A 72,089-nucleotide genomic window follows, 5' to 3' on the forward strand; every position below is an offset into this window, starting at 1 on the left:
CTCTTCCGGCATTGAACTCTGTGCCTCTTTTTTTGTTACTATTTTTTTTTTTGGTTTCTACTGTTACCGTCTAACGGTTATTAATTGTCACATTATTCAATAATTTGAATTTCAATCACTTTTTTCCCAAAATTATCTGTGAAATGGACTTTTTTCTTTTTCACCTTAGAATGACAGTTGCTCTAATAATAATCTACACTTATTATATGATTATTATATAAAAGAGATATTCTTCTGTTTTACATTTTTTTAAATAATTATTTTTTAAATTAAACTAATTATTTTATCGATGTTCTCTTTAAATAATATTTTCAAATTTAATCATTTTTTATTTCATTATTTTATAAATTTAACTATTTTTTAAAATTAAAATAATTATCTACAATAATAAAATTGTAAACTTTATTTATATTTACTTTTATAATTATAATAATAATTTTCTTATTTTTTGTTATCATAGAAAAAAACAAACACAAAAAATTTATGAAGAATGAAGAGTGATATCAACATTTCTTTATGATGGATGAAGGAATTTGAAATGAATGAAATAAATGAGTGTTAATAAACCAGTTGAAGGAGATAACTGTGAATGAAGAACATGAATCTTAATAAAGGAGATTGATGTGGACAAAGGATGCTGAAAAATCTGTGACCAAAAAATAAATGATATAATGAGATTTATATAGAAAAGTGAAAGATAATATTTGTTAGTATGAAAATTTGTCATTTTAAAATTGAAATCTTTGTATTAAAAATAATTTACGGTTCTTATTTATTGTTACAAAAATGCATGAATTTAAAATATATAAATTAGTGTTGGCTTAACTAATGTTGATTTAAATAAATATTAAAAATATATTATATAGGTATTGGCAGCTAACTTAAATAAATAATATAATGAATAAAATTACTATCAATCTAATCCGAAAGCTAACTAAAATAAATATAAATCATAAAAATAAATAAAAATTCTATCAACTAAGTCAACACAAACATTATTTAATTTTAATATTTATTTCAATTAGTATTGACTAAGCTAACACTAATATAACACTAATGTAAAACGAATTTCTTTATGGAAACAAACACCAGAGTTTCATTTTCTTAAAACGTTTATCTCTTCTTTTGTCTTACCTCAGTGCATTTCCCATTCAACTCAACGTTGTTCTTCCTCTTTTTCTTTTGATATTCATCTCTTCTTAAATTGAGGCTAGTTTTAGGTTCGTAGCGGAGTCCTCTTCAAATTCATCCGAACATTTTCTTCATTTGTGTAAGTTGATAATCTGACATCCACCCCTTTTTTCTGTGTTGGGGTTTTAATTCTGCTTTGATCATGATCAGAGTCCTAATTCTTCTCTGTGTTCTTGTGTTTTGGGATTCTCTAGGTTGAATTGGGGGGTTTTGTTGCTCGAATTCCTTAGACTCTTCTTCTTGTCAAGTTTGGTATATGTTCGAGGTAAAGGAAGCTAGATTTTGTTGAAATTTTGAAATGAACTACTTATCTTGGTCATTAATTGTGTTTTGATGTGTTGAATTGATGCATACATGTGAATTGTGGTGGTTTGTGTTTTCTGGTTTTGCATGTTGAGAACAGGTGAAAATAAATCTGCTATTTTAGCTTAAGCAAGAATCTTTAGCTTAGGTAAGAGCCCCTATCCCTTAAGCGAGAAAAATCTAGCTCAAGCGAAATTAGTCAGGATTCCACTTTGCTCTATGTTCAAGTTTTAGCTTAATCGAGAATCTTTAGCTTAAGCGAGATCTTGTGTCGCTCAAGCGAGAATCTCTAGCTCAGGTGAGCAAGTCATTGAAACTCTTTTTGTTTCTATTTAATTTTAACTCAAGCGAGAATATCTAGTTCAAGCGAAAGCCTTTATCGCTCAAACAAGAATGCTTTAGAACCCTATATCTGTAAAAACAAATATATGTATATATATATATATATATATATATATATATATATATATGGCTTAAATATACATTTGGTCCCTATTTTCGTTTTGTGTTTAATTAGGTCTTCATTTTCGTCAAATTGTGGTCAATTTGGTCTTTTTCATCAACGGTGATTAAATAGTTAATGTTTTTGAACAGTACATGCCACGTGTCCACTCCTTTTATTTTTTTAACTTTTTTTAATTTTTTTAATTTTTTTTTAAATTTTTTTAAAACTTTTTAAAAAAATTTTAATTTCAAAAAATATGTCCACGTGTCAAGTCACAATTGTGCCACGTGTCAATGCTAGTGTCACGTGTCAGTTTGTGGTTGTATTATTTCTTTTTGTTCAATTTAGTCCTGATATTCGTTATTTTGGTTCAATTTAGTCCCTATATTCGTTATTTTTGTTTAATTTAGTCCTAAATTTTGTTAAAATAGAACCATTTAATTTTTAAAATTGACATTATTATTAGTTATTTTTTAAATTCAATTATAAATTATAATATTTAATTATACATTGAATATAATTCTTAGATTCAATTGTTAAATAGAATATAATTCTTTAAATATTATTAAAATATAATTATTAAAATTTTAAAAATATATATTAACATTTGTAAAATTCACATTTAAATTTAAAATATTTAATATTTTTATTGCATTTTAGATATTAGAATCTAAAACATTTTATATTTAAATGTTAATTTTACAAATATTAGTTTACTTTTCTAAAATATTTTGAATATTTAAAATATTTTTATATATCAATTTTAAAAGTATTTTAGAATATAAATATTAGAAAAAAATTTAATAACTATATTTTTATAATATTTTAAATAATTATATTCTATTTAGCAATTAAATATAAGAATTTTATTCGATTTATATTTAAATTTAATAATTTATAATTGAATTTAAAAAATAATAAATTCAAATGTCAATTTTGAAAAATATTAATATAATTTGTATAAAAGATATTAAATTTAATGTCAATTTAAAAGGGACAAAATTGATTTTTTTTAACAAAAATTGGGACTAAATTGAACAAAAATAACGAATATAGGGACTCAATTGAAAAAAAAAAATAATACTACTATAAACTGATACGTGGCACAATTATGACTTAACATGTGAACAAATTTTTTGAAATAAAAAAAATATAAATTTAAGAAAAATTTAAAAAATTTTTTAAAAAATCAAAAAAACCAGGAGCTAACACGTGCATGTACGGTTAAAAAAACACGTTAACTATTTAAACACCGTTAGTGAAAAGGACCAAATTGACCACAATTTGACAAAAATGAGGACCTAATTGAACACAAAAAGAAAATAGAGATCAAATTAAATGAAAATAACAAAAATAGGAACCAAATATATATTTAAATATATATATATATATATATATATATATATATATATATATATATATATATATATATATAAAAGAATTGATCACGTACTTGTACTAAAATCGATTTCTATTTACAGATTGCTTTAGACATGTATACTAAAATATTAAAAAGATATTTAAAATAAATAAGAGATATAATTATTTATTGAATATTCCTCCTTTAATTAATTCAAGTTATACGAGTGCATAAAATTTAATTAAATTGCATTCAATTTGATTGAATTTTATATTGGTATTCTAAAAATATTTACATATATGTTGGTATATATAAGTTCTTACATTTATAGTTGTAGTTGATTAAGATTATAATTGTAACCAGGTGTTTTATGTGAATGGAAGAAAAATAGCATCCATGGGAGGCAACAAGAATGGTAAAGTGATGGTGAATTGCAGAAACACATCCAATACTGCAAGGACTCTTCTCTGTAACTGTATGTACATCCATGGAATATGCTCATTCTCAAAAGATAAAGAAGAAAACAAAGAAAGTGAAATTGAAATATGGAAATAAAAATAGATGAAAAGGACTTTGCCTTGTCTGATACTGATATAGGGTTCTGAGCATCTCCTCGGCCTCATCAACTCAGACCATGATCCTGGAATCATGCTGAATGTCTGTTCTGTCAGGTTTCAATTGTTTTACTATTTTATATACTATCATTATATTTTTTTTTATTCTCTTTTTGCTTTTCGTTTTATGTATTTATTTTAATCCTGTTACTTTTTATGTACATACCATCATTTGTAAAATCATTTTCTTCTGTCATTGTTACAAGACAGGAAAATAGTACCAGTTATTTCAAATTATAATGGGTGAACCAGAACAAATATTAGATAACTGTGCTTGTTACACTTTTCGTATTTATTTTGTGATATTATTTTAAATTTGATATAACATTTGAAAACTAAACAGACTGTGTAGAGGGATTGAATATTGCAGATGAAACTAATTTATTACAGCTTAATATCTTTTTGTCAGATTTAATGTCTAATCATAATTGTATTAATATTTTTTAAAAATAAACTTTAAATTTAATTTATATATTATAAAATTATCTAATTTCTAATTAATGTGAGTTTTTAAATATTTTAAGAAAGAAATATGCAAAAAAATTAGTATTAGAGTAATTTTTTTATTGCCAACTGATTAAAAACATTTTTATAAAATAATTACTGTAAAAAAGTCCAATTTTATTAAAATTACAATTGAATGAAAATATATTTAAAATACAATTGATAAAGTATTTTTTATCCTTCTAAAATTTAAAAAGTTTTTTTATTAGTTTAAATTTGAAATGTGTTACTGTAATTGTTGGAATGTGAATAATTGGATTATGTTATTAGGTGAAAGTAGTATTGTTTTGGGTTTGCACGTGAGTCCGAAAATGTGGATATTGGAAAAGCATTGGCAAAGAAAGAGAGTCCTTACTTACTTGTATTGTATTGCATTAATTATGCAGTTGGAATTGTTAGGTAGAAGCAGTGGATTCAAGGTTTTTGATGGTGAAAGGAACCTTTTACTTCATACATACATTTATTGCATATCATGGTAGTTGTGCTCTTTTCTTCCTACTGCTAAAATACATTTCAGATCCTGCTCTTCCTACTTACTCTTCTTCTTCTTCGTGTCTTTCCTTAATCTTTTTAGTTTTCATGTTTTTTAGAAAATGAAGCCACTTAGCTATTCAAACAAGAAAAATAAAAAATGACTATAAAATCACTTAATTTTTCATCATTTTGAAAATTAATTGTTGTTCTAATTAATTTCTATAATTTTGTGGTTGTAGACTCAACCGGTCGACCTTTTTCAATTTAAGTTATTTTGAATTACTTTTTTTTTCTTTCTAAACTTTATGCTCCAAAGAGCTAAAGACGGGAAGCTGTATGGTGATAGAATCAATCGGTCAGTCCAATATTAGATTAAATACTTTATAAAAAAAAAAGAGTAAATCGACTTAGATGAAAAAGGATACTAGATAGATAGATAAATAGATAGATAGATAGATAATAAAGAAAAATAATAATGAGACATCAATAGGACAAATGAGTTGAAAGAGCGGAAGAAAAGGGAATAAAGAGGAACACAAAATAAAGAGGAATGACATAACATTTTAAATATTCTGATTGATCGGACTCTAATTTTTTTGTGATCAGACTCTAATCTTTTTGGTTAGAATATTTTGACGTGCACCATAAAGTCTTAGTAAAACTTGATCCTAACTCGACTCAACTAAAAATTAATCATCACAAAAATACTAGGAACAATGGTGGTAACGGTGTAAGAATTCCACAGATAATCCTCAACCACCAACACGAGAAAATAAGCCAACAATACAACTAATTCCAATTTAAAGGATTATCGTTGTTGGGTTGAGAGGTGAATTCACACATCCCAAAGGTTTGTTTTCTTTTCTCAATCTTAGGGTTTCATATAAAAAATATACATATAATATTTTCAAGTATTTATAATTAATTTTCCATATAAAACTAATATAATCCAAAATATAGTTTTCATTAAATACTAAATTATTTAATAGAAGTACGTTGAAATTTATATTTAATAATATAGTTAAATTATTTATGAAAGTTATTTAATTAAAGTTAATATTTATAACATTTAAGAATTTTATATTTATGATGAAATTATGTTTTAAATCGCTCCATTTTTTGGATTTAATAACCTTGATTGAAAGAACAAAAAAATTTCTTGTTATGCTAATGGAAAAATTGGATGCACCCGTGTTATGAAACCAAATACCTTAATTGTTTATGAGTGTTTTGGATTGGTTTGCATGCTTACGGATACAATTGAGAAATTATTGCAAGTGTTACGTGAATTCACTTCCCTTTAACTGAAAGCACTGAATTGCAAATGGAAATTGTTCTTTTTAGAAATATGAGGTTTTACTATTGGTAGACTTTTTTAAGTTGTATAATCACCCTTTTTTTCTTTCTTTGTTATTTCCATTATACATTTGAACTTTTTTTCTTTATAATATGCAAGCCTTTTAATGAGGCAATAATAAGACTCTCATTTTAGAAAAATTCTACTATGGGAGCGATCAGTCTCCTAGGTCCAAAAGTTTACGAAGGAAACAACCAGTCTCCTAAGTCCAAAATATTTATTATGGGAGTAATCAGTTTCTTAGGACCAACAAATCTAGTATTGGAGCAACCAGTCTCCTAGGTCTAATGTAACATCTCAAAATTTATATCACAATGTTTTCAGTATGCAAAAAAAGAAAAAAAAATGGTTAAATAGTTATAATAATTTTTCAATCATAAATATATATATATATATATATATATATTAATATCACAATATTATAAATGTTATAAATCAGAATATATGTACGTAATATATTTGAATATGAGTACGTAATATTCAAACGTGTGTATATATATATATATATATATATATATATATATATATATATATATATATATATATATATATATATATATATATATATATATATATATATATATATATATATATATATATATATATATATATATATATATTATTAGATAAACATTATAATAGAATTACGTTTACAAGAATAATACAAGTTTATCTTGGAATAAATGGTGCAAGTACATTGTTCAGAAAGAGATAGAGTTTCAATTAATGATATTCCATTCTTGTACTGCAAATCTATGCAAAGATTAGATGAATTTAATGTTCAAGCATATATATATATATATATATATATATATATATATATATATATATATATATATATATATATATAGAGAGAGAGAGAGAGAGAGAGAGCTGGTTCATTGAAAGCCATATGAAGCAAAGGAAGGAGTAAAAAAAGAGAGATCCGAGAGTTAGAAAGGCAAATCAGAAAAAAGAAACGAAACAGTGAGACTCCAAGGAGAAATAAGAGTTGAATCGTGTATTTATTCATATTTTTTTTCAATCTCTAAGGTAAGGGAAGGAGACATTTATCATTCTATCTTTTGACTTTTAATTTTTCTTATCTCCTCATAATTTTATTTTATTTTTACCTTTAAGTGAGGTGCCCCTAACCTCATTCTAATTTATATTTAGTTCTCGTTCCTATTTATTTAATTATATTCATCTCCAGTTATGCACTGGTCCTATTTATTCAATTTATATTTATTCTCATTTACTTATTTATACTTATCTTCAGTTCTGTACTGGTTATTTCTTTTTATTTATATTTATTTTAACTATTCATTGATTCTATCTATTTATTTATATAATTATATGGTTTAATATTCAAATAAAATTTATGATAAATAAAGATTTGACTATTGTAGTTGGAGGTATGACCTTGGGGATTTAAACGAGTTAGTATTGAGATGTTCTTGAGTTACTTTGTTGGCCATGAGCTCATTTATCCTGACTAGTCACTACAAAATTAATCAATATTTTTATAAAGTATGATAACATTCAGTTTTATGGATTTGGGAGAATTTTCATTTTATTTTATTTTATTATGATATGCTGTATTTTTTTTATGTGATATTTGTCTCACTTCCCCATTTTTGATTATGTGTGAAAAACAAAATTTTATAGCCTTATTATAGATGGTTGTTCCCAACATGCCTGATCCCTTCTTCGCTGACATTGTGGTTGTTTTCCCGGGAAATGCATGGCAAACCAACGCAGTAAATAATTCTGTAACATTTCAGGGAATGAGAAACTCTACCATTACTTTTCTCTTTGCTCCAAACGCGCCGATTGTCATCGAAGGACAAATCAGAGTTACCTTTTATTTACCCCAATAGTCCAAGTGAATCCTATCCATAACCTTTTCCCTCCACCTGTTTGATAAACTGTATATGAGGGGGAAATTGCAAATAAATAACTTCTTCCTCTTCTAGTGTAGGAAATATAAAATGTACTAAATAATGTAGATATAGGATGTATACAGTATTGTAAATATACATATATATATATATATATATATATATATATATATATATGAGAATATTTTAAGTATGATTTTGCCTTTAAATTTTATAAGTATATTGTAAGAAATAATATTAATAATTAAATAAATAAATAGAAAATTTAATTTTTTTTACGTCACATTAGATGGTATCAGAGCGACGTTTCATGCGAGATTTGTGAAATGTGCTCATTATTTTTTTTTCTCTAACTCATACAATTCCAGATGGCAAACATTAGGAGGAACAATGAATTAACTGAAGCAATGCAAGTTATCCGAGACATGTCTGCTGCTCTAATGAGGAATCAAAGACCTGAAGGAAATCCTGAATCACAAGGTTTAGCTGAATTTAGGAGAAACAAACCCCCACAATTTTCTGGAGGATATGATCCAGAAAAAGCTGAGTTATGGATTAAGGAGATAGAAAAAATATTTCGAGTTATGAACTATGCTGACAACCAAAAGGTGAATTATGTTGTATTTATGTTAATAGGAGAAGCTGAATATTGGTGGGATGGTACTAGGATATTACTTGAAGGAGGAAGAATAGTTATTACCTGGGATGTATTTAGAACAAAGTTTTTAGAAAAATATTTCCCTAATGATGTGAGGAGAGCAAAAGAAATAGAATTTATGCAGTTGAAGCAAGGAAGTATGCCAGTAGGGGAATATGCTTCCAAGTTTGAAGAGTTAGGAAAATACTCTACTTTCTTTTATCACCCAGAGGAAAGGATGAAGTGTATAAAATTTGAAAATGGACTAAGAGATGAATTGAAAAAAGCAGTAGGAATACTAGAAATTGCTGATTTTCCTACGCTTATTCACAAGTGTAGATTTTTGGGAAGATTTTGAGAACAACCAAAATATCAAACCAAAGTATTTTGGACCCCAAACAAATAAAAATAAACGCAATGAGGGAAAACCTTACAATCGCCCACAATGGAGGACCCAATCCAACCAATCTTCATCAGAAAATTCTAGTAGACCTGTATATGATCATATCAGATGCTTTAAATGCGGACAAGGTCATCATGCTAAAGATTGTCACCTTAAGGGACCAGTCTGTTTCAAGTGTGGGAAACCTGGTCACCTATTCTCTGAGTGTGGACAACAAAAGTCACATTTCAATCCAAGTGCAACCAAGATAAGACCTACCACAACAGGAAGAGTATACACCATGACTGGAGCTGAAGCTGTTGAAAACCATGATCTAATTCAAGGTATGGGTTTTATTAAAGGAAAAACTTTAAATGTACTGTATGACTCAGGTGCAACTCACTCATTCATTTCCAATTATTGTGTTCAACATCTTAATATGTCGACCTCCTTTCTAAAAACTAGTTTAGTCGTTTCAACTCCCACAAATGACTCGATAATTACCAATAAAGTTTGTTTAGACTGTCCACTATTCATTGAGGATAGAAAATTCCTTGTAAATTTAATATGTCTACCTTTATCTCAATTAGATGTAATCTTAGGTATGGACCGGTTATCTTCCAATCAAGTCCTTTTGAATTGTGCTAAGAAATCAGTGATATTTCCAAACTCTGAGAATCTTCTAAAATCACCTACCAATTCAAAAAGTGAGCCTTTAAGGAATGAAATTCAAGGGCACTTGTTATTATCTTCTATGGAAATAAAAGAGGAAGTTGAGTTGAAAAATATAGCAGTTGTTCAAAATTTTCCTGAAGTCTTTCCCAATGATATTCCTGGTTTACCACCTAACAAAGAAATTGAATTTTCCATAGATCTGATGCCTGGAGTTGGACCAATCTCTATGGCACCATATAGGATGTCACCCTCTAAATTAGCAGAATTGAAGAAACAATTAGAAGAGTTACTTGAAAAACGGTTCATTCGTCCTAGTGTGTCACCTTGGGGAGCTCCGATTTTGTTAGTTAAAAAGAAAGATGGAAGTTTTAGGTTGTGCGTAGATTACCGTCAATTAAATAAATTCACCATAAAGAATAAATACCCTCTTCCTAGAATAGATGACTTGATGGACCAATTGAGAGGAGCCTCTGTATTTTCTAAGATAAATTTAAGGTCAGGATATCATCAAATTAGAGTAAAAGCAGAAGACATACAAAAAACTGCTTTCAGAACTAGGTATGGTCATTATGAATATCAAGTGATGCCTTTTGGTGTGACCAATGCTCCTGCAATATTTATGGATTATATGAATAAGATTTTTCATCCCTTTTTAGATCAATTTGTGGTTGTTTTTATAGATGACATTCTTATTTATTCTAAGACTCTTGAGGAACATGAGGAACAGCTTCGGATTGTCTTGCAAATCTTAAGAGAAAAGAAATTATATGCTAAATTGTCTAAGTGTGAATTCTGGTTAGAGAAATTAAAATTCTTAGGACATGTGATTTCCAACAAGGGAGTGTCAGTGGATCCGACTAAAGTAGAAGCAGTTTTACAATGGGAACTACCAAAAATAGTGACTGAGATTCGCAGTTTTCTCGGTTTAGCTGGATATTATAGAAGATTCATTGAGGGATTTTCTAAAATAGCTATGCCTTTAACCCAACTCACCAAAAAGGGCCAAGCTTTTGTGTGGACATAAAAATGTGAAAATAGTTTTCAAGAACTCAAGAAAAGATTAACCACTTCTCCTGTTTTAGCATTACCTGATCCTACTGGACACTTTGTTATATTTTGTGATGCTTCCAAAATAGGATTAGGTTGTGTTCTTATGCAAGATAGAAGGGTAGTGGCGTATAGTTCTAGGCAACTAAGAACACATGAGAAAAATTACCCAACCCATGATCTAGAACTAGCTGCCATTGTTTTTGCACTTAAGATATGGAGACATTATGTTTATGGTGGTAAGTTCGAAATTTTTAGTGATCATAAGAGTCTCAAATACTTGTTTGGCCAAAAGGAATTAAATATGAGACAAAGGAGATTGATGGAATTTCTAAAAGACTATGATTTTGAATTACATTACCATCCAGGAAAGGCAAATGTAGTGGCAAAATTCAATCAACCAACAAAAATTTCTAAAAGAGGAATGACATAACACTTTGAATGCTTCGGTTGATCGAGACTATAATATTTTTTGCTAGAACAAAATTCAATCAACCAACAACTATCTATGATTGCATAATATAACTCACTTAAAAATAAAAACTAGAGATTTTGGGAAAAGATATACATTTGACACCTATGTTTACTTTATGTTACAAAAAAATATAAATATGAGTTGAAGCACTCACATTTTATAGAAATGAGAAATTTGAATAAAGAAACATCTTAAAATTTTTAAAATTTTATATAATAATAATAGAGTTAAGTATGTTTTTGGTCCTGAAATTTGATCAAAAATTGAAATTTGTCCATGTCCGAAACTTCGATACATTTTGATTCCTAAACTTTAAAAATAAATAAATATAGTATTTTTTAACCCAATTACGTTATTTTTTTTAGGTGTGGAACGTGTTTCATGTTAGTATTATAGTTGTTTACACCGTTTGACACATTCCTGATTGAATATCTACTGAAAAATGTATTTGACACCTCAAAAAAGGACTATATTTATTCATTTTTAAAGTTTAAGAACCAAAATGTATCGAAGTTTTCGGACATAGACGAATTCTAAGTTCAAGTCAAAGTTCAGAGACTAAAAACATACTTAACCCATAATAATAATAATAATAATAATTATTATTATTATTATTATAATTAGTATTATTATTATTATTACTATTACTATTATTATTATTATTATTATTATTATTATTATTATTATTATTATTATTATTATTATTTGCATTTGCGTGACATACCTGTGTTCATTTTCCTTCGATGTTTGCACACCCTTAATTGGTAGTAATAATATACATTAAATAATAAATTTTTAAGACACTTATAAAAATATTTTAATTAATTTAAGTTATAAGAAGTGAAATTAATACATTGATTGAACAACAATAAAATGGATGAAGAAAAACAAATAATTTAGTGAATGTTATCTAAATTCAAGTATGAAAGAGAAAATTAAAATATAAATATACGATTAATTAAATTGACATGGTCTTTAATTTGATATTGAATTAAATCTCGAATGAGATTTGCAAAGAGAACATAAATAAAGGTAAGAGTTTTAGTGAGCATTATAATTTTTTTCATGTTCCACCGTATTTTCATCTTCACAACTATGAAATTTAGAATCAGTTTCAGATTTAATAATGAAGCCTATATAGACATTGTTGCAATAATTATTGGAACTTGTGTTTCAATTTTGAGTTTTGTCGTTTGGCGTAAACTTGAAAACATCTATTAGTATCAGGGTTGGATAACCCCATATAGAGATGACAAATAAATTCGTTTCCGTGGGTATTATTTGAACCCGTTATTGTTTTGATGGGAAATCCTCACATTAACTGGGAATGAGTATGGATATAGGAAATCCTCGAATTTTTTAATTGGATATGGGGATGTACATATCCCTGCCATAATATTCATCCCCAACATATCATATCTCCGTTTAAATTATTAAAATATTCATAATTAATTAAGTAACCATATATATATATATATATATATATATATATATATATATATATAGACTTTCTATTTTTTATTTCTTCTAATTATTTGGTTTGTCATGAAACTCATCTGCATCTCCAATATATTTTCATCTTATCATAACCTTTATGTAATTATATTAAAATGATATATGTGAAAGAAAAAAAATTGTGTCTCACATTTGAATAATTTTATTATTTTTTAATATTTTTATTTATTGTATATTTTTCTTTCACATGAGAATGTTTAATACTATCAATTTAAGTGTTTAATTGCATAAACCTTTAATTTACTAGGTAATATAAAAAAATTATTTACTTATTATTATTAATTTTTGTTTCATTTGAAGAATTTTTGTTTCGTTAAAACAATTTTCGTTATTTCTCAACCACTGAGTATGTATGTTGATATTTGAAAAGTTTTCTTAGATCTCTATGGTATTTTTCATCTTATCACACCCTTAATTATACATTTGTTTTCCTTTGTGCGATTTCTTTTAATAGTCTCTCAAATTGTTTCTAAGACACACATTTGTTAATTTTTTAATATTTTTATTTGTTGTTTATTTTCATCATGTACAATATTATTTCGATATATTTTATCTAATTATTTTTTATTTTCTAACTCATTATCAATCATACAATAGTTTTTCACTATAATTGTATAAATAAATTTTATTTACTACAATATAAAAATTTGATGTAATCGCTATGAATATTTTTTTATCACCATCTAACATACATTAAAGTTCAAAAGATACAAGATCTTATTGGTATCGCGCAACAGATAATCGATTATCAGAGGTGATAATCGATTATTCCGATGCTTTTCTCAAAAATTGGACTCAACTCAGGATAATCGATTATCACATTGGTTTTCGAGAAATACCAGAATTTTGATCTTGCTGTTGATTCTAAACTATTCTAAGTACAATTTACAAGATAACTTTAAACATAACAACACATGTTCTTCATATTGACTTTCAGATGACTTTTAGGCTTCTTTTATATCATCAAAATCTTGCTTCAGCATTTGACTTGTCTTTTGCTTTTGCCAACAAATCTATGTCAAAATTTTATTATTATGTTTATTATTTGTTCTTTGCATCATTTTGATCAAGTGATGTATTATAACTTCTATTAGTGTATAAAAAAGAGATTCATTATAATTTTAAAAATTGAAGTTAACAAACATTTAAAATATATTTTAATTTGAATATTTGTTTTCCTTTTATATTTATAATTTTATCAACTAAGTTTCATTAATGTTTGCAGTTTGCAAATTTAATAAATATTTTGGTTCTCATGAAATTTTATTTGGTATTCTAATATAAAATGTAAACAATTATAAAGTATTTGATATCGAAGAAACAATCATCCTTTAACATTGAATATTTGATAATATTATGTTTCCTTTACTGTAATTTTTTATTATTTTATAAAAATTAATTAAAATTAATATTGGAGTAGTAAGAAAACGGGTACGGGTATGTGTACAAGATTATACCCGTTACGTTGGGGATGAGAATGGGGATGGGACAAAAGTTTGATACTCGTTGAATTTGAGGATAAATTTTTTCTACGGAGATGGATATGGGATAGCGAAACTCGTCTCCGCCCTGTTGCCATCCCTAACCCCACCGATCAAATAATATTTACCTAAAAATAATAATGAATTGCTTATCATAGAAAATTGGGAGATTTTAAAACAAATAAATAAAATGTAATGTAGTCATAGTAAGCACCAATGGATCTAAAATTCTAAGTAAGTTAGAGTAAATTAAGGGGTGTATTTCTACATTCTCAATTATACACACATTTATCATAAAATAACAACCAGGTTCAAATTTATAAAATTAAGAGAACAAAATAAAATTATTTCCAACACTTAGTAATAATTTTAACGAAATCAAGTGAACAATGGTGTCCGCCGCTAATAATAAGCATTTACCAAGAGGTGGATATGAAAATTCATGAAAAGAGCTCTAAGACATTCTTAATTTGACACACATGTGTTGTTTTCCCGACTATGCAACCAAACCCATGTCACAATCATATACAATCTCATAAAGGGAGATAATTCGACTCAAGATTTAATGAAAATATTATGAAAAATAATAAAAATATAAATACAGACAAAACAAGATGACTTTACTATGAAGATTGTACAATATTTTTTTTTTTTGAAGAGAATAGTTCTTAAGATGTTTAAAATTGGAGTCTATCTCAATATGTTTCAAGAAAAATTAATAGAGAAAATTATCTTGATAAATTTAATTAAAGATATAAAAAAACAGTTATGGAAGTAAGTCATCAAGAAATTAAACATCATGTTTAACTTTTCATTGAGAGTAATGGAGGTAGGGAGTTTAAGTTTGAACAAACAAAACTAATAGGTAAGAGAAACTAGTTAAATTTTGATAGTGCTTCTAGTAGATGATTTGAACGTGAAGATGACATGATCACAATATATTATTTTATATAGGAATTGTGTGTAATCTGAATATATTTAAATTGTTTGAATATTAAGATGAATGTTTGGTGATAGATTTTATATTTTAATAGTGAAAATTTATAATATTTTAATTGAATCAAATTGGTTCAAAATATTATTATTTTGGAAAAAAAATATATTTCATTTTAGGATAATAAAAGAACAAAAATTTTAATCTGAACCAATTAGACACTTATTATAATTTGCATTTCAAAATTATACAAAATTACCAAACAAACAAAATTATAATTGGATAAAAATTTATTTAATTGAAAATCTGAGAGTCTTGGTCGTTGAAGAAGTCAAATGTATTAAGTGAATTATCTAAATAAAAACTACTATGAAAAAAATTGTAGTGGAGAAGTTGTTGGGTGGAAATATTTTTCTTTGGATGGCTAAAATTCATTGAGTATGCTACCACCTTTGGCTAGACAAGTAAAATGGTGACTATCATTCTAACATCTGTTTAATTTGTTGAAGGAGCAAAGTGTTGGCTGAGTGATAAATAATAAAAAAAACATATTTTTAATTGTTTATAAATGTTAATATTTGTTTATCTTTCATTACTATATATATATATATATATATATATATATATATATATATATATATATATATATATATATATATATATATATATTCAATAAATGATCTGTATAAAACTCTAATCTCTTTTGTATGTTTGAGTACCGTTTATTAATTGTGATAATTATGTGCAATAATGTTATAAAATAAACTAGAGGAATAAAAAAAAATTAAATATTTTTAATTTTATTTATTTTCGCTTTCTTACTGTTATGTGTATATGTCTTTTGATTTCTTATAAAAAGAAAAAACATGTTTTACTTTTGTATTTAAAAAAAATGTATCTGTTTGATTATGTGTTAAAATATTTAGTAGTAAAAGAATACTGCATAAACTAATGATTGACAAAAGCTATACATGATATTACCAGCAAATACCACGTGTCAATATTGTCAATTTGAAGGAAAAAATTGCAGTCGTTTCAGAAAAAATAAATGTGAAATCAACTTGACATCATTTAGAAATCATCCTAACAATCTGACAGAAAAAAAAAAAAACTATTTAACCAGTAAATAAAATGGTAGAGGATTAATTGGGGCAATTTTCCAATTAAGTTTATGAATTTCCCAAATCCTAATTTAGGTCAAACCTAACTGCAGTTTGTCGTTAAACACTTTAAATTCAAAGCATATCTTTGGTTTAGTAATTGACGAATGAGATCTTTTGTTGAAATGATTATATGTTTGTTAGGTTTTGGAGCAAAATCAAAAAGGCCTCTCATCATTCCACTGTTGAACAAGAAAATTCTGGAAAATGAGTTTGTTGAGATGTAAATGGTCAAAATACACATAATTGCTATTTGTAATATTTAGAATCATAAGGCTTTGAATTCAAAAAAGAGCAATTTAGTCATCAAAAGCTATTGTGATATCATTTACTTTCATGATGTTTGGATGTATTTTTTTCTCTGTTACCAAATTCATGGACCAAGATTTTTCATTGACCCTCAAAAGTTAACCTTTTCAACTATAAAGGCTCACATGTTTAAAGTACTGTTCAATATTTTTTTTTATGGAACAAAATTATTTCAAGAGCATGGAAAAATTATCGGAGAGATTTCAGCCATGCAATCTTTTATGCACGTTTGAATCATAGTTGAAGTTTGTAAAAAGATATATATTTAAAATTATTTTCTATATATATATAAATGATTTTTTTTAATTTTATTCAAGCAAAATTAGTTCTCTTTAAACTCTTCAATACAAATTTATTGTTGATGCATTGTAATTTATTAAATGGATTGTTCAACGCACCTATACGATAATACTCTTAAGAGAAAAAATAATTTATTCATAAACTAAGAGAGGATATTTCATAAGACATTGTAAAGTTTTTATTTTAACTTGTGTATATCGGTTAAGTTTAGAGGATAAAGAAAGTTATTTCATATTTTTTTCTCTTAAAAGATGTAGAAATTTATTGAATGTGTATAAAATAATTGATTGATCACACACGTAATGAATTGTTGAAATAATTGTTATGGGTATTTGGAAGAAACCCTATAATTGAAGATGATTTGGATTGAAAAGGAAAAGAGTTGTTGGGATTTTATGATTTAGTGGTAAAGAGAGAAACAAGTATGAGAGGAAACACTATTGAAGAAAATGTGCGTAGAAGAGGGCACAGAAAAATGAGACAAATAATAAGTTCATGCAATCAAAGTTGTTTACGTAGTGATGCCTTCACTAACTACTCTCTCTCTCTCTCTCACTCCATCCATCTTTTGGACCATATCGTGTCAACTTCGCAACCACCATTCATTTCTTTCTTCATTCTTTTTCATATTTATCAATCCAAAACATTTCGGATTACATGATTTTGAAATAAATTTTAAATTGTGTAATCTAAAAAATTGTAACTAAAAAAATATATATTTCAAATCACATAATTGAGAACATATTCTCAATTATATATCAATCTAATATGAAAAATTAGGGGTGACAATTAGGGCTTAGCTCGCAGGCCCGCAAAAAAAACACGGGACGGACCAGGGTAGTGAGCTCGCAGGCCCACAAGCCCGCATAAAATAAAAAAAAAAACTTGTACTTGTGTATATTAATTACTTCTTTTATGGACTCTTGCATTAACGTTTCAAATTCTTGTATAACTGAAAAAGACAAGTATTATGTAATTTTTAATGTGTTAAAATTTAAAGAATACATTGTGTATGTCATAGTATGAATATGATGAAAATGTTAAATTATCAATTTATCATCTAATTCTCCAAAGTCTTTACTTAATTTTGTGAACTTCTTAAAGTTTTTCAATTTTTAAACATTGAAAGTTTTATCATAAAAATTAAAAAATTAAAAAAAAGGCCAGCCCGCGGACCCACAAGCCAAAGAATATGTGGAGCGGGCCAGTGTTTTCAGCCCACATAAAATGTGCCAGGTGGGACGAGCTAGCCCGCGTTGTGTGGGCCTTATGCGGGCCGGGTTTAAACAGGCCGGGCCGAGGCCCGCATTGCCACCCCTATGAAAAATGTATTTCAGATTATGCAGTCTGAAACAAGAATACATTTTAGATTATAAATACAGAATATATTTCTAGACTATACAATTTAAAAATCTAAAAACATAAATAATCAAGAAATACAATTCAATTTATATAATTAACAAATTAAAAAATATATTTCAAATTACGGAAAATATTATATAATACAAAAAATGTTACTGAATTCACAATGAAAACGTGGGCATTTTAAACATATTGAGTACCCCCAAGAAGGTACATGAAGAAACAACAGTGCTGCAAAAAGTAATTGCCTACCTAGAGCAGAGTTAGTAGGTCCAAAAGCATAAGAATAGTCTGATATTTGCAAATTAGAAAAGAAGAGAAGTAGGATAAGAGAAGGTAGGTTATAGACATATGGAATAGGAATTTGGGGAGTAGGGTTCATAATAGCTAGGTTTGGATACTACAATATTTCGTCCCATACCTGCATTTGTCAACTAGATACTTGTATGCTACTTAGATCAACTACTTAACCTACATTTTTATTTAATCTGAATAATATCATTTCTTCTGCATTTCATTCACAAACTATAATAGAGCTCACATGCCATTATAGTACTAATATTAATGATGGAAAGAACAAATAAAGAGAGTTCAAATTAATACCAAAAGAATAGGAATTAGAGCTTGGGGAAGGGGGTGAAAGCAAAAACTCATTGATACTGACCAGGGCAGTTCTGCAATATAATCCAACATACTTAAAGACAGGAATGCATGAATATTATGGAAGTAATTTTAGTTAGATCTTGAAAGAACTGTTTTAAACGAATACTTTTCGTTCAGTAAGTTCTTCCAACATTAATCACTTTAGAACTTGTTTAAAGATTCAGTAAATAATTGTATAAACCAGCTTGTGATCTAACCATTGAATATTTTATCAAACAAACAGGTTTGTTGCATTCGACTTGATCTAATTCTATCTCCTTCCAAGCTCACCTGCATAGTATTTGCCTTATATGTAGTAACAATGTCTTAACTGTGATCTCACCGAAGCGTGATACAAGTATAAGTTGACCAGGATCTTGGGCGATCTGTTATACTGTCAAAATGCAGCTTCTACTGTAGTGTTCAGCCTTACACTTGAACCTTTTAATACTTTATATGATCTTGAGGGAAATAACGATTGATATAATGCAAATTAAAGATAGCATTAGTAAGAGTTAATTACTAGAGGATATTAAATAATTCTTAGAGTATTAATAAAAAATTTTGGAGGATTTTGCTTAATCCATCCTATAAATCACCCACTTCTAGCATGATGGAGCTGTATATGAATTTGATAGAGAAAACTCTATCAATAAACTTTATGGAGTTCTGAATTGTAAGAATCCCTCTTTAGATCAAAAGCCAATTCAAGTATCTGCTTGCAGTGAAAATCCTTCTTTGGTATTGTATCATTGAATAGTCCCAGATTCAAAGTGAGAGTGACGGATGTTGTAACAACAGTGAGAGTTTGGGAAACTAAGTTCACATTTATTGTAATCGAGTAATTGATGAGTCACTAAAGTAACTAGATGTACTACTTATTAAAATAACTTGTGACATGAATCTCATAACTTATCACTGCCTTCTCATTCTTTTTAGTGTGACATAATATCCTTTTCCCAAACTTTCTCATCAAAGTGTTTGCTTTGAAGCTTGTACATAGCCTTGACTTGCACACTTCATTCTGATTTTTTGAGGATCTGTTTTTCGGTTCATTCCCACGTTTTTAGCACAATCAATATTTTAATTCCTCATAAACTCATAAATACCCTATGTACTATGATTCTGAATAATTGACAGATCATCCTCTACACTCACTTATTGGGGAAATTCTGTAATTAATTGTTGAGTCCTAATATATATATATATATATATATATATATATATATATATATATATATATATATACACTTTTCCATTGTAATCCTATACAAAATAACTATTTTACTATAATGCTTTTTAAATGCCTTGTATTTTTAGCCCACTATCACGAACATGACTTTTGAATGTCAATAGTAACATGTGTTAGAGTGTCTTCATCCCTTTATTTTTATAGTGAAGATCATCCTGGCTTTAAATTTGAGGATGGATATGCACTTTTATCACTTTATTGTGCACTAGGTCATCATGAATGAGCTCTACCGGTGACCATCAATTGCTACAGGTGTTCAAATCACTTATACTATATAAGAATAAAAAAACAGATGATCCTGAACCAGAATGACATAAAACAGACGTATTAATAAATTATAGATCTGCTACTGATTTATAACAAGATATAATTTGGTGTTATCAAAATCTCGGATTTCAATTAAAAAACTCAAATAGTACTTAAGGTGAACTGTTCGTGATGAAATGCAACATTTAGGACTAAAATCTGAACTGAAGAATAGGGCAACACTATTTTTCTCACCTTTTTTGCAAAACTAAATCACAAACATACTTAGATGAAAGTCAACAAGAACTTATAAGACCAATAAGGTGTGTGTGTGTGTGTTTGTGTGTATAGGAGAGAAAACTAAAAAGACAAATAAACAACCATAGAGTAACAATTGGGTAGAGTTTATAGCTTGTAAGGATTCGTCAAACAAAATAAACAGTTAAAACAACACATGGTATAATCCCCAAGTAACTCCATCACTAGCATTATGAACAGAGCCATAAAGAGATAACATCGCAAATTAGCATTATTAGCGCTTCAAAGTGCATCATGATGCATACAATTGATTACATGCCATATATGATGGCGTATACTAGATGACCCTAATCTGTTCCCGAAATTTCATCCCTATACAATAGTCCTTCTAAGATCTTAAAATGTGATGGCAAGTAAAAGGTTGGCCAGCACTGGCTGGCACCACTATCTCGAGTGAATGAACCGAATGGTAAATACATTCAAACAAAGCAAATTAATTTGATGTATATAACTATAAATATCATATAGAGTCAGTCTGACAAATTATAAACAGAGCCTACACCTTTAATTGCAGGGTCAGTAATACATTTTTGCATGAATCAAGAATCAGCAACTATCATCACATAATAAAAAATAAAAAAATAGTCGGAACCAAGGTTTTAAAAAACAGTCCAAGATCACGATTTTGATTGAAACATCAAGATTTTTGGTGTCTCAGTGACGCAATTACGGTCATGCCAACAAAATTCGACTGCAATTTCGCACAATACCATAACAGCAAGAAAACTGTGACCAAGACTGTGATTTAAAACCTCAAAAGGAACTAACTATAGAGTTTGATGATTGCATATCTCATTGAGAAGCGCATTTCTGGCCTTGTTAACACTTTTAAAGCAGAAGTATATATGTTGCTCAAGATCCCCAAGCAAATGCTCCAAAACAGGTTGGTTCTTTCGAAGCTGTTTAAGCACCGCCTGAATGGGATGCCTCTCCCTTCCCCTCTCCAACGCAAACCGAACGTAAGCCTTATCAGCTTCCACGGCGGTTTGAAGCCGATCAACTAGGCTATCAATGGTGTTGATGTCATTCACCACAAGAGTTCCATTCTCCGCAGCCTCAAGCTGCTTCAACCTCGCAAGCTCCCTCCTCTTCTGCCGGGGAACACAAAACGGCGCCGCGGCTACGGCAGTAAAACCTATTGCCGCATGGACAGCGACGACAGCAACGGCGGCAATTGCGGCGACGGAAATAACGGCGCACCCGGCGGTGGCGTGGCGAAACATGCGGATTCGCGAGTGGCGCCTGCGGAGGTCGCGCTGGATGTCGCCCTTCAGGTGGGAGAAGCTGTCCCGGAGCTGGTGGAGGTGGGAGAGCACGAAGGGGTTCTCCTGGCCGTCGAATTGGAGGAAGAGGTCGTAGGCGCAGTCACACTGGTCCTGGGAGAGCGGCGGCCCATCGGCGGGGAGGACGGAGAGGAGGCGAAAGAGCGGCGCGTAGAGGTCGCGCGCGCGGAGGATGGTGAGGAGGAGGCGGACACAGAAGTCGGAAGTGGTTTCGCTGTGGTCAAAGTAGGTGGAGACGAGGCGCGTGAGTTGGCTGGTAGGTTTGGACTTGGCAAGGGCTTCACGAACGCTGTCGGAGTCAGGTTGGAGGAACTGAGATAGGACGTAGCGGTGGTGGGAGTCTTCGTCTTGGAAGTGGTGGACCGGCGGAGCGGCTTGGATGATGGAGCGGATCTCGTTGTAGGACGGGGCCTGCAGGGCGCGGAGGAATTCGGTGGACACGTTTAGGCTTGCGGTGGAAGCGTCTTCGTCATCTTCTTCTTCTTCTTCTGATTCTGATTCTTCTACCTCCGTGGAGTTCCCTACGAAAGAAGGCGAATATTGGGTGAGACATTTTGACAAACAGGTTGGGGTCAGAGTAAAGAGGTTTTGGTTTTGGCTTTACCTTGAGAATTGGAATGGAAAGGTGTGGGAATAGAAGCGTTGGTATTGGGAGTAGAGGGTCTGACTGAGATGCATTCCAGCATTTCTGTTTAAATAGTCTGTAAAAAGTTTGTATTCTTCTGCGAGCACCTTGCATGCGATGCAAGAAACTATGCGTTTATGTGACGGCGGTGTGTATAACCGGCGAAGAGAGAGAGAGGGTAGTGACAGTTTTTAGTTTGGGCTGTTGAATGGTGTTTGAGACTTCTTTGGAATAGATTTGCAGACGTGGATTGTTTTGTTGTGCTGATAGTCAACTCTATCCTTGATTTTATTTTATAGTTAATAAAATGCAAGAAGAAAAATTTTAGGCCTTGAACGTGTCTTTGATAAGAAGATTGTAAATTTTGATTACTTTCTTTCTAAATATTTTTATTAATAAAATAATCCAATTTACTATATTTTCATTTTTTTATTTGGCTAAAGTATTTTAGTAATTACAACTTACAGAATTTATTAATATTAAATATATTTAATAATGTAAAAATTATCGGTCGGTCGATGATGTTGTGTTATAATTACTGATTTATGCTACTTTTCATTTCCAGTCATGGACCAAAGTTATTCTTTCATTTAGATACGTCCTTATCCTATATTGATGGAAAAATAATTTTAACAGTAGCATTTAAACAAATATTCAATTAAATTTCAAGTATTTATATATTTTGAATATATTTTTTTTTTTAAATTTGTTTCATTGACTACTCAAAATATTTTTATTTATTAGTATTTTGTTATTTGAACGTCAAAACACGAAAAATGTATATTTCAAATTTCAACATCCAAATCCATTACATGTTTTTTAAAAAAGAAAATGCAAATTCATGAAATCGTATGTTAAAGTGGAATTGTATTTTATTGACCCAAATGATTTTTAGTTACATCAAGTTTTGTACAAAGGTTTAAAGGTTTAAATGTGTAAGAACTTTATCGGCTTATGTTAACAAAATACATACAAATGATTTTTGTACTTCTCCAAACTAGTAAGATAAATTTTTTCATAAATATGCACACCATATCTCCCTTTGTACGACAAGAAGGTAATTGAGACAAAAGAATATTACAACGTTATTAAGGACCTCGACAGATGTACATTTTTGTGCGCACACATTTGAAGAAAATTTAAAGAAAAATAATTTTCCGTATCTTGATCCTTTAAGTAACCCCAAGGAATATGAAACACCAAAGAAAAAGTCATAATTATGCCTCACCAAGCGACAGACCTCCCTCCAACCAACCAACCGCACCAAAGGTGCCAAATCTGCACCCGCAATCCAACAATATAAGCGAACTCCAGCCACACTCCACCACGTGTGCAAACCCAACCACTTCTAGCACACAATCACAAATGAGAACTCCATGTGATGCGTGATCAACACTCCACAATTCTAGACACCAACTGCAAAGCCTACACCTCTACAAGCCACCAGTGAAAAGGGTTAATGTTGATGGTGGTGGGTGCTCTCTTTCATTGAGTTTTCTGCCACTCATATTGCATGTTTCAAATGAGTCTCCATCCATGGCTTTGGTTCTTAAGTGATCATTTTGTTGGTGTATATGGATGACATCATCGGATGATATATCAAGCCTTGATTTTTCATGTGTTAACAAAGTACAATTGATATTTAATTCCTTATTCAAACTTAAGATAGTTGATTCTCTTAAATACTTCCAAGGCTTAGAAATTATCAAATTCAACATGGTTGTTTCTTTAAGTCAAAGAAAAAATATTTTATCATTACTCGATGATACTGGTTTCATAAGTAGCAAACTAGTTACATTACCTATGGATCCTAATTTTAAACTTAGTCTCAATGATAGTAGTCTTTTGAGGATTATTTTGTACTTAGACGATTAATTGGAACACTTACATTTATTATTTTCAACCCCAATATTACAGTTCCTATAGAGAACAAGTAAGATCGGTTAGGCACAAGTATCACCTTACCCATATCCGCTATCTCCTCGGTTGGCTTCTTCCCTTCTTGCATATATCGGCTTGGACCTAGGAGGGGTTACCTGCAGAAGGGACTCCGAAGCTTAAGCCAGCCAAAGCTCTCAAAGTCAAATCAGGTGATTAATGGAATAATGAATGCGTATCTTTAATTCGTGGGGTCCATGTGTATTTATAGATTATTAATTATGTTTTCCCATTACGTGGGCTGGGCCCTGGTTTGGGCCATAGATGGGCCTAGGCTTTGGCCTAGGCCCTTAGTCTCGATTATTGGGGGCTCACTGGATATCAGGGGGCTTTGGTTTCATTGAGTGTCTTAAGGTTGTCGGCATAAATCGGCTACTCCCTTTTGGCGGTTTGTGTTGCTCATATGCTGCCCTAGGCGGATTATTCCTCTTAGTGTCTTATGTTGCCGGTTTAGGCCGGTTAGGCTTAGGTCAGCCCAGACCGGTTACTTGAATGATTTTGCGTGTAGGTATGGTGATCGTTTATTATTATTATTTGGTTAAATTGGCTCGGTGTGGTACACTAGTCCCCCAGCCTTTGTCGATATAAGTATGTCAGTCAAGGCTGATATGTGTTGATATGTCAGTGGGACCGGTTAGGTGTGGTACAATTACTTTTACAATCTATAAGTTAAGTCAATAGATAAAGAATCCATTAATCACATGTTTAACAACAATCCATCACTTATTACATTACTTGAAGTTCACTCCAAGTTAAGGTCTCTTTCTCCTGGCCAACAAATGTCATCTTTTAGTATATGCAAATACAAACTAGGACAATTGTATAGACATAAAGAATCAACTATTTACTTTTATATTTTCATTGGTGATTCTTGGAAGTTAGTCATAGATAGTGTGTCCAAATCATTGACAAAATCAGAATATCATGTTATATCATTAGAAACCATTGCAATGGTTTTGTGTCAACAATTACTCAAACATTTTGAAATTTCAATTGACACACCTATACTCTTCTGTGAAAACACATATGTCATGCACATACACTTTGCTTCTAACATCTCCTTCTGACCTCTCCTATCATGAAAAATCCAAACATATATATACTTATAATCATTTTATTCCTATCCAAAGACAATTCTTTACATTCATTCATTTCAATATTGACAACAAATATTGATACAATGTTAAAATGGGTGTTGCTAATCAGCATTTAAAGTATTATTCGCTTTAAAACTAAAAAAAATTATCATGATTTTGTTATTTTGTTCTTAAAAACGTATCCTAAAGTTAAGTGAATATCTATTTAAAAATTAGAAAAATATAAGTTTTATTTATTTAAAAATTTAGCGTCATTTAACTGTAACATCTTGTAACGTGAGTTCAAATTAAAAAAGTGAAACAATGTTCTGGTTGCTGTTTAATTACCGTTGTCCTGTTTGCAACACTTCAATTTCTGTATTAATGTGACGTAAGGAATGACAGTAGTGATGTGAAACCAAATTTTCAACAGGTTTTACAAAATAGACTTTGTCTCCCTCTTGGGCAGAACGTGAAAGTGTTTTTGTACCCTATCACCATTATTTGTCTGCAATCTTCCTTCCACGTTCAAAATCGCAATCATAAATATAACTACCACTGCAATTTTTAACCATATTTTTTTCTAATGATTTCATGTCCCCTTCTCGGAGATAAATCAAAACGACTATAATTATAATTACCCAATAAAAATAACAATACTTCTATTCCTTATAAAAACAATAATAACCTCTATAAGGCTTATAAGAAAATACAAATACTATTTAATTGGATGAATAAGTTTGACCCTATGGAAGAAAAAAAATATATCATATCTTTCATGACGGAAAAATCTAAGGCAGAATTTCTCTTATTTTTTGATATGTTACCATTTTTATAAATGTAATTTCTCTTATTATAGAGGGTTATTTACATTTTTTCTGTCAAAACAAATTATAATTTTTCTTTTTTATGAATGAGTTAACTTTAAAGTCATAAAAAATCAATTTTTTTCAAGAATGTTTTGTGGAGATGCTAATCCAAAGAAAGCATGATTAGGATTTGAGTTGTAGCATAATTAATGAAATGGGAAAATGTGAAGACTTGAAAAAGAAGAAGGTGCAGAATAAAAGTGATGAATAGTTTACCACACCAACCCAATCTTGAGTGCCATATTAACAACAAATAATGGTTTACAAGAGAATTCATACATTTATGAAGAAAAAAATGGGGAAGAAGAAAAAGAGAGTAAAGAATACAGCTTTTCACTGGCCCATGAAAAAGAAAAGAAAAAGAGAGGGATAAAGGGAGATACAGGTGCTCTTTATACACTTAGGAAGCAACTGACCCTATTTTCTGGTATGCACTGAGGGAAAGCAAAGTAAGAAAGCAAAGAAGTAATGCACAAATATAACAAATAATATATATATATATATATATATATATATATAGTAAGAAACAATTTTTAAGACAACAATAACCTTTTGTTTCATGTTGTTGATTTGAATAATTGGCTTCCAAGAGTCACAGTTGGGGTTCCTTCTCCCATGATTGTTGTCAAGTTCATTTCCTTCTCTAGGATCCTATCAAGTTCCATTTCCACATAGCTCATGGCAGGTCTTCTCTCACTTGAAGGGTCTAAGCATCTGATCATGAGCATGATGTAATCTTCCAATCCTTCAGCTGTAAAACTACTCTCCAATCTCCGATCAATGGTGTAAGACATCATGCCACGGTCTTCATTGCTTACCACCTTTATTGTGCACAACAAAACAACACCAAAAATCAATTACATAGCAGTTCATGGACTTTATGGTACAAAATCTAAATTCGTACAAATACGACACGCTTTCAACACCAAGTTAAGTTGTGTTGTGTCATGTCACCTAATGTTAGATAATAGAAGAATATCACACATGCAGATTCTAACTTATGGATAACAGATTCTAAGTGATGTATGTATTCTATGGTGAAGGATTTTTACACTGTGAGGTGTGATTGTAGTGTTGAATCTTACAATAACTGACCTAAAAGTAAGATGTTGCAACCATTGTTTTTTGATTAACTAGTTTGTGGGAAAACCCTTTATAGTGATTGTTCATATAAGTTAAACTTTACCCATTCAACCAGATTCTGATTAGAGTCTGGAAATGGTGATGCTGTTGCTTCTTTCCCGCTTAACAATTCCAGCAAAAATACCCCAAAGCTGTATACATCGCTCTTTTCAGAAAATCGTCTGAACTCTCTCACCCTGCAAGGCATGATGGTGTGTGTGCATGAAAAACCAGAAAGCACAAATGATTCATGAGATATAGAGATATAGAGATATATATTACTCTGATGCAAGGAATATTTCATCTGTTGGCACTTGAGAAGAGGAGCCTGCAGTGTCAACTCTCCCCAAAAAGTTGCGGAGTCCAGCATCTGCCACCTTAGCAATGAAGTTTTCATCCACAAGAACATTAGCGGTTTTGAAATTCTTATGCACCAAACGGGGACTCAGAGAGTGAAGATGAGCCAAACCTGCACAGAATAGTATGAATGAGCTTCTGAAAATCAGGAACAAGTTGTTGCTCATGGCTTTCTGCATAGAGAAGGTGCTACCAAATAACTCAAAGTTTTAGGATGGCTTACAAAAACAAATTGTGGGATCCATTAAGATACTTGGGTATTTTATCTAAAAGAGAAGAAAACTGATACCAGGAAAGCCACAAATGCTCACTGATTTTGCAAAGGATCACCTTTAGCTGCACCTTGAGCTATTGAAAGTCTATGCTTGAATTCTAGCTTCTCTTGTGATTGTTGACCACTGCCTGCAGAGGAAAATCAAAGTCACCATCATCAGCTTCAAGAAAGGATTCATTTAGCCAACAAAACAAGATGTAACAAATTTCATGAATGGTAGAAAAATGAAGTTAAGTTTTGCATGCATGCAGAAAAGCATAAAACACATGATATGTAAGAAATTTCATGAATGGTAGAAAAATGAAGTTAAGTTTTGCATGCATGCAGAAAAGCATAATACACATGATAACAGAACTATCAGTGTATTTCAGTACAACTATGAATCTAAATAGAGATAAAAATCTTAATTAAGCTTTGCAGATATACAGAAATTTACCATACAAGTGACTGGAGACGCTTCCATTTGGCACATATTCATATATAAGAAACTGAAGACTGTTCTCCTGACAGTAGCCTAAAAGAGTGACAAGATTCCGGTGGTGAATGGATGAGAGATAACGTACCTACAGAAAAGCAAAACCATGTTAGATCAAACCAAGAGAATGAACGGTAAGGGAAACATTTAGTTAAGACTATATAGTTTATGCAATTGAACATTACCTCAGAATTATGAACTGAAAATGTCAGAAACTGTGATAAAGATTATGCTCACATAAAGATTGTTTTCAGACATGACTATCACACATTAGAGTGTGAACTAATGGGCAAATAAAGATTCATATTTCTGAATCAAATGGTATGTGAAGCTTGGTGGAATTTACTATAAAACTGTACTCTAAATTCGGAAGCAGAAACAGACAAGGAGGGTCAAAAGAAGGAGTAGCATCAAGGAAAGAAATTTGGTTGAGTAATCAAATTCCAAACTCGTGCAATCAAATTTTAAAGCTTGAAACTGATGAGTATTACCTCATCCACAAATTCCTGACTAGCGAGTCCACGACGTTTTTTGATGGCTACAAGCATCCCATCTTGAAGTAAACCCTTGTAAACCTCCCCAAATTTCCCTTCTCCAATCAAATTTTTGTCACTGAAACTTTTTGTGGCCAGTGATAATTCTTCCATCTCAAAACGCCTGGTATCTCGTATAGGCAACTCAATTGCACCATGTCTTCCCACTGCATGCAATGGAATTCATTTGCATCAGTTTTTAGGAGAAGTATACATGTATATGTATATCTAACAAATGCATGTAAGATTTTACCTTGTGAAGGATCAGATGACCCTGTCTCTGAAGTTCTAGAAACATTCCTCTGACGAGACAAACAAAACCATATAAGTATAGCAATCCCTACCAATGCCACGGCTCCTGCAGCTCCTCCAAATATTGCTGCAAGAGTACTTGACATCTGGTGTGGGAATCCTTCACTTATGCTGTTCAAATTTATATGAACTATTATTATACATTAAACCTGGAGTCCTGAGAATAGCAAAAGATCAGATAATGTATTTCAAAACATAGGAGATGGATGCAGTTAAGAATCCAAAAACTCAAGAACCATGGGTGACCAAGAGTTCTAACTCAATGATGAAGCCATGCAGTGAAGAATGCAAGCAGAAGAACTGAATAAAATTGAATATGATGATAATGCAAGACCAAAAGGGAGAGTATAACCTGTAGGGGTGCTTGTAAAATTGATGAACGATGGTAAGCTAACATTAGCAGCAAAAACTGGGACAAGTTTATGAAACCCAGTAAAATGCATGTATGTTCTAAATAAATGTGATGCAGATGATAAAATTGGATCTTGGCTAATAGCATTGCAGAGTTTCTGCATATAGATGAAATCTAAAAAGACAAATGAAGAAGTAAATAAAAGCAGAGTAGAATGGAAGGAACAACAAAGAGAATAAAGTGGTTACTTTTTGTGAAATCTCCAAGCCTATATCACGAGATAAATAATGAGGCAGGATCTCAGAAAGCCTGAGCTTCATTTACCAATGACACTTTGAAGGAGCTTCCAATGCCACTCACGGAAATCAAGATTGACCCACAAACCCCCTCCACCTTCCCTCATATGAACCAATTGTTCACCCTCAACACAAATCTGACAATCAAACCAAGATTTTCAAGGCTTCCACACAAGATTCAAAATTTGGAAAGTGGGGTTTTTTTGGTGGCATCAAAATCAGAAAACCCCTTCAGATCAGGAGCAACAAACACTTGAAGTCTGGGTTGGTCCAAAGACAAGGTCAAGGACCGGTATGAATATGCTCCCTGAAAGGTAGTGCCACTCTGTAAGCAATGAAAACCCAGAAGTAAAACCTCTCTATCTCGGTGTACTTTTATTAATTTTATTATGATAAAATAAAAATACTCTTTCTTTCTCTCTCTCAGAAGTGTATCATCGTTGGATAGTGGATACAGACAATGCCGACAGAAAGTGACCTTGCGCCGACAGACACAACACACTATCAGGTTTATTACCACCTCCACCAAACACCCCAATTCAAAATCATCACCATAAATATACACATAGTATATATATATGTATGTACATGTAAACAAACCCACAAAAACAAGGAACACTTTATATTCTTTTGATTGATGGTTCCACCCCAGCTGAAGAAAAAATTCAATTCAAGCTCACTAATATTGAAGCACAAGTCTTAGGAGGGGAATGCAGTTAGAGAGAGAAACAGAGAGAGAAAGGGTATGACAGAGAAAGACAGAGAGGGAAGGACCAAAAAAATAATCTTTTTTTTTTTAATTTTTTTTTTTGTGGGCTGTAAAGTGGCATAATTGTTGTCTGGTACCGCAAGTTGAATGGGATTTATTTTTCTGTGTCGTATACAGGGCATCTAAGCTGTAACAGATTCACACTGCTGCAACAGCACAAACAGATAGAAAGGGAGTGCCAGGAGACACAGTACATTGCAAGAGTAAAATCACTGAGATCATGTATCTCCTATTTATTTTCACACATCACATGCACAGCCTCAAAATCCGACATTTTTCACATCAAATTGTTTCATTAAGTAATGCTAATTTTGTCTGCCTTCAACATCGCAGTATTAGGTAAAAAAAACACATGTGTTCCAACTAACAGTCTCTGCTAAGTATCATCAAACACATTTTTACCACATGACTTTATGGTCTGTTATGATTTTACACATTGTATATGTGGTAAAAAGACACTTGTGAATTTGTACAAAAATAACATACCAAAAGGGTGAGAGAGGGAGATTCAAAGTTGTGGCTTGTTCTTTGTGGGGTTGTTGTGCCCCACCAGCCAGCTATGTTGACGTTGCTCCTACTGAGAATTTTAAATATTTGTTTATAATAACAATAATAATGATAATAATGTAAGGATCATGTTAGTCCGTAAGTGAATGAAATTTAGGACAAAAAGCAAGGAATATGTAGCGGCAAAACTCTACCGTTCTGCTCCTTTTAGCTTTTGTTTATTCCCGTCTCTAACAGCAACACTTCTTCGGATTCTATCAATTATTCTTTAATGTGTCATTTGTTCTTTGTCATTGCATTTGAAACAAATATTATAATACCATCGAGTGATGATGATTACTGTCATGATTACAACAAGTCAAGAACCAGTTAAGAACAGTTCTTAAAACTGGTATTACCCACCCTCAGATTCAGTCTGATATATTACCCAAAGGGTTCTTTCAACTGTCATTCAAATATTGTTCTTCAAAAATCACATTATGCTCAATTTGATTTCCATTAATGAAACTGATCTTGACATCATGAACAAAATTAACTGATAATTAGAGAACTGAAATGACTTGCACCTTTCAATTTTCTTATCTCAACTTCTAGAACTACACTGATCTGACAGTGTTAACTTTACTTTCTATTTTCCTTAGGAAGAGTATCTGAACCAATGTGAATGAAGGAAGGAAACAAATGACATGATTAATTTTGATTTGAAAGATTCTTAGACTTGATGAAAGAAAGACAATGTGAATAACACATAAAAGGATAAGAACAATAATTATTAATATTATTATGCTGTAACCAGTAAACCACCATTTAATTAATTACACAATGTCAACGTACAAAATTATTGAGGCACAATGATCTAGTACTACCCTTTCTGCTCATGAACTGATAAAACTCCATTTTGCAAGACAAAACTAAGTAGTTTAGGTTTTGGTTTGGTCTCTTTAAAACTGGCATCACTGGCCTATGGTGTCAGTATATTAATTTAACTGGTTTTGCCTTATATTGATTCACTGCACTTTTGCCATTCTGTGTCTCACCCCTCACCTAACAGCAAATAAACTCAATTCACATTATTTCCCCCAAACTTTTCAGACAGTATAATCGATGCAACCCCACAAAGATCACATCTTTAGATCGGTGACGTAGAATACCAGATTACCCAATCTCTTATACCCAACTGGGTACCCATTTTACTAACCTGTCACTGTTTTCCCTTCCTCTTTTCTTTCACATTTTTGCTACTGTTTCAGCCATTACATACATATTATGGAGCTGAGTGAGTGAAACATTGATGAGAAGTTGGTGCAGCCCATTTGATTATTGGTTTATTCACTGTTAACCAATCACATTTATTGGTGTATTTATATGAATTTGAAACTGTGAGCATTACTTTATGTGCCCATTTATGAGTCATCAGAATCTTAGATGAGACCTCACTACTCTCCAAGCAAGCAACATTATTCCCTTTCATTACGCTGGATGATTGATTGCAAGAACCCTTTCTTTGTTCTATATTTTATTTGCGTAAATGTATTTGTTTATTTATTTTCTTTTTGTTGAAAGTTTGAAGTCATTGAACATAGCTGGATGCCAAAAGCTGTGTCACATGAATTGAAATTCCATGTAGCTGGAGAATCAGAGGAGCGATCCTAACTGGGGCCTCAACTCAAAAAGGTTTTCTTGTGGAAAATGCGGCTGTCCTACTAGATTATAGTACTTCATCACATCTCTGCCACCAAAAAGTACAAGCATAATTTGCTGCAAATTATTGTTGGAGACCCTTTTTCCTTTGTTTCAGCCTATACATTTATACATTGGCTTGTTCATCAACAATATCAGATTTTACATTAGGGAACATTTTTTTCTGCATCTTAATCCTGCAGACAGTTCTGCTTACTACCGTTACAAACTTTATATGAAGTAAAAAAGATGAGGACAACTTGGTTATTTCACCAGTCAAGGGGGAAGGATGAAATTGTGGGGGTGCAGAAAGAAAATTCCCTTGGATTAGGAATGAAGTTGTGACTCTGTGTTGCTTCTTACCATTTAGCCCCCCCTAAATTTCTATTTACATTTCCCTTTCCTTTGTTTCTGTGGTGATTACCAAATATACCCTTTCATCTAAAAAATGTATAAAAACCTTAAACCATGTTCTTTGCATTCCACTTTGGTTGTCCCCTCAGCCCTTCTCTTTTGCACTTCTTTTAAAGGTACACAAATTTAAGTCTTGATAGTTTATGTCGAAAAATGATGCATATGACTTTGTCTCCGTCATTTCATAAAAAGTATCTTCAATAAAAATTACGGAAGTATTTTCTTGATATACTGATGTTTTTAAAACGTCAAAGGTAAGTGACTCAAATTACTTTTGTTACGTTATCATGACCATACAAATATAAAATTTTCAATTATATTCTCAGGTTTCTCTTCAGGTATATTTTGTTGAATTGTGCTAAAAATGTTTCAAAAAAATTAATTTATCTTTTATTATTTTTATCAATAAATAATACAATGAATAAATCATGGAAGATACTGGAATAATTCCGAAAACACTTTCTTGGACAATTTTGAAAAATAATTTTTGAAACTATATCAAAATTTACTTATTATAATAATTGTCCCCACAACTTCCTTGGAAGATGCTTTCTAGAGTACAAAACAATGACATTTTTTTTAATAAATTACATTTTTTGCCATTGTTTTATCAAGAAGTGTTAAGTTGGTCTTTCAGGTTTTTTTTTCTCAATTTGGTCATGGTTTTTTTAAAAATGATTTAATTTGGTCATTACCAAACAGTGTTAAAGTTAATGTTACATGTCAATTTGTGGGATTTTAGATTTTTTTAATTTTTTTTAATTTTTAATTTTTAATTTTTATTTTTTACACATGTCATTTCGTAGTTGTGCCACGAGTCAAGAAGTCTCAATTTGGTCCCTATATTTGTTTTTAGTTTCAATTTAATCACATTTTTTGTAAAAATGTAGCAACGTTGTCCCTCTTTAAATTGAGACTCAATTTACTTTTTTTATAAATCTTATGGTGATAATTTACTAAAATTAACATTTTTATTAAATATTTCTGAAAATATTTTTAGATTAACTTTAAAATCTATACAAAATATTTAGGACAACTCACATGAGTGAATTGATATGGATAGGGATGTTAACGGCGCGAGTAGGATATGGGTAGTAGTTCTCTCGTACCCTACCTGCCGGATAAATATTTGTCCCGTACCTGTACCTGTGGATATCCTACTCGTGGATATTTACAACAAAATAAAAATAAATATTTAACAACATATTTTAATCATAAATTAAAATAAAATACAATACATAACATTCATAAATTTTAAACAAAGTCCAAATACCAATTTAAATATTGTTGAATAACAACTTACAAAGAAATGATTTTTTTTTAAACTAATTGATAAAAAAATAACTCATTCAAAATCAATATGTTAATATTTTAATCATGTTTTTTTTTATTTTTTTAATTTAAATTAGAGTATAGCGGGTACGGGTATCCACAGATACAAATATTATGATACTCGTACTCGTTAACATGCGAGTATTAAAAATACCCGTACTCGTTACTTGTAGGTATCCATTTACAATATTTATTTCCTACCCGTTGCGGGTTTTATCCACGAATACCTGTGGGTACAAATTTTTTTGACATCCCTAGATATGGAGTTAAACCTTGAATCTTGAGATATATACTATTCAACTTATTAATTTTAATTTGTTCATGTATTTTGTATAGATTTCAACTTGAGATATCTAATATGATTTCAAACATGTATTTCCTATAGACTTTAAAGTTAATTTAAAAATATTTCCAGAAATATTTAATTAAAATGTTAATTTTAGTAAGAATATTCTCATAAGATTTATATAAAAAGTAAATTAAGTCTCAATTAAAGGAGAGACAATATTGCTCAATTTTTACAAAAATTAAGAGTAAATTGAAACTAAAAACAAATATAGGAACCAAATTGAGAATTTTTTTTTGACACATGGCATAATTGTGAAGTGACACATGTAAAAAAGATCAAAAAGAAATTCAAAAAACTACAAATTGACATGTGACATTGGCTTTAAAACTATTTGGTCAAACTAACAGCAATGACAAAATTGAATCATTTAAAAAAATGACTAAATTGAGACAAAAAAATCGGGATGACCAATTTGACACTTCTTGACAAAAATAAGGACGAGTAATTAAACTTTTTTTTTTCATGCAATCAAGAATTTAAAATATAATTTATATGAATAATAAGGAAGTATGTACTTGACCTAGAGTATGTTTTGGAGCTTGATATAATTCAAGATAAAGACATCATATAAGCTAGATTGGTCACCATTGTAGATAAATACATAGATATCAATGAAGAAACATCAACATTGTCAAGGTGTTATAAGAATTGAGATCTAATGGTGCTACTGCTAATTGGAATAGAAGATAAACGAAACCTATCCTTATAATTTCTTTGGTATGATAATATTTTAAAGGCTTAAATATACATTTGGTCCCTATTTTTGTTGATTTTATTCAATTTGGTCCCTATTTTCGTTTTATGTTTAATTAGGTCCTCATTTTTGTCAAATTGTGGTCAATTTGGTCCTTTTCACTAACGGTGTTTAAATAGTTAATGTTTTTGAACAGTACATGCCACGTGTCAGCTCCTGGTTTTTTAAATTTTTTTAAATTTTTTTAAATTTTTTTAAATTTTTTTAAATTTTTTTAAATTTTTTTAATTTTTTTTAAATTTTTTTAAATTTTTTTAAATTTTTTTAAATTCAAAAAAAGTGTCCACGTGTCAAGTCACAATTGTGCCACGTGTCAATGCTAGTGCCACGTGTCAGTTTGTAGTTGTATTATTTATTTTTGTTCAATTTAGTCCCGATATTCGTTATTTTTGTTCAATTCAGTCCCTATATTCGTTATTTTTGTTTAATTTAGTCCCAAATTTTGTTAAAATAAAACCATTTAATTTTTATAATTGACATTATTATTAGTTATTTTTTAAATTTAATTATAAATTATAATATTTAATTATTAATTGAATATAATTCTTAGATTCAATTGTTAAATAGAATATAATTATTTAAATATTATTAAAATATAATTATTTAAATTTTAAAAATATATATTAAAATTTGTAAAATTTACATTTAAATTTAAAATATTAAATATTTTTATTGAATTTTAGATATTAAAATCTAAAATATTTTATATGTAAATGTTAATTTTACAAATATTAGTTTATTTTTCTAAAATATTTTGAATATTTAACATATTTTTATACATTAATTTTAAAAATATTTTCGAATATAAATATTAGAAAAAAAAATAATTATATTCTTATAATATTTTAAATAATTATATTCTATTTAGCAATTAAATATAAGAATTTATTCAATTTATAATTGAATTTAATAAATAATAAATTCAAAGGTCAATTTTAGAAAAAATATTAATATAATTTATATAAAAGATATTAAATTTAGTGTCAATTTGAAAAGGACAAAATTAATTTATTTTAACAAAAATTGGGACTAAATTGAACAAAAATAACGAATATAGGGACTAAATTGAAAAAAAAAGTAATACTACCACAAACTGACACATGACACTAGCATTGACACGTGGCACAACTGTGACTTGACACGTGGACCATTTTTTTGAAATTAAAAAAATTTAAAAAAATTTTAAAAATTTTAAAAAATTTAAAAAAATTTAAAAAATTTAAAAAAATTAAAAAAAATTAAAAAAAAATTAAAAAAAATTAAAAAAAATTAAAAAAATCAAGAGCTGACACGTGGCATGTACTGTTCAAAAACGTTAACTATTTAAACACCGTTAGTGAAAAGGACCAAATTGACCACAATTTGACGAAAATGAGGACCTAATTGAACATAAAACGAAAATAGAGACTAAAATCAACAAAAATAAAGACCAAATGTATATTTAAATCTATTTTAAATGATTTTTTTTTTCAGTCAAGCATAATGTAAGAGTTAGACTCAAAATTCAAAGCATAATCGAATCCTGCGGAGTGAAGTGCTACGTTCTAATGTACAAAAGGTTACATCTACTTATTAATGATTGAACCAAAGGATATTCATCTTTTTCTAAAATGTTTAATGTTCTGATTGATTGTTTTTTTTTTTGAAATGTTAAATTCACACTCATTATGTTATCTATGTGGAATTATAGAATATGTTGTTTTTTTTATATTTTTATATGTTGAAAATAATCAAATGTGAATCAAACTTTCAAATTAAATAGAAAAGACAAAATTAAACACTATAAAAATGAAAATTCATGAATATATTATTTTAAAATTTTGGATTAAAAATAATATCTAATATCTTGTGTGTTAATATATATATATATATATATATATATATATATATATATATATATATATATATATATATATATATATAACAAAAATCTCTGAATAACTACAACATTAAAAATATAAAACCCATCAACACATACTCTCCAAAGGGATAAGAATTTATTCATCGATTCTCAATTCAGACATTTATGTAGATGAACCAATATTGGTCTTGTGCTTTTAAAAACATAAGTTTTGGTTCCTATTTTCTTAATCATATTAATGTTTATCCGACGGTGACGTGTTATTTAAGTTTTTTATAAAATAAAATCTTAACGTCGGTTCGGCCTATGCTTTCCACGATTAATAAAAAAAAAAATTAAAAGTCTCAACATATGGAGGTGCAGACAGTAAATATGGAGGTGCAATAGGAATGGGGCTCAATCCAACCACAACCTTTTTATTATTATAATTACTATTATTATTTTTATTATATATTATTATTATTACGATTACTATTATTATTATATATTATTATTATTACTATTATTATTATTATATATTATTATTATTATCAATATTAGTATTATTATTACTGTTATTATTTTTATTATTAATAAAAGTATTATATAATAATAATAATAATAATCCTTTTGTTGTAGTCGAACTCATATATCTAAGTAAATCCTTTTGCTACCAATCGGGCGTTGAGGTGATCAACTTCACCATTAGATTGAACTTTTATAGAATAGATCCAACGACAACTAATCATCTTCTTTTCAAAAGAAAGAGGAAATAATTCTCAAGTACCATTTTATTCAAGAGCTTGCATTTTAACAATCATGGTTTGTCACCATCCAAGATGATCAAAGCCTCTTTTACATTTTTAAGAATGGTAATAGAAGAGACAAGTGAGATAAAAGAATAATACGATGAAGACACATAATGATAACTTAGAAAATTATAAGTAGGATTAGGTTTCCGAGTAGAGCGCATACCTTTGCAATTGACAATAGGCCGACTAGAATCCTCATTATCAGGAGTTGTAGTGTGGGACAATGATGGTGAAGAACTTGATGGAGAGGAATCATTGTGTGGTAGTTGACTAGATATTGGAGTCAAAGGTGATGGACTAGGAGAACTAGGCAGATGCGAGGAATTTGGAGTATTAGAAGAAGATGGAACAATGTTTAGAATTGTATCGATAGAGGGTTCAACAAAAGGCATAGGCAAGACTTGGACAAAGTTTGCATCTTGTGTAGAAGAAGGGAAGAAAGGTGTTTCTTCATGAAAGATGACACTTGTAGACATGTAATATTTCTTATGTGTTAGGGGAATAACATTGATACCCTTTTCGAAGACGAGAATACTTTAAGAAGACACATTTGGTGGCTCAGGCTGAAAAGTTATCTAACCCTGAAGATACGTGTGCAAAACATACACAACTAAAGACTTGAGGAGGAGTGTGAAACAAATGTTCATACAAAAACAAAATTGAATATGGAACTTTATTATTCAAAGATGAAGAGGTAAGATAACATGCCAAAAGAATGGCATCAACCAAGTGATGGGTAGGAACATTAGCACCAGGTAAAAAGGTACAAGCAATTTCAACTAAGTATATATTCTTTCGCTCTGCTATACCATTTTTTTGAGATGTATAAGGACATGTAAAAATACCATTTCACTTGAATCAATTATCCTTGAACTTTGACACTCAAAGGTTTGAGAAATACAAGCTTTTGACAAAATAGGATGGGTTAAAGATGGTGCTTGGTTGCGAGACTTTAACTTGAGATATTCTTCATTGGAAAACTTGGACACCGTAACTCAAGATATGGAAATATTGGTTGTAATATGAGGAAAACCATGTAAAGAGAAGCAATTTCTTTGGACGTGACCAATTCTTTTACAGTGCATACATTGAAGACGTATTCTTCCATTGCCACAATCTCTTTTTTTTTATTCCAAGTAGGCATGTTGAGTAGAGATAAAATTCAATCCATAAATGCTACAAGAGAGCTTATGGCTTCAAGATAGACAAACATGGGGTTTTAAGTGAGAGAAACCGTGATTAACACATGAACACACACTAAATGCATTCGGTTCGAAGAACAAAAGATAAAAATTAGCTGAGGAAGTTTCGACGAGTCAGATCGTTGTGGTCCGGGAAGACTACAACCACCGAAAGGCGCACATGAAAGTCGCGCAATTTATAGCGGTGAGAAGAGACAGAGTGTGGGGGCAATGAAAGGCTCCAGGACCGACATGGGTGGTCGTCGTTCGAGGAGACGATACATATTCGGTGGGAGCTGGGAAAAACTGTGACGTTGGTTGATGGTGGACGACGACGAGCAGCGGTGGACAATGGTGAACGGTATCGATTAGTGACGAGCGATGGTGGACAAAGTGGGATAGCATTGGGAGTGGTAAAAAGGGATGACAGTGGCAAAAAGCGATGATAATGGCAGACAACGAAGGACAATGTCGAACAACGATGGATGTAACGCCCCAATTAATTAATGAGTGTAATTAAAGGAAACGTCACCTAATTATAATATAACAGCGCAGTTCTGGAGTTTAAACGTAAGACCTTACAAAATAAGGCACACCACGATGCCACAAGAAATAAAAAAGTAACACTAAAGTCTACTGGAACCCTAGCATATAAAGACTGACGAATACATAGGCCATAGCCCTCAAGATATCCCAAGAACACTAAGCTGTAGAGTCGCCTCCTCCCTGACGACCATGATGATCCCTCGCGACTGCTCCCATCAATAGATTGATGATCATCGCAAAGATAGAAACACAACATATAAGACAAACAACAAGAAAAGGGTAAGCTAGAGCCAATCAACATCTTTATCATACAATTAAACATACTTTCGCCATCCAATATAAATACCACATCCAATCTTGTTAAGACTCTTCAATCAATACACTACGACTCGACTCGACTCATCCGGATACGTATAACTTAGTCGGATTCAGCGGATGCTTGCACTTGTGGTGGATATCTCTGCTCGACCCTGAGCTGCTCATCTCCGAGCTATGTGTTACAAGTGTTACGATGAATCAAAACTCCCTCACCACAAGGTTAGCCCTTAATGAATTACAGGCCTCCTGCTACTCTCCCCACAGGAGTCAGTCCGCTCTAAGTGAGACTAACTGGTTCCTTAGAGTGTCAGGATGCAGTCCTTACCTTGAATCCTTACCTAGTTATACAGATGGGGCACCACCATGGACACCCACTAACAGGGGCCATGGAATTACGTCCCGACCACTGAAGCGCGACCCTGAAAGTCTCACCTAGAGACCCCAAGGAATTATGCACTGACACATACAAAACAAAATCCCGCAGCCAAAATAATATTCACCATGCACGTATACGTTAATTGTACCAATTGTTAAAGCCAACGCCTTTCATGTTCCAGGCCCAACTCATTTCATCTCATCATAAACCATCCATGTACCAAGGATTTCCAAATCATATCGTTATCATGCCTGTTTCACACCAACCATTTCATTACAATCTCATGCGAAACTCATGTCAACCCATTATTCACAATTCATGACTTGTATCACTCAATCATACTCATTCATATCAAACCTTTATCACAATACTCAAAATCAAGCATGCATTATCCATACAAAGCCAAGAAAGTCATCCCACATTGCACTGTCTCGCCCAGCACCTCGCTCAGGCTGGAGGGTCTCGCTCAGGCGAGCCCCCTTCGCCTAGGCGATGGCTCGAAATATGGAGCAGAAGCACCCACGGGATCTCGCTTAGGCGAGACCCCTCTCGCCTGGGCGAGATGCTCGTTCGCTCAAAAAACACAGTAGGTCGCCTGGGCGACTCTTCGTGGCAAAAATACCTAGGCGAGCCCTTGTTAATCTCGCCTAGGCGAGACATGCCCGCTTAAGCGAGTTTAACAGTCCTCGCCACTGTTTGCACCTGCACAACGCGTACACACATACCAAACAGATATCCCAGCCAGCACAGTCACTCATGGCAGCATACAAACTCAATAATTCGACGAACTACAAGGACACAAGTCAAATCACACCATAAAAAGAAGTTCTAGCTTCCCTTACCTGGAATAAGCTAGCAAAACGACCCAACACGCCCTCGACACCGAACGCACGAGCACAACAACTCAAAGAGCGAACGAAGAACTGAAAAGACAGCGAAACAGAAGCACAATATGGGTTACTTGGAAGCCCTAACGGAAAGAAACGAAAAGGAACAATGGAGACGAGAATGGCTAGCATAGTACTTACATGGAGTAGGAAACGACCTCGAACTAGCTCGAAGACGGCAGAATCCTAACCCTAGCAGAGCGTCACGTGAGAGCAAGGGGATGACGGCTGGTTCTTTTCTGAAAGTGAATGAAATGTGAAATTAGGGCAACACTAAGGGTTCTTATATCATGGGCCAGCCTTTAGGCCCACTGTTGCAGGGCAGCCCACTAACTTTAGGGCAGAAATAAAAATGGGGCCTTACAATGGACAATGTTGGACAACAGTGGACAATGCTAGACAATGGTAGACAATGCCGAACAACTAATAGCAACTGAGACAATTCTTTTACTAAATAGATACACGATAAAAGAGAAACTATCAGAGCGGGATCAACATGCTCTAATATCAACTTGAGATTAATAAGAGAGAAATATAAAATTGGAGAGCTTGTAAGATCCATCTTGTAGTCTTCCATTTATAATTATAGAAATATGATACAATATAAAGACGAAAGATCAAAAGAGTACCCAAAACTCCTAGGTGCAACTCAAAGTGCACTAGACTCCTAAGTACAAGTACTAATTATAAGTATAGTTGAAAAAAATTTCCTAATATACTACTTATTACTTATTTCAACGGTTAAAATGGCTAACAATATTACATCATGACAGAAAAATAATAATCAATCAGAGATAGAAAGAGAAAGGAATATATAAACCGCACTTGACTTCAACTCCTAAATAATGTAAAATTTATTAGGTATACCGAAACAAATTATTATCTAAAAGATTTTGTATGCATCGTCTTAATAAAACAAGATGCATCAGATGATGAACATAAAGCCTTAAATCATATAAGAAATAAAATAATTGAAGTCTCCATAGAAATTTGTGAATAATATCGATTATAAGGGTTATTTTAAAAAACAAAATCCCAATCATTTTAAATATAGGCTTTTTAGCTTTTTTATTTCAAAATAATTGTTTTTAAATTGTTTTAAATAATATCTCTTTTATAATGAAGAGAATTAATAAAGTGTCCGTAGACACAGTACTAAGTTGAAAATTTAAGGTATTTTATACTAATTTGTACTAATTAAATATTTTTAATTAGCGAGGGATAAATTTCCACAATTATTGTTTGGAAATGGAAGGACTATCGATTTACCTTATGGTTATAAATTCACACATATTAAAAGCTATAATGTCAATTTTATCTTTTAACTTTACAAAATCAAGTTTTAAAATAAAAAAATAATTAATCATTATATTGATTAAATTAAACACCACTTTATACACAAAAATTTATTAATATTTAAAATAATATTTATTATTAATAAAAAAATATAATTAATTGTGAATTAAAGTTTAAAATTTTGTTTAATATTAAATTAGTTTCTAATTAAACTTTTGTTGCTATAGAATGATTTATTTGTAGTACTATTAAAAAAAGATAAAAGTAATCCTAATATTAGTGCTATTTTAAGTTTTAAGAAAATTTAAATTGAACAATGTTCTTCTCATCATTGAATAAAAAAGTACTTTTTTATTTAAAAATTACCTCAAAACCAATTACTTTCTATTTATTAAATAAAATTATTTTAATTCTTTAAAAATTCAAATCGAAAGTGATTAATAGTTATTTTTTCATTTGTATTTTATCTCAAAATTAACTTTTTTTTATCTCTATAAAAATGTGTATTTTTTAAGCGAATGAAATTATTTTAATATAACCATTTCAGAAAACTATTTACTTACTGTTATTATCAATCCGCGTGAAGAACAAAAATCCTTAAAACTATAGGTATTACGAGGCAAACTTAATTATTTGTTGTATTAGTTAAATTGATTAACATTTTAATTTTTCTAATCACATCTAAAAATAATTTTTTAAAAGTAGAATTCATTAAAAATGAACATAAAAAAACAAAAAGAAAGTCATTTGAAATAGAATTTCAATTAATTGAAAGGTGTTTTAAAATAGTGTTCCTATATATGATAAAAGTAGGTAAAGTTGATATATTTGAAGTGCGCGAAAACCCTTTTTGTCTTATAACAAGTACAGAGGAATAGAAAGTTTTATTGATGTTTACATTTGGAGACAATAATAAATGTCCTTTAATATATAACAATTTATATTTTATATTCATAATAACAGCTGAGTCATTTGTTAACCTTTCTCTTGACTAATAAGGAGGTTAATTATGGAGGTAAGGTATCTATATTCTTTCTCCCTTTAAAATAATAATTTCACAACCTATTAAATTTATATAATTACATATAATTTTCTACAGAAAAATTCTGGACTACATGTTCATTTCTTAAATAAAAAGAATACCTTGACATCCTTTTGTAACCGACAACAACTCTATTTAAAAATAAAATATTAAACTAAAGATATTTAATTAAAATGTTGAATAAAAAAGTAATAAAATAGTTGTATAGACAAAAGAGGTTTGTGTTGTCAACCTATAGTCATTACCCCTCTTCATATATGCAGGTGGTATTGAAAGAGTCAGGACCTCGTGACACCATGGATAATTATAATTTGGATACTGCTATTTTTATTATTATTTAACACTATTTCTTATTATTATTTATTTTTATTAATATTATTTTATTTTTATATAAATTTTTATTAACATTTTTTCTTATATTTTAAGAGTGAAAGCACCAAAAACAAATTCAATGGCATCACTTAAGCACTAAACTTTCACAAATTCAATCACAAACACCATAATCTTTCCACTACTCTGCTTTATGGTAACATCAATTCTTAATAAAATTTGACACTAATTAACATTATCACACTTTTCCTCAAATTCTGGAGGTTTCCTTATTAGTTATTACAGTGATATACTAGTTTCTCATACTGTGACCCACCCAACAACACCGACATCATCATCTTCATCATCCTTCACTCACTTCTCCAACAGAACACTGTGCAACACAACCGTCTCAACTCAACGGACATTGTCCAAACTATTTATAAATATTATTCTATCTTATTGGTTTTTCATTTCATTAAGGAATGACACGAAGATATCGAAAGTTCATATAGATATTTCATCAAATAAATCCAAGTACAATGAGAATATTTATCAATAAAAGTGATAGAATAATGAAACCCAAAAAGAAGAGACTCGACTCGGACTCCAAATGTTAGAATAAATTATAAAAGAGATAGAGTTGCATCTTATTTCAATTCTTTTTAGAAAAGAAGACCGAACATGCTTACTTAATTGACATGACTCACATTCTAAGACATGAAGTTTGCTAAGCTCACAAATCATCCTTTTTAATTTTAATAAACTTGGATGACCTAACCGATCATGCAAAAGCCTAGGAGACTAGGAAGCTAAACATGACATTGATGGTCTAGTACCAAGATAGTAGAGTCCTTCGGATTCATGTCATTCACCAATCAATGTTCTTGTACAACAATCTTGTATAATGAAGGAATTGACATCAAAGGTTATAGAACAATTCAAAGATTTAGTTAATTGACTTAAGAAAATTAGGTAAAAAGGACAATTAGGAACAAGAAGAATATTCTTGCAGTTTAGGGAGGAAGAAAGGGAACTTTGACTAACTCATTGAGAAGTAACTTTGGAACTATTGACTAAAGTAATAACATAAGGAGTTTTAGGATGAGAAATTCAAGAAAACAATGAAGAATTACTAGAGATATGATCAAAGGCGCTTGAATCAATTATTCTTGAACTTTGACACATAAAGATTTGAGAAATGCAAGCTTTTGACAAAATAGGATGGGTTAAAACTAGTGCTTGGCTACAAGACTTTAACTTGAGATATTCTGCACTGGAAAACTTGGACATCGTAACTCATGATATGAAAATATTGCCTGCCATATGAGGAAAACCATGTAAACAGAAGCAATGTCTTTGGATGTGACCAATTCTTTTACAGTGTGTACATTGAAGACGTACTCCTCCATTGCCACGATCTCTTTTTTTTTCTTCCAAGTAGGCATGTTGAGTAGAGACAAAATTCAATCCATAAATGCTACAAGAAATCTTATGGCTGCAAGATAGAGAAACATGGGGTTTTAAGTGAGAGAAACCGTGATTAACACATGAACACACACCAAATTCTTTCAGATTGAAGAACAAAAGATAAAAACCAACTAAGGAAGTTTTGACGAGTCTGATCGTTGTGGTTCGGGAAGACTACGACAACCGAAAGGCAGCACGTGAAACTCACACACTTTATAGTAGTGTTTATAGCAGTGAGAAGAGACATGGTGTAGGGCAATGAAAGGCTCCAGGACTGACAGGGGGGTCATCGTTCGAGGAGATGATATTCGGTGGTAGTCGGGAAAAACTATGAAATTGGCCGATGGTGGACGACGATGAGCAATGGTGGACAATGGTGAACGACATCGATTAGTGACGAGCGGCAATGGACAAAGTGGGATAGCATTGGCAGTGGCAGAAAATGATGACAGTGGCAAAAAGCAGTGGTAATGGCAGACAACGACAAGCAATGTCGAACAATGATGGACAATGCTAGACAACAACAATGTTGGACAACAGTGGACAATGACAAACAATGGTAGACAATGTCGAACAACAACTGATAGCAACTGAGACAATTCTTTTACTAAATAGATACACGATAAAAGAGAAACTATCAGAGTGAGATCGACATGCTCTAATATATAGCAGTTGTTGCGACAGTTCGTTTGAAACCGTCACATTTTACTTTGTGGCGACACAAATTGCGGCAGTTTTCGAAATCGTCGCAAACGTAAATTGTGGCGGTTAAAACCATCACATTTTACGAAAATAACTGTCAGAATTTACATTATTTTTTATAGTGTACCAACTTGAGATTAATAAGAAAGAAATATAAAATTGGAGGGCATGTAAGATCCTTCTTGTAATCTTCTATTTGTAATTATAGAAAGACGAAAGATCAAAAGAGTACCCTAAACTCCTAGGTGCAACTCAAAGTGCACTAGATTCCTAAGTACAAGCCTAGGTACTAATTATAAGTATAGTTGAAAAAATGTTTCTAATACACTACTTATTACATATTTCAACGATTAAAATGGTGAATAATATTACATCATGACAAAAAAATAATAATCAGTCGGAGGGTGGAGGGAGGAAAAGGAGGAAGGAGTATATAAACTGTGTTTGGCTTGACATCGACTCCTAAGTGATATAAGACTTATTTGGTGTATCGGAACAAGTTATTATCTAAAATATTTTGTATACATCATCTTGATAAAACAAGATATATGAGATGAACATAAAGGTTTAAATCATATAAGAAATAAAATAATTAAAGTCCCAAAAAAATTGTGAATAATATCAATTATAAGGGTTGTTTTGAAAAAAAAAAATCCAATCATTTTAAATATAGTGCTTTTAGCTTTTTTATTTCAAAATAATTGTTTTTAAATTATGTTTTAAATAATATCTCTTTTATAATGAAGAGAATTAATAAAGTGTTTGTTACGGATGTCAAAAAAATCCATACCCTCGGGTATCCGCGAATAAAACCCGTAACGGATAGAAAACGGATATTAAAAATGGATACCCGCTACCCGCAGATACGGATATTTTTGATACCCGCATGTTAACGGGACAGATACGGATATCATAATATCCGTACTCGTGAATACCCATACCCGCTAAACTTACACCCCTTGACATTCTTATTCTTCTCTTTCCTTTCTTTGAAATTTGGCATATACATAAAACCTTATATAGACAATGACGTTTTTTGTATGCTTTTTGTCAAATGATGGAATCAAAATTAGAATACTTGGCATTTGGCAATTGAGGTTTATTATTTGTTTATTTTGTTTATTTTTTCAGGAAATCAATTGGAGAAAGTGGGTTTGTTAATCAAAGCACTAATTAAAAAATTTCCATTGTGTTGAACGTCATTTTATATTTACTTTTACAATTATTTGTACTTGTATCAACTTGAGTTTATTTGAACTTTATTTAAAATTTATGACAATGATATATTTTATTTTATTTTATTTGAATTTATGATTAAATATTTGTTTTTTAAATAATTTTGCAAATACCTGTGGGTACCCATGGATACCCGCGGATATGAAAAAAATAGACGGGTACCTGCATAACGGATACCCGACGGATATGAATACGAGTATGGGACAGATATTTATCCAGCGGGTAGGGTACAAGGGAACTACTACCCACACCCTACCTGCCCCATTGACATCCCTAGTGTCCGAAGACACAATACTAGTAGTAGTTGAAAATTAAAGATATTTTATACTAATTTGTACTAATTAAATATTTTTAATTAGAGAGGGATAAATGTACACAATTATTGTTTTGAAATGGAAGGACTATGGATTTACGTTATGGTTATAAATTCACACATATTAAAAGCTATAATGTCAATTTTATCTTTTAACTTTACAAAATCAACTTTTAAAAAATAATAATTAACCATTATATTGATTAAATTAAACACCACTTTATACACTAAAATTTTTTTATATCTAAAATAATATTTATTATTAATAAAAAAATATAATTAATTGTGAATTAAAGTTTAAATTTTTGTTTAATGTTACATTAGTTTCTAATTAAACTTTTGTTGCTAGAATGAATTATTTGTAGTACTATTAAAAAAATAAAAGTAATTCTAATATTACTGCAATTTTGATTTTTAAGATAATTTAAATTGAACAATGTTCTCATCATTGAATAAAACAGTACTTTTTTATTTAAAAATTACCTCAAAATCAATCACTTTCTATTTATTAAATAAAATCATTTTAATTCTTTAAAAATTCAAATTGAATGTGATTAATAGTTATTTTTTCATTTGTATTTTATCTCAAAATTAACTATTTTTATCTCTATAAAAACGTGCATTTATTAAGCGAATGAAATTATTTTAATATAAACATTTCAGAAAACTATTTACTTACTGTTATTATCAATCCGCGTGAAGAACAAAAATCCTTAAAACTACAGTTATTACGAGGAAAACTTAATTATTTGTTGTATTAGTTAAATTGATTAACATCTTAATTTTTCTAATCACATCTAAAAATAATTTTTTTAAGTAGCATTCATTAAAAATAAAAATAAAAAACAAAAAAGGAAAGTCATTTAAAATAGAATTAATTGAAAGGTGTTTCAAAATAGTGTCCCTAAATATGATAAAAGTGAATTTGGATTCTCTGTTGATTTTTTGTGCTGTTTCTCTACTATATCTTCATAATACATTGATTACCATTAATGTTAATGTTTTAAAATATATTAAAAAAATTTAAAATAAATATATTTTTAATGTTCAGCAGATAATAATATAGAAAAATAAAAAAAATTAAACTAGGTAAAGTTTATACAATTGAAATGCGTGAAAACCCTTTTTCTTTTTTTCTTATAAATTATAATAAGTACAAAGGAATAGAAAGTTTTATTGATGTTCACATTTAGAAACTATAGTAAATGTTCACATTAAGATATCTATATTCTTTCTCCCTTTAAAAATAATAATTTCACAACCTATTAAATTTATATAATTACATATAATTTTCTACAGAAAAATTCTGGACTACATGTTCATTTCTTAAATAAAAAGAATACCTTGACATCCTTTTGTAACCGACAACAACTCTATTTAAAAATAAAATATTAAACTAAAGATATTTAATTAAAATGTTGAATAAAAAAGTAATAAAATAGTTGTATAGACAAAAGAGGTTTGTGTTGTCAACCTACAGTCATTACTCCTCTTCAAATTTGCAGGTGGTATTGAAAGATCCAGGACCTCGTGACACCATGGATAATTATTTCACTTTTCTTTTTATCATCGTCATCTGATATTACTTCTCACTATTATTTAATTTTTTTTCTTCTAAAAATATAAAAATTTGTTAATACTATGTTACTTTATACAAGTTGTCAATGTCAAATAACATTTTTCCTTATAATTTTAAGAGTGAAAGCACCAAAAACAAATTCAATGGCATTACTTAAGCACTAAAACTTTCACAAATTCAATCACAAGCACCATCATCATCTTTCCGCTAATCTCTGCTTTATGGTAACATCAATCCTTAATAAAATTTGACACTAAGTAACATTATCACACTTTTCCTCAAATTCTGGAGGTTTCCTTATTAGTTATTACAGTGATATACTAGTTTCTCATACTGTGACCCACCCAACAACACCGACATCATCATCTTCATCATCCTTCACTCACCCCTCCAACGGCACACTGTGCAGCACAACCGTCTCAACGGTTAGACCCGGTCCGAACCCGAATAAAACCCCCCATTCTAGCCCTTCTCCGGTGCTACCCTTCCCTTCCTCCTTCGACTTCTTCCTCATTTCATCAAGAATGAACAAAACACATGCACTCGACATGTTTCCATACTCGCTCAGAACGTGCCGAGTGGACCGGAGTTTCTCCGGTTTCAGCCGGAGCTTCTCCTCAACCTGATCCAGAATCGCCGGTCCACCCGGATGTGCAATCCAGAAGATCGAGTTCCAGTCATTAATTCCAATCGGCGCAAACGCCTCCGTCAGACTCTTCTCAATGTTCTTCGAGATGATTCCGGGCACGTCTTTCAGGAGATGGAATGTTAGTCCAACCTCCCTCAAGTGCCCGTCGATGGCACCATCAGAGTCCGGCAGAATGGTCTGGGAGGCCGACACCATTTCAAATATCGGCCGTTCTACACTCCTGTCAGGATCCGCTCCGATGATCATCGCGGCGGCGCCGTCCCCGAACAGAGCCTGGCCGACGAGGGAGTCGAGGTGGGCATCGGACGGGCCGCGGAACGTCACGGCGGTGATTTCGGAGCAGACTACGAGGACGCGCGCGCCCTTGTTGTTCTCGGCGAGGTCCTTGGCGAGGCGGAGGACCGTCCCGCCGGCGAAGCAGCCCTGCTGGTACATCATCAGACGCTTCACGGAGGGCCTCAGCCCGAGAAGCTTAGTCAGCTGGTAATCCGCTCCGGGCATGTCGACGCCTGAAGTGGTGCAGAACACCAGGTGAGTGATCTTTGACTTGGGTTGACCCCATTCCTTTATCGCCTTCCTCGCCGCTTCTTTTCCCAGCTTCGGCACTTCCACCACCACTATATCCTGCCTCACGTCCAGCGACGGCGCCATGTACGCACACATATTCGGATTCTCCTTCAGAAACTCCTCCGTCAGGTGCATGTAACGCTTCTTTATCATCGACTTTTCACCTGCCAAATTCAATTCACTTCTCTCACTTTTTACTCAAAAAGTAAACACATCAGCAACACAAATCACCCTTTTTTGACAGGGCTTCAGCGACACTTTTTCCACAAATTCTTCGAACACCACCGGTGCATTAATAAATGATTTTTCTCATGTCATCGGTTATCCCTTCTTCTCACATCCATTTTTCTTTTTTTGCATTTTGCTTAAAGAAATTAATTAGTAAAAAGAAAAAAGAAAAAAGAAAAATAGTGGAGTAGTATAACTGGAAACACGAGAACCTCTTTTCTCTTATTATGATAATAAAAACTTGCATGAACTCCGGTTTACCAAGGGTAGGTCAGGTTTCACCTAACACAGACGGTAAGCTTTAAATGGACCTAAATTTCAGACAGAAAATTAGTTCCATAACTGAATGAAAATATAAACTACATAAACAAAAACATTCCAAATCCGGCGCAATTTAAAAAGAAAAAAACCTAGCATGAAGATACTACAGTTATAGTATAGTAGGTGTAGGCATGTGAAAAGTGAGTGGTAACAGAAAAGAAAGCATAAAAGGAGTTAAGATTACGTACACATGCGCTTGAACTTCTCCTTTAGATCAGTCATGTGTTCGCTGTTGGTAATGCGGAAGTAGTAGTCGGGATAATCCTCTTGGGAGACGCAGTTGGAGGGCGTGGCGGTGCCGAAGGCGAGAATGGTGGCGGGGCCATGGGAGCGCTGGGCGTTGCGGATTTCCTCGACTGACACCATCTGGAGGAGTGTGGTGGTTGGGGATGAGAAGAGAAAGCAGTTAGAAGAAGAGAGAGAGTGAGGTGGTTTGAGAATGGAGGGTGGATGTATAAATAGAAGGAGGGCGATGAGGGAAGCGAGTAGGTTTGAGGGACGGGCAGATGAAGAGACACGTGGATTGGGGGTAGGCAGATTAACCTGCGGTAGATTTGGAGCCACATGTATTATTATTCCATACTTCTCCTTCTTCCTACCAAAACAAAACCTTCTTCTCCCAACGACGTCACCATGCAATTTATTGCATGCCCCATTCTACTCTTTCAATACACTCACATTTTACCAACCATTCTTCTCATCAAAATTTACACATCAATTTCTTTTTTCTCATTCAAATTCATTTCATTAAGGGGCTTATTTCTATGGTCACCACAAAAATATAATTAACTCTATTTAATACAATAAGTCTTATGATAAGTTTCAAAATATGTGTTACCATTTTTATCTTATTAATTTCTATGCTATCATGTTCAGACTTAGTAATTAAAATTACTCTGTTCACTAGTCTCCCAAACTTATAAATGTTTCCATTAGAAAAAAAAAATATTATTTTATCTTATGGGTCATTTTTCAACTAAAATATCTGTGACTTTGTTATTATCTATATATATTAGGATTATATATAACAATTTAAATGAGGTAACAACTTCTCGTCATCGATGTCAAAATTTTCATTATGCAATGCAATGCATTTGGAGAGTCATTATACTACCCAAAAAAAAGCATTAGCTTTATCATTATTTATCTCACATTATTTTCGTTATTTAAAGTTTCATTCTATTCACATAAATTTTATTCAAAACCTACGTTTTTAAGAATTCATTTATTAATAGTCCTCGTTGTAATTATAATTATATTAAACCGTTCTCTTTTTGTTTTTTTTTCCTAGTAATTACACCGTGAAGTAGATGTTCAATATCTTTATCACACTTTGCTAATTTCAAAAACGTTTTGATAAATAATAATTACAATAAATATTATTTTTTAGACAATATCTTATAAAAAGATGAATCAACTAACTAACAAAAAATAATAATTACATGTTGTACTGTAGTTCTAGAACCTTACTTCTAACGTTGTAAACGTGATAAAAATAAGGGTTAAATATGTTTTTGGTCCCTCAAGTTTCAGCGAAATTTGGAATTAGTCCCTCATCAAAACTTTTGACCAATTTAGTCTTTCATCTTTCAAAATGCGTGAATTTAGTCCTTTTAACCAAATTTTGTTAAGTTTATCTGACGTTTCAAGCGCATTTCATGATAGTATTTAAGTTAACATTGAAGTAAAAATGTGTCAAACAGTATAAATAATTTAAATACTATCATGAAATGCACTTGAAATGTCAGATAAACTTAACAAAATTTGGTTAAAAGGACTAAATTCACGCATTTTGGAAGATGAAGGACTAAATTGGTCAAAAGTTTTGATGAGGGACTAAACCCAAATTTCGCTCAAACTTAAGGGACCAAAAACATATTTAACCCTAAAAATAAATAATAGTTTTTCACTATAATCAAAGAAAATTATATTTAATGGTGCATCATTTCTGAAAAAACATTCTCATCTTACCATCACATGAGGACCACTAACATGATAGTGAAGAAACATCATAAAAATTAATAAAAAGAACCAAAACATTCAACATGATAGTGAAGAAACATCATCAAAATTAATAAAAAGAATCAAAACATTCAAGTTCATTCAAAAACAATAAATTATATAATATATTAAATAATGATCCGATTCATTTTCTTAATCACCTTTCATGCATGTTATTATATAATTAAACGTACTTCAGAGTGAGATCAATAACGCATGTTTTATAAACTACTGATATTGAGTTCATCAGTTTAATTGAACTTTTTTTAGGAAAAGAAAAGAATAATCAGGTTAGAAATAAAATTTTTGGATTCTCTTTTGTGTGTGTAAAATTAAAAAAAAAATTAATATAGTGAATAGAGATTGTTGAGATTTGAACGTCTAAGAATGGTTTGATTGGGATTTACATTTAATTTTTCTTCACCATTTTTTTCACCAAACACTTAATGATTAGGTTAAATCATGACTTTAGTTCTATTTTTATAGAGAAATAAATATTTTTGTTTTTTTTGTTTCAATTTGGTTACTGTTGTAGAGAATTTGATGTAATAAAATTAATACGTTAAAGAGGTGTATGTCAGCTCGCAATTTTTTATTTTTATTTTTATCTTTTTTAATTTTTGATTCGTTGTTTAATTTTTGTAAGAAAATAAAAGTTTATCACATGTCAAACTAACATCGTGTCACGTGAATGTCACAATGGCAACGCCATGTGTTAGTGTCACGTCAACTGTCACTTTCTCATTCTTCCTGCATTTCTATTTTGTCTTAATTTGTATCAATTTATTCTAAAATTGAATAATTTTGTTCCTCTCCAAAGAAATCAAAATTAATTTTTACATAAATGATATATAAATATTTTTAATAATATTAAATTTATTAAAATTTATATTTTCCATTGAACTTTTATTTAAGATTGTTTTAGAGTTAATAATAGTAAGTAATTTTAATAAAAAACAAAATTAAAATTAATTTCAACTAAAAAAATATGTTAAACCTGTTTAGCAGTTATAAAATAAAATAAATTTACCAATTTTTTCAACTATTTTTAAATTTATATTTTACATTAAATTTTATTTGTATTGATATTTTATTTTAATTGTACTTTAGTATTATTTTTTTATTTGAATTTATATTTCAAATAATTGTATATTTTTAAAATATATAAAATTCAATAATTTGTATATAAATGTTTGAGTTAGAATAAAAATAAAAATTATATTTTTCAAATATTAAATCTCTAAATAATTTTAAATTATTTTATAACAATTTAAAACAAATAAATTTAAAATTTGAAAACAATTATAAATAAAGTTGAATGTGAAATACAAATTTTATAATAAACTTAATTTTGTTAAAAATATTAATTTGAATAAAAATATTTGTATAACATTTATATAAAAAATAATTTTTGATCAATTTAGAGAGGAACAAATATACTCAATTTTTTTTAAAAAAAAAGTGACAAAATTAAGACAAAATAAAGATCCAGTGAACAAATTGAGATTGAGACATAACAGTGACATGTGACATTGTTATTATCACATCACACTGTGACCACCACGTAACACACATCAGTTTAAAACATGACAAAATTTTAATTTAAAAAAAAATTCAAAAAATCATCAAGGGACACGTGACACCTCTTTAACATTGTTAACATTATTAGTATAATACTGACTGAAATGACCTTATGACATCAAATTTTTCAAAACAAAAACCAAATTGAGACAAATAAAAAAAACCAAATCAATATTTTTTCATAAAAATATGACCAAAATACATAATTTAACCTAATAATTATAAGTATTCTAGCCTACGATATAACAAATTTGACAAATCTCTTTACAAAATATTTTTCAAGGAGAAGTTTCGGTAATTGGTTCAAATGATGAAAGTTTAACTTCTTTGAGATAATATTATACTCTCTTTTTCTTCACTGGATTTTATATTTTATAAGATTTTTTGGTGTCAGGTTTTAGCTAGGTATATATAATATTCAATCAATGAACATTTGGCAAAGTGTTATGAATTATTATTAGCTATCCATTGGCTTTCTACATCCTATATTACTCATATTTATTACTTTTTATACGATGCGATGTAAACATGTGGTCAAGACTCATTAAGAAAAGTGGTCCGTCTATATAACCTTTAAAGACAAAGAGATATCAATTGTTGGCTAGTTCATTACGGGTGCTTTAATATATCTAAAATATTGCAACATATCTCATCATATATATATATATATCCTAACTTAATATTTAACACCACATTTAGACATATCAATAGTTCCTCTTTAATATCTATTGATAAAGATTAAAAGGTCATCATGGTAAAAAAAATTAGGTTAAAATACTCCGTTAGTCCTCGTTTTTGTCGTAGAATCTCAATTTGGTCCTTGTATTTTTATTAGTCTTAATTAGATCTTCATTTTTATAAATTAGTATCAATTAGGTCATTTTCGTTAGTAGAGAACTAACACCGTTAAGTAGGTGCCACGTGTCAGCTCCTCGTTTTTTGAATTTTTTTTATTTTTTTGAATTTTTTTGAATTTTTTTAAATTTTTAAATTTTTTTTTAAAATATTTATGCCACGTGTCACTTCTGTAGTGTGTCACGTGTCAATCTAATATGGTGACACGTGTCAAATTAATGTATGAATCTCAATTTGGTCCTTATATTTGTTAAATTGATTTGATTTGAGTCCCAATTTTTTTTTTAAATTTTTAATTTCAGGCACTCCAAATTTAGACCAAATTTTACTTTTATATAATGTTATAATTATTTTTATTAAAATTGATATTTTTATTAAATATTTTATTAATATTAATTATATTTAATATTAAAATTTCAAATATATTTATTTTAATTTTTTATAAAATTATTTTAAAATTTAAAATTTGAATTTATAAAATTGTTATTTTTAAGCCAACTCTAAAATATTGTTGATATTGAATATTATACAAATATTTTGAATATAAATTTCTTAATCTATATATTTAAAATTTTAAAATAAAGTTTAATGTAAAATATAAATTTAAATAAATTAAATGTTGTTAAAAATATGTAATAGAAATATCACTTGTAATAAAAGTATCATCATTACATTTATAAAAAAAATTAAATTTGTTCTAAATTTGGAGCACATGAAATTAAAATTATTTTAAAAAAATTTGGGATTGAAATCAAATCAAATTAAGGACCAAATTGAGATTCATATATTAATTTGACATATGTCACCATATTAGATTGACACGTGACACACTACAGAAGTGACACATGGCATAAATATTTTTAAAAAAAATTTTAAAAAATTTTAAAAAATTTAAAAATAAAATTTAAAAAAACGAGGAGCTGACACGTGACACCTACTTAACGGTGTTAGTTCTCTACTAACGGAAAGGACCTAATTGATACTAATTTACAAAAATGAAGACCTAATTGACTAATAAAATTACGAGGACCAAATTGAGATTTTGCTACAAAAACGAGGACCAACGGAATATTTTAACCAAAAAATTAAAACTACATCTAAGAACTATAGTGACCTAGAAAATATATAAAACAGTATCTAAGATTTATATGAAAGGTTGGTGTTTTTTTATTTTCTTTGGCTTAGGGTTTGTTTTGGGTTGTAAGAACCCTTGACTTTTGGCTCACTCTCTTGAACATAACACATCAATAAAAGCAAATAATAGGAAGATAAACCATTTGAGAACACACACAAAGACTATAAAAAATCATCTATGATGGTCATAATAATGGTTTCTTTTCTCATATGACTATAAACATTCAAGTCTTATTAATGAGACTTGAATTCCCACTTATGTTAACAAACCCTCTTATTTATGTTGTAACCTAGGGTAAGTTATTACAAGAAATATTAATTCGTGTCTCTTTTAATTTTATATATGCTAGGATTTCGTCTATATTTTTATACACATTTATATTTTTTTGACTTGTCTTTTAAAACTTCTTGCCTAAGTTTTTATTGAATTAAAGACTTTATTTTCATGATTTAAATGTATGTGCCCGATGTGAAATATTGCATTTACATTTTCTATATCTAAATTTAATTTTTCATTTCATCGTAATAATTTATTTCATTTTTTTCTATTCTCTTCTTCCCTTTCATCTCTATTTTATTTTTTTTATAACATTTAAACATTTTTTCTGCTTGTGATATATTTTATCCGACAATATCCATGAGTATTTTTTTTTTCATCTCTAAATATATTTACATATGACTTTGACTCAGTGTTCCATTATGTTATTGAAAATTCTTGCATTGACTTTCTCTACTATTTTATTATGATTGGTACCAAAAAATTTAATTTACAGTGGGAAAGAAGTTAAATACGATATTAGAGTATAAGTAGAAAATTAAATTGAAGTTCAATAATACATTATAAAGAAAATGAAAAATGAAATATAAATAATCTATACTACTATATAAAGAAAAGGATATTTTTAAATAATTGATTTTTTAATTAAAATAATTACTTTGTTAGTTTTACTCTTTTAAGTGGTCGGTTTTTTTTTTTTTTTTAAATTGATCATTTTATTTGACTGTTTTTTTTTAATTTAACTATTTTAAATAAAAATAATTATTTATGATAAAATTATTCATATTCACTTTCATAACTATAATAATTTTATTATTTTTTGTTATAATAAAAAAATAACACATGCGCGTAATACATGATAAAGAAGTTGAATAAGATATTAGCATAAATAGAAAAGTAAATCATTTACATTAGTTTATTTTACTAAAGTTATGTGCACTACTTTTTGTTATATCATATTTATTATTTTCTTAAGGTTTTATATGAAATAAATGTTACTAGAAGTTGACAAATAGTCTTTAATAGAAAGATAACAACACTTCTTTTTTATAATTGTTTTTAGAGAGCCAGATATACTTTGTAAAGATATCTTTTGATTTTTTTCGCGCACTTACCACATTTCATCTTTAAGTTGGGATGTTCTAGGTACTCGTCTCCTCAAAGCTAAAAAGAAGATTGTGCCTACGAAAGACATTTTGACGCTCAAATCAACTAAGTGCGTCGGACAACATGTACCAAGTGTACTTAGTTATTGATATCATGTTGATGGATTTTTATGTGGATGGGCCTAATTCACGTAGCTAATTACTGTTGAAATCATGCAGCATGAATGATTAGCGTTTGGACAAAACCAAGAAGTAGGGTGAATTGGTTTTAATATATTAAAATTAATACTTGAAAAAAATTTCCAAAATTTTATCGTTTAATTTAAACTTTAGTTCCTTTAAATGCAACAACAGATAAAATAGAGAGATAGAAAAGAAGATTTAACACAAATATTTATACTGGTTCAAATCAAAATATCCTATGTCTAATTGTTAATCTCTTTAAACAAAGAGATTAACTCAATCATTAAAAATATCATATTACAATCAGATAACAAGATAATAGGGAAAAGAAAACACCTATGTTGAAGACACAAGAGATGAAAGTAACTTTCTCTAAATCACACAGAGAACTTGACCTAGCTTTCCTAGTAACAACAACCACACTCAATTTCCTAGAAACCCTTTTAGAAAAAGTCATCGCTCTACTCACACTAGGCTTTTCAATGTACTTTTAAGAACACTTAGAGAACTTCTTTGCAAACACAACACTAAGACTCTGACTCTCAAAAAGGTATTTTTCGAAGTGGCACTACAATTCTTTAAATAGGGTTTTTAAAAATTAGGTTAAAAACTAAACAGTCATGTTCAAACTGTCAGAGATAATCGATTATCACTTATGATAATCGATTATTTCAATGCGTTTTTGAATACAAAAGTTTGAGCAGATAATCGATTATCCAGGGAGATAATCGATTATTCTAGTGGGTTTTTGAAAAATGGACTTAGCTTAAGATAATCGATTATACTAAGTGATAATCGATTATCACATCAGTTTTTACAAAAATAAGAGGATCAAAGAGATTATGAACTTGCTATTGATTCTAAGATATTCTAAACACTTTAAAATTACAAGATAACTTTAAACATAAAACACTTGTTCTACCGATTGTCTTCCAAATAGCTTTTGAGTTTCTTTGACATCATCAAAATCTTGCTTTAACATTAAACTTGTTTTTTGCTTTTGCCAACAATTACCTCGATCAACTTATGGCTAATTACCTTGAAATTTTTGTCCAAGTTTCGTCACTGTTGGCAAAGTACATAACTTCTCATTACTCTTATTGAGAGTCCTGACGAAGTATACAACTTCTTATTATTTTTATCGAAAGCTCCTAAAGTACACAACTTCTCATTACTCTTCTCGAGAACCCCAACGAAGTACACCTCTGGTTCAACTACGCAAAGTTATCCTTCACAACCTTTCGTTGAATCATCACACACAAACATACATTTACATTTTTAAACAAACACATATTAGCAGGTCATCACAATCATACTAAATAACATCCACTCCACAATTTAGACTCATAAAATAATATTTTACATACAAACAAGAATACAAGAATACTTCCTTGTAAAAACTCAACCTTTAAAACATTTTCTCTTCTTTCTTGACTTATTACTGTTTCTATTATTATTATTATTATTATTATTATTATTATTATTATTATTATTATTATTATTATTATTATTATTATCTAATAGTAATATCTAATTACATCTAATAATATCTCAATATATCTTTTAATTTGTAACAATATAACAATATCTAAGAATATCAACTAATATTTAACAATATCTAATAATTTTTTTTCTAACTAAATAATTATTCTTCAAATCTTATTTCTTAGAAAATATTTAAAATCAAATAAATATTAACAAACGAATAAATCTTTTAAATTAAATCATTACTAAATCGTTTTCTCTTTTAAAAAACCTTGAATAAAATAAATCTTAAATTATACAACTGGTGAATCATTTTATATTTTACATAAATTATCTATTTTACCTCACTTGCTTAGTTATTATAATTTTTCATGATCTTACGTTAGCTTTCACCTTAACTTAATCACAATTTACTAACATTGATGACTTGACAAATACGGTCCGTTATGACTGAATATACTTAGGCCGAGTACATCTCAATCTAAGTGGTCGAGATGTACTCGAACATGTGTAGTATACTAGCCCTCTGGCTTAACATGACATATGTTCAAGTCTCTCTCCTATAAACATGATGTCTGTTTGTCTAGTATGTGCAAAGAATATTTGTATTTCTTTGGTCTTCTCACCTTAAAGTTGTGTTCACTTGAATGTATTTACTGTTTAAAGGGAAGAAAGATGATTGATTTAGAGGTGATACACTTATTCACTTGAACGAATTTGAGAGAGAGGAAAGGAAGGAATAGTGAGATTCCATCAACTTCCCATCCTCTCTCTTACGCAAAGATTTGAAGGTGATATGGATGAGATTACAATTATGCTCTCACTTCATTTTTCGTTTCCTTAATTTAATTTAATTTAATTTAATTAATGAGCATCTTCAATTTAATTCATGATAATCAATTTCATAAAACTTGAAAAAGTAATTATTAATTTTAATTTTTTTATTAAATAATTTTTATAAATATTTTTATTAAAAAATGTTATTTTGATTTATTCATTTTAATATTTTTTTTATAAAATAATTCTAACTCATGTAATTATGATTTTTAAATTACTTTCAACATTAAGAGCAATTTTGAAATCTTGTTTTTCTTTCCATTAAACTTAATTTTTAATTTATTACATTCATCAAATCGCTCATAAACTTTTACAAATTTTACTTCTAAATCTACTCACTTTCACCTCTAACTCGCTTAAAGGGAACAATATAAACTTCACCCTCTAATCTTCTCAAATCCATCATCTCCCTCTCCCTCGAATCAATCTAATTTTTTTTAAATAAATTCTAGACTTTTTTAATATTTTATTTAAATATTTACTGGATAAATAAACATAAATGGATTGATTACATTTATATTACTAATTTTTTACTTTACATTAAATTTATTTTCAAATATTTCCACCTACAATCATATTATTATTTATTGTTTTTAACTTATTAGTCACAAAAAATTCTTACATAAATTATTTTAACCAAATAAATACATTTATCAAAAATAATTTGACAAAAACAACCATAATTACAATATTTTATTATGATGATTTTTCTATTGATTATAATATATTTAAGTTATCTTATTTATTATAATCACTCTTCAAAAATTTTATTCTCAATTAGTTTATAAATATTAAATTAAATATATTTTTAAATTTAGATTCACATGAGTTTATAAAAAATTATAAATTTTTAATAAATTAATTTATTATAATAAATATACAAATCTATGAAACTAGAAGAAAATATCACTAAAAACTAAAAATTTGTTCCTTAAAAAAAGCAAAATTACATCAACACACGGTATGCAAAATTAAAAAAAAAAATGTGGCGAGAAATTAGTCTGTCGCAAAAAGGATTTGTACTTAAATAGTAAAAAGGTCTATTTAGAAAAAAACATTTCTTGATGATTTAATCATGTCAATAAAATTCAAAATTGGTATAGTCTAATTCCAAGGTGGAATAAGAATCTTAGTATATATATATAGTCGGTTAAAAAAAAATAAAGTAAGTAAATCATTCGCTTTAAATCTTTAGGAAAAGAAAATTTCAAATAATATTTTTTATTATTAATTATTGCATTAATTATAAAATTATTTTTAAAAAGATCTCAATTTTTTTTACTAGTATATCTCTATTAAATTAATTATAAAATTATGTTTAAGAAAAAAAAGTCTTAAATTTTTTATTATTATTAATATAGCTCTATTAAATTAATTATAAGTTGATATTTGAGAATAAAATTTAATTAATTATTATTAGTGTCTATTAATTTTTATTGGTATTAAAAATGATAATTAATAGTTAAAACTTTTATTTAGTAAATTATAATTTTTTTATGAGAAAGTGAATGATTATTGATCTTTATTAGAATATGGATTTTATTTTATTTTATTTTTATCTTTTTATTTCTTTGTGACTTCTCTCCCTACTTTCTTCTCTTTTAAGAGTTTTTTTAGGATTTTGTCAGATTACATTTCTTGAATCTCATATTGTTTGTGTGTACCAATTTTTCATCCTCATCTCATTTTTGGTTAGTATGTTTTTCTTTTCTATTTGTGGGGTTGTTTTTTTATTCTATTTTTGGATTTTTGTATGAGAATTAGAAAGGAAAATGATATTTTAACCCACTTTTTTTTGACCCACTTTTAACCTATTACTTCAATCACCATTAGATCATTTTTTTTATTCTTTTTAGTGATGTGATGATCTAATGGTGATTGAAGTGGTGGGTTAAAAGCGGGTCAAAAAAGTAGGTTAAAGTATCATTATCCAATTAGAAATGTGTTTCTTGTGTCTAATTTTGTTTTTCGGTACTTTTCGATTTACGAGTATTGGGAGTTTTTTTTCATATATCTTGATGAGGAAAGGGAATTTTTCTACACAACTATTAATTAGATTAGTGTTTAGTCTTTTGGTAGATAATAAATTAATTAGAGCATAATTCAAAGTTGAATTTTTTGTAGAAAGATAATTCATGTTTAGGAAACAAAAAAAGACTTACTATCGAGTTGAGAAGAACAATAATTTTTTTAATTATTTGTATTAATGATTAATCTTAAATAAACTAGGTTTGGAAGAAAGTTGAAAATTGAGACGGAGAAAGAGACTTGAGACTTCAATATAGTAAAAGTCTACTATCGAGTTTACTTTCTTGAAAACCAAAATTAGGTTTTGTTGTTTTAACTCATTCTTGTTTTATATACTTATCTTTAGTAACGTTTTATATATTATAATTTTTTTTATTTCATATAAAAATACATGCATGTCAATTGGAAAATTTGAATCAAGCTATTCAAAAATCTAGAAAAAGAGAAGAATTGAGGCTTTAATTGCATCACATAAAGGAGCTATGAATAAATTTACAGAAATAGATAAAAAATAAATTAGTGTTATGAAATAAAGCGAATAACAGAGAAAAATAATAGATAAGAGAAGAAACAATAGAGAATAGAGAATAGAGAATGAGAGAATGAGAGAGTAGGGAGTAACTCATTTGTGTATTATTATTGATAGGAAGAGTCCTATTTATAGATACAACATGTAATCCATAAAGGAAACAAATCAACTTAGTTAATACAAATATTTACATAAAGAGGAATGAATCATATGAGTATCAATCATATGAGTAAATGTATCAAATCAATGGACAATCATTAATTCATAACAATCCCCCTTGAGTGTCCATTGATAAAAGAATGTGCCTCGTTAAAATCTTACTAGGAAAAACCATTTGGGATAAAAAACCTAGTGAAGGAAAAAGAGTACAACATTATGTATTCTTTAATACAATATTGTTCATCACATATTCTATTTCTCCCCCTCATGTAAACTTACATCATCAAGGTGACGAAGTCCGAACTTGTGAATCATTTGCTCAAAAGTTCTTCTTGGCAAAAACTTCATAAATAGACTTGTCATATTTTTCATGAATGAATTTTTTGGATATCTATATCATCATTTCAGTTGAACAATACACTATTGTCTTCATATATGGTTGTTGATTCCATCTTTGTCGGGGATAGTCACAAGTTTCTTGCACATGTTGAATTATAGACCTTAACCAAACATATTCACAGCTTTCCTCGTAATTATGTACGATTAGGCGATGCTGCTACTATGGTTTGTTTCATATACCTTCATGAAATCATTGTGCTACCACATGTGAACAAACATCTTGTTTATGATAAACCATTGTGACATTGTGAGAATATGTAAAATAACATGCATATACATAACCCATTAGGTCTGATTCTGAATCATTTGGATGAAATAATCTCATATTCGTAGTACCCTTAAGGTAATGAAACATATGTTTTACTCCAAATCATTTTCTTCTTGTAGTTAAAGAAATATATCTTGCTTAACAAATTTACAGCAAATGCAATATCATATCGAGTATAATTAACAAGATACATTAGTGTTTCTATGACACTAAGATGTGGTGCTTCTAGACCAAGAAGATCTTCATCATTTTCTTGAGGTCTAAGAAGAACATTTATTAACATCTAACGACCTCACAACTATTAGAGTGCATAATGAATGTAACTTGTCCATTTAGAACATTTTACACACCTTAATTATACAAGCCTCTTGATGTATAAAAACATCTTTGTTTAAATACTCAATTTGTAATCTAAAAAAAAATTGTCTTTTTCAATATCCTTTATCTCAAATCCTTTCTTTAAGCAATCAATTACCTTTGTAAGCTCATTAGAAGTTTCAACGATGTTTATGTCATTTACATAAACAATAATTATGGAAAATTCATTCTCGAATTTTTTCATATAAATACAAGGAGAAATAGGGTCCTTTTTATACCCTTCCTTTAACAAGTACTCACTAAGATGATTATACCACATACGTCTTGATTATTTCAATCCACAAAGGGACTTATTCAATTTTACTGAATAATCCTCTTTAAAATTTGCATTGTTAGGCAAATAAAATCCTTCAGGGATTTTTATAAAAATATGATTCTCAAAAGAACCGTACGAATAGGTTGTAACATAATCGATTAGATGTAAATGCAAACCTTGTTGTGCAACTAAGATAATCGAATATTGCAATGTTGTTGCATCAAATACTAGTGAATATGTTTTTTCACAAATCAATACAAGGTTTTATGAACAATCTTGAGCAACCAATTGTGCTTTGTATCTAACAATTTCATCATTCTTAATTTGATTTTTGCGCAAAAATCCATATGTACCCAACGGGTTTCGCAACTTCAGGTGTGCGAACTATACGTCCAAAAACCTTTCGTTTAGTAAGCAAATACAATTATGCTTCTTTGCATATTTTCATTTTGGCCAATCTTTTCTTCGCCGACAATCTTTAATGATCATTGCTTATTGATTCTCATTGTCATTCGTAGCATTCATCGCTATGTTATAAGTAAAAGTTTCGTCAATGTTAACTTCATTTTGGTTCCACATTATATGATTCATGACATAATTTATTGAGATCTCGTCATTTTCAACCATTTTAGGTACCTGAGGTTCTTCTGGAACCGAACCATTATATATATATATATATATATATATATGGTTAAAATACCTTTTTGGTCCCAATTTTCGTCAAGTCTTTTCAAATAAGTCCTAATTTTGGTTTTGTATTCAAATAGGTTCCAATTTTCGTCAATTTTGTTCAATTGGGTCATTTTTTGCTAATACCGTTTAAATCATTAACGGCCATGAACAGTGACTGCCACGTGTCACTTCATGATTTTTTTGATTTTTTTTTGGTTTTTTAAATATTTTTTAATATTTTTTTAAAATGTACACGTGTCAACCCAGGAGTATGCCACGTGTCACTTTTTTTTTTTTTTTTAATTTTTAATTTTATTTTTTTTGAATTTTTTTTAAATGTCCACGTGTCAACTCAGTAGTGTGCCACATGTCAAAGTCAATATTCTACATTCAATTTGATCCCTATATTTGTTATTTTTGTTCAATTAGATCCCAATATTTGTTATTTTTGTTCAATTAGATCCCAATTTTTGTTAACATTAACCAATTTGGTTCCTATCGAAGATGTGACCAAATTTATTTTTTATATCAAAGTTATAATGATGTGAATTTTAATATATTATATAAAAATATTAAATAAAAAATGTGAATTTTAATATAAAAGTTAAATTTGGTTTTAATTTGGAGAGGGACCAAATTGGTTAATATTAACAAAAATTGGGACTTAATTGAACGAAAATAACAAATATAGGGACCAAATTGAATTTAGAACATTGACTTTGACCCGCTACTGGGTTGACACGTGGACATTTAAAAAAATTCAAAAAAACCACGAAGTGACACGTGACACACTCCTGGGTTGACACGTGTACATTTAAAAAAAATTAAAAAAATTAAAATTTTTTTAAAAAGAATAAAAAATAATAAAAAAATTCAAAAATTCAAAAAAACCAAGAAGTGACACGTGGTAGTCACTGTTCATGGCCGTTAATGATTTAAACGGTGTTAGCAAAAAAGGACCCAATTGAACAAAATTGACGAAAATTGAGACCTTTTGAACACAAAACCAAAATTAGGACTTATTTAAAAAAACTTGACAAAAATTGGGACCAAAAAAGTATTTTAACCATATATATATATATATATATAAAAGATATTTACGTATTATTCTATTCCGATGACTTATTTATAGTAATATGAGAAAATCTCTTCAACCGATTGAGTCTTTGCTTGGACAAACACATCCTTTGTTCAATTTTGTGGGTCACGGTATATTCCATACCACCACAGTATATTCCATACCAAATACTATGTTTTTAACACTCGTGTATAAGTCAGTTCTATCAAAATTAAAAGAAAAAATATAAAACTCTACTCCTTAAATTTATTAAAGAGGTATTTGCAGATTGATTTGGACAAGATTTAGGGTAAGATTTAAATTATATTACTAAAATGATGTTAAACTGAATTTCTGTATTTTTTTAAGTTAAACCCAATCTAACCTAATTCATTCTTTTTAATAAATTGTAATTTATAAATATCAATTTAATTAAAAGATAATGCACAAAAATGATTTAAAATTTTAAATAAATTAATAAGTTAAATTATAACATATTTATTTATAATATGAAGTAAAAGTATAATATAAATTATTTATAATACGTATAAAATGAATTTAAAATTAATTATAGAATTGCCCATACAAAATTCATCATCCAATTATATAAAAATTTGAAGTTAAAAAAGAAAATCAAAAGTCAACCAAATTTAATTCGATTAAATTGGGTTGAAGTATATCATGGAATAATCTGAATTAACGAAGACCTTTATCTAAACCACCCAAAATAACCTTCTCTTAAGAATAATAATAGAAAGCTCACGAAACACCCTCCAGAAAGACATTATTGTATTATTTGCTCCAGAAAATGTAAACTTAGAAAGTACAAAAATCATAAATTGTCTATGTATTATTTTAAATCTAAATACATAAACGATCATAAATTTTCAAAAGCTAACCGAAAAATGTAAACTCGGAATGTACAAAAGTAGCAATAATAAATTCCATGTATTATTTTAAATCTAAAAACATAAACAATCATAAATTTTTAAAAGCTAACCGAAAAATGTAAACTCAGAAGGTACAAAGTAACAACGGACATACCGGTATTATACGGAGCATACAGCCTCTTTAATTTTTTATATTTTAACAAATTTTTGTTTTTTATTAATAAATATAATTTCCAACTACTAAAATAATCCCTTCACAAACATATAAAAGAACTCGTCAGTGTTAACTTTTTTTTCTCTTGAGATTATAAATAATAAAATTTATAAATGTTGTGGTGAGTATTATGAATACGTCGATTTAAAGTATTGGGTTAGGTTGGGTCTCACGAAATTTATTATTCGAAGCAGAATTTGAAGACATGTACGAAACTGTGACAATATTGTTTGGGAAAGTGTGATGAGATTGTTAGTTGTTGAAAGTCGGATGTCTGGGAAAGCGTGAAGCAAAACTTATTTACTTTTTATTTTTGGTAAGGGAAATAATATTTTAATCCTCTCATTTTTTAACTTTTTTTAACCTCTTGACTTATTATTCTAAACTGACATTTTAAAATTTAATTTCTATCTTTTTAATTAGGTATGATGTAATTTTTCGATTGAGTGTTAGACAATGGATAGCCATTTATGTGAGAAAGAAAATTTTAACAAAAAACAATTCACTTTCCAACTAATTTTATTTTCAACTAATTTTACATATAACTGTATTTATATTAACTGTGTTTTTATATAACAATAAGTCCCTTCTTCTTCTTCTTTGAATTGTAGACATGCAAACCACGTTATAAAAATATTGTTATGGAAATATTGTTTGTTTTGACGTATGGAAATTGATAATTTAAAAGGAGAGTTTTTTTTTTATATTATTTAATTGAACTTATTAATTTCACCATTCATCCAACAAAAGCAATCAACTTTTCAAATTAATTCTCCACATAACAGTAGTTATATTAACTGCTATTTTTATATAACAATAAGTGCATTTTTCTGCTTTAGATTTTGGACATTCAAACCTCGCCATGGAAATTTTGTTTACTTTGACATGTGGAAATGGATAATTCAAAATCAGGGTTTTTCTTTATTTAATTGAACTTATTAATTTCACCATTCACCGAACAAAAGCAATTAACTTTCCAAACTAATTTTCGACATAAGAGTAGTTATATTAACTGCTTCTTTATGTAACAATAAGTACCTTTTTATGCCTTGGATTTTTGACACTTAAACCTTGCTTTGGAATTAAGATTTACTTTCACAATACAAAATTTTTAGTTGTAAATATCAATTTACTTTCACACCACAACTATGCCTATTCAACTTTTGCAAAAAAAAAAAAACAAATTTTATAATGTACCTTATCATTGGATAAACAAAAAAAAAAAAAAACAAATAGGAGTGCAAACACACAATATAGTTAAAAAATCCAATCCTTTTTCATTCAAAAGCCCTGACGCATTCAAGAACATAGACGAACAACGATAAAGCAATGTCTACTTCTTCGGTTGAAAAATTGGTAGGAAGATGGACGAAAATGATATCTCTTCACTTCGCTAGATGGAAAAAGTTTCTAAAAATATCTTAAAATTTTTTAAAATATCTTTTTCACATAAACTGCTTCATTATCGCTGTCCATTTTTCCACTTTAACACTCAATCAAAGAGTCACATCACACCGAGTTAAAAAAATAAAAATTGAATTTTAAAATGTTACTTATCACATGTCACGAGGTTAAAAAAAACTCTAAAAGAAAGGAGTTAAAGTATCATTTTCCTTTTGGTAAAATAAACATAATTACTAAAATAGGTATTTTATAATTATATTCTCATCTATAATATTTTACAAAAGTAAGATATATTATCATATAAAAATTATTCGGTTTTCTGTATATATATTTTTTCTAATTTTATTTTTCAATAAGTAACTATTTATCAATTTAATTTTTTAAGTGATTTTTATTTGAATTTAATTGTTTTTATTTATTTTGATCTCTTTTACATTTTATCGTTTGTATTAAAATATTATTTACAAAATAAATCAAAACTCTTGAATAATATTAAAATTTTATATTTAATTTTATAATTATAATTTTATTATTTTTTATTATATATATAAAAAATAAACATACGATGCATTTCCTTAGAGAATAACATAAGCAGGTGATTAATGAGTTACATAAAGATGGAAAAATATTACTTTTAAATTTACTCATTTTCTTTGTAAAAGATAATTACTTTGTGATTAGACTTTTTTGAAACAGGTATTAACTTTTTTTTTCTATGTGTTTAGAGAGAATTTATTTATTTATTGTATGCTTTTTAATATGAATTTGGTTTGGTTTTCTGTATTTTAGTTTTTATTGTCCTTTTGCTTATGTATGTTATTTTTCATTTGATAACATATGATAGATGAATTTTCGAAATGTCAATTTTATTAAAATATTAGTACGATGGAGTTGTTAAAATTCATAATGATATTCAAAATAACTTTCATGAATAAAAAACATTGTTACAAAATAATAAGTGTCTATAATAATTATTTGTTATTACAAAAGATATACTTCTATTTATAGTGATTTTGAAATCTCTCGTAGTAATGAAATGACATGTGTTTTGTATAAGCAATTTCACTACCATGTGGAAGAAGTATATATCTTTGTTGTGTAACATTAATGCATTTGCTTGCAAATGCAAAAGGTCTTTTGTTATATTCTGTTAAAAGAAGTTGAAGTACTTGGCCTTACCTCATCGTTTGGTGCAACACCAACTTGCATTTTGCTTCAATGGCTTGGAAAAATCATGCTCCATCTAACATTACAATGCAATCTCATATAAATTTGGGTGATTGTGTACAATATGGCTCTTGGAAAAAATTCTAATAGACTTTAATTATACATTCATAGATATTTAGATATACATAGGTAAAATGATATGAATATATGATTAAGAGTGATATAGGTAAAAATGGACTAAAATAATATTAATAAATTATAATTAATATTTGGCATTTATTATAGAGTTTGAATAAAGTTTTTCTAAAAATCATATGACATCCACTTCAAACATAACAAAAAAATGTCAATTATATGAAGAAGCACAAGAGAACAAAAGGAGGTACTTGCTTAAGTTCTAAAAGGAACATGAAAGACTCATAAGGAAGAATGGTGAGGAAATGGATGCTCTATGTATCTATGTATCAAGAGTGCTCATATATCACGAAAAAGCTCATGGAAATTCCTATTAAGACCATACGATATAAAACACATATTAAATATTAAACTAAAGGTCTAAAACTTTTGATGATAATAAAATATTATATGAAAAGTCTTAATGTTAACAAATACTATATAAAATTGGAAATTCAAATGCAATCATATAACATTATAGAAAACATCTCATGTTAATTTGTTAAACATGTTATATTAACAAAGGATTACACGATTATTCTCGTATAATATCTAATGCTTATACCTTATAATAGAAATGAATTGGCTTGTATTGATAAATTTGAATATTTAGAGAATTATGATAAAATGAATTGTTTAGTTCTTCAATCTATGAAGTGACCTTTTTCATCTAATTAATTTTCATTTTGTGTTTTAATTTTAAACAATTATGTGATTTACAATTCTAAATCCCTAAAACCCCATTATAATTTGTATAGAAAGATACTAAAGATTGAATATAATATATATGCGTCCTCAGATAATAAACTTAAGTTGTGTTTTATATTGCAAAATTTACATAAAACACAATATTTTTTATTTCATGAACGACATTGAAATCAACCCTAAAATCTTTTCACACAAACTCTCCATATGTAAAGACAAGTGCATGGGGTCTCAAAAATAAGGGAAAGTTAGGGGAAGAGAGAAAGTTAGCTACCAAGCAAGAGGTCAAGAATTTAATGCAAGTTAATTTCATTTGAGAAGTGAAACATACCATGTGGCTAGCAAGCATAATTTTTTGTGAATAAGGAGAACAATACATGACAAATGAGGACCAATTACATAAGCCTCAACAAAACATGTCTAAAAGACACATATCCTTTGCATTGTATAGACTAGATTATGTACGGATCCACAAGAC

General features: G+C 29.3%; 4 protein-coding genes across 5 annotated transcripts; 1 reads left to right on the forward strand and 3 right to left on the reverse strand.

Annotated features, from left to right (window-relative positions):
- Positions 1-8,496: 8,496 nt before the first annotated feature.
- Positions 8,497-9,123, forward strand: LOC114189753. Its single transcript, XM_028078428.1, has one exon. It carries the CDS (start codon positions 8,497-8,499, stop codon positions 9,121-9,123), a length of 627 nt encoding a protein of 208 aa, XP_027934229.1.
- Positions 9,124-21,281: 12,158 nt separating this feature from the next.
- Positions 21,282-23,025, reverse strand: LOC114175200 (UPF0496 protein At3g19330-like). The gene is made up of 2 exons (XM_028059965.1): positions 22,751-23,025; positions 21,282-22,667 (listed from the first exon to the last, which is right to left on the reverse strand). The coding sequence occupies exons 1-2, from the start codon at positions 22,830-22,832 to the stop codon at positions 21,631-21,633; spliced, it is 1,119 nt and encodes a 372-aa protein (XP_027915766.1). The 5' UTR covers positions 22,833-23,025; the 3' UTR covers positions 21,282-21,630.
- A 3,840-nt stretch (positions 23,026-26,865) lies between these two features.
- On the reverse strand, positions 26,866-31,136 carry LOC114183280 (putative serine/threonine-protein kinase). Of its 2 annotated transcripts, none has more exons than XM_028070351.1 (8): positions 30,328-31,136; positions 29,669-29,838; positions 29,374-29,582; positions 28,844-28,970; positions 28,464-28,535; positions 28,059-28,245; positions 27,841-27,973; positions 26,866-27,475 (listed from the first exon to the last, which is right to left on the reverse strand). In XM_028070351.1, the coding sequence occupies exons 2-8, from the start codon at positions 29,811-29,813 to the stop codon at positions 27,212-27,214; spliced, it is 1,137 nt and encodes a 378-aa protein (XP_027926152.1). In that variant the 5' UTR covers positions 29,814-29,838; positions 30,328-31,136; the 3' UTR covers positions 26,866-27,211. The 2 variants fall into 2 exon arrangements, with proteins under 2 accessions (XP_027926152.1, XP_027926071.1); XM_028070270.1 differs by having other exon boundaries at positions 29,669-29,884; positions 30,328-31,135.
- Positions 31,137-50,207: 19,071 nt separating this feature from the next.
- Positions 50,208-52,284, reverse strand: LOC114187259 (chalcone synthase). Its single transcript, XM_028075457.1, has 2 exons — positions 52,041-52,284; positions 50,208-51,467 (listed from the first exon to the last, which is right to left on the reverse strand). The coding sequence occupies exons 1-2, from the start codon at positions 52,216-52,218 to the stop codon at positions 50,470-50,472; spliced, it is 1,176 nt and encodes a 391-aa protein (XP_027931258.1). The 5' UTR covers positions 52,219-52,284; the 3' UTR covers positions 50,208-50,469.
- Between the last annotated feature and the right edge of the window lie 19,805 nt (positions 52,285-72,089).

Source organism: Vigna unguiculata, chromosome 1 (genome assembly GCF_004118075.2).
Source record: "Vigna unguiculata cultivar IT97K-499-35 chromosome 1, ASM411807v1, whole genome shotgun sequence".
Classification (NCBI taxonomy): domain Eukaryota; kingdom Viridiplantae; phylum Streptophyta; class Magnoliopsida; order Fabales; family Fabaceae; genus Vigna; species Vigna unguiculata.

What these genes read in the sequence shown, in the direction of transcription:
- LOC114183280 (XM_028070351.1), bottom strand. Translation starts at nt 29,813, where the DNA reads ATGTCAAGTACTCTTGCAGCAATATTTGGAGGAGCTGCAGGAGCCGTG. An exon ending in GTCATCTGATCCTTCACAAG is followed by an intron (nt 29,583 to 29,668) that starts GTAAAATCTTAC and finishes CATTGCATGCAG; the next exon opens with TGGGAAGACATGGTGCAATT. An exon ending in CGTCTCCAGTCACTTGTATG is followed by an intron (nt 28,536 to 28,843) that starts GTAAATTTCTGT and finishes TTTCCTCTGCAG; the next exon opens with GCAGTGGTCAACAATCACAA.
- LOC114189753 (XM_028078428.1), top strand. Translation starts at nt 8,497, where the DNA reads ATGGCAAACATTAGGAGGAACAATGAATTAACTGAAGCAATGCAAGTT.
- LOC114175200 (XM_028059965.1), bottom strand. Translation starts at nt 22,832, where the DNA reads ATGCTGGAATGCATCTCAGTCAGACCCTCTACTCCCAATACCAACGCT. An exon ending in TTTCCATTCCAATTCTCAAG is followed by an intron (nt 22,668 to 22,750) that starts GTAAAGCCAAAA and finishes CTTCTTTCGTAG; the next exon opens with GGAACTCCACGGAGGTAGAA.
- LOC114187259 (XM_028075457.1), bottom strand. Translation starts at nt 52,218, where the DNA reads ATGGTGTCAGTCGAGGAAATCCGCAACGCCCAGCGCTCCCATGGCCCC. An exon ending in GGAGAAGTTCAAGCGCATGT is followed by an intron (nt 51,468 to 52,040) that starts GTACGTAATCTT and finishes TGAATTTGGCAG; the next exon opens with GTGAAAAGTCGATGATAAAG.